The 70,354-nt window shown below is 53.8% G+C and overlaps 1 protein-coding gene and 2 long non-coding RNA genes across 4 annotated transcripts; 1 reads left to right on the plus strand and 2 right to left on the minus strand.

The window, feature by feature from the left end:
- Positions 1-8,912: 8,912 nt before the first annotated feature.
- LOC118625184 lies at positions 8,913-15,736 on the minus strand. The gene is made up of 3 exons (XR_004958643.1): positions 15,450-15,736; positions 14,338-14,507; positions 8,913-11,921 (listed from the first exon to the last, which is right to left on the minus strand). It is a non-coding gene; the product is annotated as an uncharacterized LOC118625184 (long non-coding RNA).
- Positions 12,121-56,559, plus strand: GYPC (glycophorin C (Gerbich blood group)). Its single transcript, XM_036253741.1, has 3 exons — positions 12,121-12,235; positions 52,228-52,278; positions 53,466-56,559. Exons 1-3 carry the CDS (start codon positions 12,199-12,201, stop codon positions 53,660-53,662), a joined length of 285 nt encoding a protein of 94 aa, XP_036109634.1. The 5' UTR covers positions 12,121-12,198; the 3' UTR covers positions 53,663-56,559.
- On the minus strand, positions 15,954-20,935 carry LOC118625183. Of its 2 annotated transcripts, none has more exons than XR_004958642.1 (3): positions 20,783-20,935; positions 19,632-19,805; positions 15,954-16,221 (listed from the first exon to the last, which is right to left on the minus strand). It is a non-coding gene; the product is annotated as an uncharacterized LOC118625183 (long non-coding RNA). The 2 variants fall into 2 exon arrangements; XR_004958641.1 differs by lacking the exon at positions 15,954-16,221 and adding an exon at positions 19,265-19,376.
- Positions 56,560-70,354: the final 13,795 nt, after the last annotated feature.

Below are 70,354 nucleotides of genomic sequence, written 5' to 3' on the forward strand. Positions count from 1 at the left end.
CCCGGGAGCACACTGTCCCCGTAGCACAGGGCTGGAGGCCAGGAGGCCACGCCGAAGCATGCAAACATTCCAAGGCTCTGTGGAGATGGGGCTGAGGTCATGTCCACTCACATTCCACTGGCCAAAACAAATCTCATGGCCAATCCCTGTCCACAGAGCAGGGCTGCTGGGGAAGGGAAGAATAAGTATTTGTTGGATGATAATACAAGTTATCACAGGGGATCATTCTGAGTTAATTCTTAGAAGTTAACCCCTGATAAGTAAAGATAATAAGAAAATGAGTCATCACTTACTGAGTACTTCCTATGTCCCAGCCATTACTATTTTTTTATTTCCACCACAAATCTGTCAGATTTGAGACTTGGTATGCCCACATTGCACACGATAAAGCAACAAAGCAAAGAGAAAATATCTGGCCCAGTGCCACCAGGTCCAGACCGAAGATGGAGTCAAGCAGTTCTAGCAGCTCATCTAACAGCCATGAGCACTTTCTAGTGTCTTAGGGTGCTCAGCCTCACAGGTCATCTTATCTGATTTATGTATTTATTTATGCCGATTAACAGCACAATGAAATACTCCTCACAGCAAACAGAGTAAGTAAATTTAAGACTCGAAAGTACCAAGTGTTTGGAAGGTGTGAAGTGTCAAGAACTCCACGCACCATGGTGGCCCCAGAAACTGGCACTCTGGGAGACAATCTGACCTCATCTAATAAAGCCGAATGCACGGCCTATTGTAACTCAGCAAGTCCACTCCTCCTGAGTAGTGTGTGATGTGCACAGATGTTGATGTCCATGTAGACATAAACATACAAACAATTAAAACAAAACTATCTCCACCTGAGAGGGCTGAAGAGGAAGCCAGGCTCTTGGAAGAGCAAGAACATGGAGGTAACATTTAACCAAAAGGTACAGAATATCGAGAAGTTTGCTGGTAGGACTGTGAGTTTCGGAACACCTGTGGAAGGTTTTGGAAAGTCGGGGGGGATGGGCGATAGGCTGACAGTGAGGACTCAGGAGTTGGGTGGGATGAAGGGCCTGGGAAACTTAAACTCCACGGTGGCTAAAGAGAAAGGAATGCACAGAGGTCGCTTCTGGAAGGTGCACGGTAGAAGGCAGGGTATCGTTTCTACTTAGAGCCTCAGCCAGAACTGCCGGGGGCGGGGGTGCTCGGGCCAGTCCCACTAGCAGATCACAGACACTGAGACTGCTCCCTTGACACACACCCCTCAAATCACACTGTGCGCAGAGCCGGGGCTGGGAGATGAGTCAGTTCTCTTTCCTTGGAACTGTCCATGTGTGCTTTTTTGAAAACAAATTCAGACAGAAATGAACTGCTACTAAATTTCATCTGCCTAAATTAAGCCCATTCCCTCAGCCAGCTGGGGTCTTCCTGATATTTTAGCTTTTGACTTGCTAACCATGTGCCCTGACTTCACCTGGTAAGGGCATCATCAGCAGAGCGTCCAGTTGGGTTCGGCCAAAGAAGGCCCAGCACAGGACAGGTGGACAGAGAAGTGGGGTAACCACTCCACGGCCCACCCTGCTGCCACCCTACCTCTGTGTCTCTGCAGGGCTGGGTTCCCCAAAGCCACAGCTGTCAGGGCACCCCCACACTGGGCCCTGCCCAGGCCTAGCTCTCATAACTTGTCCCTCCCTTGCCCTTGGAAACCTGAGCATGGTGGTGCTCATCCTAGGATGCCAGACCCAGCCCCTCTAACTCACTGCACAGTCACCCCTTTATTTTAATCCTTACCCAAGGATGAGAGAGAGAGAGAGAGAGAGAGAGAGAGAGAGAGAGAGAGAGAGACATCCATGAGATAGAGAAACATTGATTGGTTGTATCCCACATGGGCCCTGACCAGGGATCCAATTCGCAACTTAGGTATATGTCCTGACTAGGAACCAAACTTGTAACCTTTCTGTGCACAGGACGAGCTCAACCAACCAGAAAAGGCTGTTCATCCTTTTTCACTCCAGGGTCCTGACTAATCACCATTCGGCTCCATGCCTGTCTTCCTTCCCCTTTCTCCTGATGTTGGAGACTGTATCATTATACTTGGTTCTCCTCTCCGCTGATTGTCCTTGTAACTCCTAGCACGACCCTTAGACCCTTAGGGCAGACAACCTGGATGCCCTCTACATGCCAATGTCCTCTGTGTGAAGTGAGAATGCCCCTGTTCTTCCCCTCCCTCCATTTCTCCTCCCGCCCTTCCCCATTTGTCAGCCATGGACCTGAACTTGTAAAGTGTCAGTGTTATCCCACTATATGGGAGACCATAATTGCCAACAGTACATCAGATAAAGGGTTAATTTCCAAAATATATAGTGCACTCATACAACGCAACAAAAGGAAGTCTCCCAATAAAAAAAAATGGGCAGAAGACCTAAACAGACTCCTCTCCAGACAATACATACAAGAGACATATGAAAAAATGCTCATCAGAGAGATGCAAATCAAAACAACTATGAGGGCCCGGCCAGTGTGGCTCAGTGATTGAGCATCGACCCATGCACCAAGAGGTTGCCAGTTCGATTCCCGGTCAGGGCACATGCCCAGGTTGTAGGTCAAATCCCCAGTGGGGGGCATGCAAGAGGTGGCCAATCGATGTTCTCTTTCATCGATGTTTCTCTCTCTCTTTCCCTCTCCCTCTGTCTCTCTTGAAAATCAATAAAGAAAAAACAATTTTAATAAAATAAAAAATTTAAAAGAACTATAAGGTACCACCTCACACCTGCCAGAATGGCCACCATCAACAAATCATCAAACAACAAGTGCTGGCGAGGGTGTGGAGAAAAGGGGACTCTAGTGCACTGCTGGTGGGAATGCAGACTGGTGCAACCACTATGGAAAACATTATGGTGTTACCTCAAAAAAATTAAAAATTGAACTTCCATTTGACCCAGTGATCCCACTTCTAGGAATATACCCTAAGAAGCCTGAAACACCAATCAGAAAGAATATATGTACCCCTATGTTCATAACAGCACTATTTACAATTGCTAAGATCTGGAAACAGCCCAACTGTCCATCAGTAGATGAGTGGATAAAAAAGCTGTGATACATATATACAATGAAATACTATGCAGCTGTAAGAAAGAAAGATCTCTTATCCTTTGAGACGACATGGAGGGACCTGGAGAGTATTATGCTGAGCGAAGTAAGCCAGTCAGAGAAAGACAAATATCACGTGATCTCACTTATTTGTGGAATATAATGAACAAAATAAGCTGATGAACAAAATAGACCCAGAGACATAGAAAGGAGTATAGTTCAGACTGACAAACCTCAGAGGAGGAGGGCAGAGGAGAGGGATGAGATCAACCGAAACTTATATGCATGTAACCAACGGACATAGACAACAATGCTGGGCAGTGGGGAGCAGGATCAGGAGGAGGGTATCTGGGGGGGTGAGAATATCTGTAACAAAAATAAATAAAAATTGTAAAAAAAAAAACCCTGCAGCCTGTTCAGCGGTCCAGTTGTCGTTTGTTTTCTATAGGCTTATTCTGACCTGAATGCAGTTAACAATGGGTGTGTGGTCGCTGTGGAACTATTTCCTTGGCAGAACCCAGTGGTGTGGGAGGTTTGTTTCCTATCCTTGGGGTCTCCATTTCCCAAAGGAAAATGCCCCCGGCTTGTGGTGCAATGAATGATCTTTTCTTATATTTCATCCGTGGCCCCAAATCATGCTACATATGAGTTAGTTTCAAATTTGGACCATGACTTGCTTGTATAGCTTTTTGTTTGCTTTTCTGGGCTTTAAGTCAACACTTTTTTTTTCCTGTGGAGTAGCAATGTATGCATTCTCACCACATTTTCAAAAGTATGTAGTTGCTCAACTATTTTGTCTCCTGCGCTGTATTATCCTTCCTGAACTTCACCATCCACCACAACTAAAGGAAAGTCCTGGAACCTCCCTGCCCTGCCCTCCAGCCGCACCCACGTTCCTGGACCCTGGGCCTCCTCCGGCTAGGCATTCTGCCTTCTTCTGACAGATGTTATTCTTCAACAGCTTTCTTCATGCAAGCAGCAAACTTTTTTAGTCTTTACATATCCAAAAATACCTCATTCTGTTTTGGAAGACACTTGATCTTTTAGCCAGGTATAAGATTGAGGTTCCAATTCAGCGCCAGTCCCTGGACTTAGCACCGCTCCTGCCTCATAGCTATGAGTCGGTTCTGCTGCAGTTCGACCTGGTTCTTCTGTAGAAAGCACCCTGCCACCTTCCCCCCGCCCACCAGGCTCTGAAAGCCCTTGAAAATCTCTGCCTTATCATTGTTGTGAAATTACATACTATATAAAGATATTTTTTAAGTCAGCCCATTCAGCCCAGAGAACTTCCTCTTTTTTAGTTTCGACCTGTTTCCTTCTCCTTCTCCTCTTTTTCTTTTTCTTCTTCATAAAATGTACATGTCATGCTCTCCCTTCCCTTTTTTCTGTCCACTCTTTGAGAAATTCGTATTAGTTGGACCTTCTGTATCCGCCTTCATTTTTCCCTCTGGCTCCTAGTTTTGCTCTGAGTCTGGGAGAAATTCTCCAGCGTCAACGTCCAGCTGCTCGGCCCAGCCACTGTCCTGCTCAGGAATCCTTGTCTTTTTCGTAGCACACTGCACGCAAAAGCATTTGCTCTTCCCTCCGATCTCTGGGCATGCCAAAGCTCTGCCTGTTCCCTTGCTTCTTTTTTTTTTTTTTTTAAATATATTTCTTTATTGATTTTGTTTAAGTATTTCTATTAATTTATTTTTGTTACAGATGTTTCTCCTTTTCCCTTCCATTAACACCCTTCCTCCAATCCCCCCATCCCCGCCTCTTTCAAGTTCTCTTCTTAACGAATTCTGTTTCTTCTACTGAGGTGAGTGTGTCTTTTTTTCAACTTGGCCCTTCTGTGCTCTGGTTCTTATATGTGGCTAGGTTGTCAGGTGTAATTGTCTCTCCAGATTTGCTGGTTATTCTAACGGACTGTGACGGGTTTCCTCATCTGAATCCATCTCTTTCCGCCTTTCACCTGGGGGAACCTCTGGCTGAGTCCCGTTTCTGAGTTACATGGTATCTGCTTTAGGGTGAGTGGAAGAGAAAGGGGTGAGAGAATACTGGTGGGGTGCTAGCCACCCTTACAGGAAACGTGGGACGTCTTTGCTCTGTTCATCATGATCACTTTGTTCTCATTAAAGAAAGCCTGTTCTGACCTGGCTGGGAGCTGTACGCCCTGGGAATGCTGTCCATTTTCCTTACCTGAAGACTGCTTCCCCTCATCACAGAAGACGAACAACCTTGGAGTCCTGGAGGCAGTGCCCTGGAGAAGCCCACATTCCCCAGCTCCCCAGACTTCCCCACGCTGTGATCTGTGACTGTTTTACCCACCCTTACTCCCTTCGCCTACTCCCCACCATTGCACCCACAGACGTTCCCTTCGCCTACTCCCCACCACTTCACCCACAGACGTTCCCTTCGCCTACTCCCCACCACTTCACCCACATCGTTCCCTTCGCCTACTCCCCACCATTTCCCTCCGCCTACTCCCCATGCAACACCCAGTACAAGTGACTGGCTAGGAAAGGAGCACAGAGCAGATTGTCACAGGGTGGCCCGCTGCTCTCTCACACTGCCAGCAATATTGGAATACACGCTCATAGACGATTCAACCTTATCTCTGCTTGATTGGCTTAAGTAGTGACAGGCAGCCGGACCCATTTGTTGTCCGGTTTCAGAAGGAGGCTTCCTGGCAGTCAAATCCCAGAAAGAGGGGGTTTGACTGAATGAAGGTCCTTCCAGCACTAGAAGCCTTGGTTCTCTGACACAGTTTCCTAATTATCTTACAGACATCCACACACTTCTGTCCCTCAGGGCAGCGATGTGGCTAGCCTGACATTTGGTACCCAAAGGTGGGGAAGTGGGGAAGAGTTGTACCCACCCCAGATGCATCTTCAGGCAATCTCCTTATATTCATCCCCACCCCAGCCCCAGCACCCCACCTGCCATCTCTGAGCCAGGAGCCCTGTGGCTGTCAAGGGTGTAGTCTCTCCACCCTAACCCTGCCCCCTCCCTCCCACCTCCCCTCCCCAGACGCACTCCAAGGCTACCTGCAGCTTCCCCTGGGCTTCCTCTAGGCTGGAGCCTCCATCTCTCTATTTCTTCCCATCAACATGCTCGACACAGAACCAGCTTCCCAGAATTCTTGAAATATCACACATACTGAGCCTCTTTACTTTGTGAGCTTATTTCTTTTATTATTTGTCCCTTTCAGATACAACTGCAATGGCCTATTGAAAGGCAGAAAGCATTTCACCCATGCTAAGTCTATTGTCTGGAGCCGTACAGTTGGAGGAACTTCTGCGTGAGGAAACTGGATAACACACCCCTGTTCCTGTGGCTTTGGCATGACCATCCCCATCTGCAGGTGGGCATAGTTACATCTAGTTGTGATCACAGCACACTATGTCTGCGTGTATGTTTCACGTGATAGTTTTGCAGTTTTTCTACAGTGAAGCCTTTGGCTTCATCACCGTAGTGAATGAGTGAACCCCTGAGGGGGACCTGCACCAAGCCCTCAGAGCACATCGGATGGGCGGGTCATTAACCCCATTTTGCACATGAGAGTATTGAGGCGAAGGGACCAGTAGTGAGCCAGGAATGCGAAGTCCTGAAGGGCAACAGGACTGTGCATTCTTATCCCTGCTCTTTCTTTGCTCATGATGTTGTTCTGGGGCTTAAATGAGATTAAATATGTGAAGCTTACAGGACCAGCCTGGCAGATGTAATTACCATTCCAGTCCCTTCTTGGTCACAGTCCTGCAGACCCAGCTACCTCTGTCCTCCCAAACAGAGGACAAAAGCGCCAAGGAGGAAGCTGCCTCCTCCCCTTAGAGAACTCAGCTCAGTTGGTAGCAGCTGGAAATATGAACTTTAGTTCCATTTCCCACCAACGACTTATACCCACAGGGAAAGGGCTGTGATGCAAGCATGGCTGCCTGGACGTTAGAAATGCACTCTCTAGTTAAGGAAGGATTTCCATTTCTATGTTCTGATGGGAACACCGGACCGGGCTCAGCAACTCCCTGCCTCTTCTCCTGTGTCTCAGGGCCTCCGGCATGAAGACCCTCACCAAGAAGGGGCGCCGGCCCACCAGAGCCCCCAGGTCGCACAGGAGGGATGCCAAGGAGAAAACTGGCTGCCCTTCCCCACAGCAGAGCATTAGATTTGGACAAACCTGGTTCGAATTCTAGCTGTCACTGAGCAGGTGTGTGAACCTGAGCAGTTACTTTGCCTCTCTGTTCCTCAGTTTCCTTTTTATAAAATGAAGCAGGAAAAGGACAAACAAACAAACAAGCAGAACAAAGCACCATCTACCAGTAACGGAATGCCTGGACTTTGTAATAACCACTCAGGGGAGGGCCCAGCACAGCACAGCCCGGCCGTTAGGTGCTCAATAAATCATCACCATCGGTGTACTTCAGCACCTGCTGGGATGGCGGAAAAATCACACTTCTCTGAAGGTTGCCAAACCACTCGAGCTGACTAGTAGTAGGCTGTGTCCTATGTCCTGACTCATCTTCTCTGCTCAAGATTCAAGCCAACCCTACCCCTGACACTCTTCCTTCCTTCCTTCCTTCCTTCCTTCCTTCCTTCCTTCCTTCCTTCCTTCCTCTCTCCCTCCTACACTCCCTCCCTCCCTCCTTCCTTCCTTTTCTTCTTTTCTTTCTTTCTTTCCTTCCTTCCTTTCTTCCTTCTCTTTCCTATCTTTTTTCTTTCTTTCCTTCCCTTTTTCTTTTTTTCTTTCCTTCCCTTTTTCTTTCCTTCTTATTTCCAGTCTGAAGCTTGCTCACTCTTCTCATCTAGTCCATAACAGGTGGCGTTTAGAGCTGTCAACAGCACATGACATTTCCCCTGTGGGCACCTCAAAGTAGCCCAGCCCACCTGCTGGTGTTCTGCTGGGTTCCTATGCTGTTTTCTTTCCTGGGGGGATGGGTTGGCCAGGAAGCCTCTAGGAGCAGGCCATCCTGGATGCTTAAAGAGTTACCCCTGGATGATGTCACACTGTAAGTTAGGGCCCAGGCTGTAGCTCTGGCTCTAGAGGGCTCATCACCGGTGGGCATGCTCCTGTGCCCCTCAAGCTGAGAACTAGCCTTAGTGAAGTCTAGATGGAGGAGGGCCTGCAGTTCAGTCCTAGCAGAGGCAACCTGTCGGCTGCCTCTCAGCCTTCAGCCCTCCTCCCATACAGATTGTCCTCAGGGAGGTCTGTGTGCTGCTGGGAAAGGGGGAGGCCCCTGGTCCAGGCTGCAGAGCCTGAGCCCTGGACCTCCCCGCGCTTCCCTGGACACCCCCTTCCCCGGCTCCCTCTCTCCCACTCCTCATCGCACCCTCCTCCCTGGGCCTGTACAGCCTGTTGCTTCTCACCATTCCTCTTAAAATATGCATAGCCACAAATAGGTCTTCTTAAATCTCCTGATTTGCCAACAGATAAGTCAAACTATGTTTCTGTACGAATGCACAGGAACAGTAAAAGGCCCAAGGAAAATAGGTTTGTAATGCACATGAAAACGCAGTGTCGTTCTTTTGTGTATGAGGACTTCAGATAAATCAATAAGAAAAACATTAACCATCCCTCTGAATGAGGAAACAGCATGAAGAAAATATTCACCTAAAAGAACATGCAATTTATAAATAAGCATATGACAGTATAGTCAATCTTACTAGTAATCAAGAAAATGCAAACAAATAATTTCAAGTGTTTGTCATCTACATAATTATTTTGTTTTTGTTTTTTTAATCTAATGTGAGGCTCACATAAGAGGCTCTGATGTGAGCACTGGAACATCTCATGATTGATTGCTAAAAACATAAGTTCCTGCAGCCACAACCCATGAATGTATCCAAGTCTGAAACACACTCCTAACGTTTCACTCAGTAATTTCATTGTTGGAACACAAGCTAACAGAGAAATATGAAATGCACATATTTATGTTTGCAGTTATTTATGGGAATTAAATGGGACCACACAATTTAGCAAAGAAAAGAAAACAACTCAGTAATTAAAACAAATACAAGAGCTTGTATACTTTCCTGTGGGAAAATGGTTATGATATAATGTTCGGCAGCAAAATCTCAGCCCTCAAAATCACACATTCAGTAAATTCTCAGTAGTATAAAGCAAATGTCCAAAATACATAAAACAGCCTGAAATAAACATACCTTGATGTGCTCGAGATTGTGAGCAGCTTTTGCATGTTTTTTTTTGTTTTTTTGGTTTTTTTTGGGTCGTACGTGCCCCTAGCGGGAACAGAACCCAGGACTCTCTGGTCCTCAGATCGATGCTCGACCACTGAGCCAAAGTGGCCAGGGCTTGCGTGGCTTTTTTTTTTTCCTCCATTTTTTTTTTTTAACACAAAGAGCACCTATTACTTTGACGAAGGGCAAAAATTTTACAGAACCCAAGTAAAATGTGCCCACCTCAGCCTGTAAGAGCTCACAGCCAGAAGACAGAGCCCTCCCCAGAAGGGGGCAGCACTGAGTGTGTGAGTTTGGAGTAGAGAGAAGGCAGGCAGGGATCCTCTGCCTTGAGCAGCTCCTGCTCTATGGTGCTGGGAAGGAGAGAGTTCCCTCTGACTCCATCTCACTCTCCCGCCCCTTGGAGGGCTCAGCAGCTAACACCAGCAGTCCACGTGCCCCCTGAGCCCACCAAGGCTGAGTCTCAGTCCCAGCTGCACAGCCTGGGACAAGTTCTGTCACTGCTCCCACCTCGGTGTCCTCACCTTTCAACATGGGCCTTGACTCTGTCCTCTTTGATGGTATTTACGGGAATTCAATCAGATGAGAACTGTGGTATTGTTGCAAGATGTAGCTGAGTTCTTCCTACTCCATTAATAAATATCCAATGCAGAGACACATAGAACCTACTTTTTCATATACTTATTTTACCGTCTTAAAATAGCCCTCATTTCTGTAAAATTAGACTCTTCCATGGTTAAATCTTCTAAAATATATAAAATGTTTCCCTGCTAGTTAAACTACTCATTAAATGTTATTTACCTTCTTTTTCAGAATGGTATTTAGCTTCTTTTTAAAATGGCCTGAGGTCCTTACCATAAGCCAAGAGTGCCCCTGAGGGAGAAGGGGACTGCAGCTTAACTCCGGTGTGCTGGGTAAGACCCTGGATGACCCCATCAATTAACTATTGTCTATCTAACGCATTACTCACCACAGCCTAACTTTGCAGGGTGCTCTGATTTCATAGATGAGAAAATTGAGGCTCAGAGAAGTTAAGCAAAATGCTGAAGGCTACCCAGCAACAAGGCAGTGAAGAGCAAACCCAGACGGAGCCCCACAGCCTGGGCTCCTCCACGGCCCCGGTGCCATCACACCCCCAACTCAGCCGAGCCCAGATGCTTTGGTTGTGTAGTAAATGCTACTTTGCTCCTATATCTGACCTCTATCAGTTGTCAAGCTTTATACTTTGGTTGTTTAGTTAGTTAGTCAAGTTGGTTTTGGGGTTCCCCTCTCTAAGGAATTCTTGTTTTAATCTTGTGCTTTCAACCTGTCCGAGCCTGAGAAATTAAATAAGTAAATGTCTTGTGATTGTGTCTAAAGGCCAATGAGCTGTAAGTGAGCCTCTGAGTAGTCCTCCCATAGTGAGCTGTAACAACCTGGGGACGTACTCTTTGGTCACCTGGTGGGTCTTTGACTTTCTTCCAGCTCCCCAGCAGCATTTCTGATCATTGAAGTTGTTTAATTTATGGCCTCTGACCCAGGGAATACTGTTATCCAACCCAGACCGATATGCGTTACAAAACAAAATGTTAAACTATTCCAGTAATCATTGCTAGCTTCTTTAAATGGTGTTTCTACCCCACTGTAGTTTTAGAGACACTGCCTCTAACTCTGGAATGGAAGTGTTCTTGCCTCCACGTCAAAAATGAGGAAATCAGGACTCCTCCATTACAAACCAAATGTGTCTGCACCTGGCCAGACGCATTCTGCAAATAGCTCACCTGAAGTCACATGTGCGTGGCCAGCATGGGAGTTCCTACAGATTCATCAGCATGTGAGGTTCTTCAGTTAGAACTAAAGAGAATCATGAGCACTTCCTGCTGCCACACAGGCAGTCCTAACTGATGCTTGGAGTCGGTCCAGGACAGGAGGAGCTGGGCAGGCATCTGCACTGCACACCTCCAGGGGGCAGCCTCCTGCTGTGTTCGACATGGATGGACTCCACTGGCGTGCACCTGTGCTGACAGCTGGGGGTGCCCCAGGATGCTGAAGGGGAGGGGGGATTCCCAGCAGTGCATTGAGGACGGTTGTGAAACCGCAATGGGAATCTCCACAGGGAGGGATCAGACATCAGAAGTGAGAAGTGCAGGGTGTCCCTGCGGCTGATTTGATTCAAGGGTGACATGGTCTAAGCTCCTTCCTTTCTCTGGGGGGAGGAGAATATACCCCTACATCTAACACAACAATCTGTGTGGGGGATTTGGGTGACTCCATGTAACTAATAATCAGTGTGTCAGAATCCAGGTACAGTGTGTCTAAGTACAGCGAATTCTCCACAAACGTCCCCTCTGACTGGGAGCTCAGACAAAAGTGATCAAGTAAAGCACATGGCCTTGGTCCAGCAAGCCTCTTTCTGAGAACCCTTCCCAAAGTTGGCGGCGAACTGCGAAAGTGCTCCGGACAGGGGCCCAGACGCCCTGGGCTGTGAGAGGGCCCCCCACTGGAGTGGGGAGCAGCCGGCCCCAACTCCAACTCCGACGCTGGTTTGTCCCTACTTGGTTCTGTCCCAGCCCAGGCCGCAGCAGGCCGCCCTGTCGCATCTGGGAGCTTTCCGGTCCACAGGGGAATTCTCAGCCACAACCTCTGATCTGGCGGCTGCAGATGGACACAGGAACAGCCAGAAGAATGTGGTTCTTGAGCAGGAAAGTTGGAGCCTGAAGAGTTCAGAAGTGGGCGGGTGTGTGTTTAAAAAAAAAAAAAAAAAAAAAAAAAAAAAAAAAAGGGTGGAAACCCCACCAGCCAAGTCTGCAGAAAAAAATAAATGAAGTCTGCCTATCTGGGGCCGGAGCCCCTCCCCTCGGCCCGCGCAGAGGAGTGTGACCCAAGGGCTGCTTCCTCCGGCTGCGGAGGGTCAGGAGCAGGCCCTGCGACCCTCGCACCGCTCCGCCCGGCCCCTCCGCCCCTGCCTGCTCGCACCCGGCGCCATCCACGATGAGCGACCCCAACGCCACTTCACCCACCCACCACCGTGAGTACCCACCGCGAGAAGGGGTCTGCGGGGACCGGGACCAACTCCAGCCCCGGCCGGACAGGGGCGCAGGGGCCGAGCCGCGGCCAAGGACACGGGACTCCAGCCGTGCCCTGCCTCTGAGGACGAGGTGCCCGGCGGGTCCGGGCCGGAACACCAGCGCCGCCCCAAGGCTCGCGGCGCCCGGGTGGCACGGAGTCCCTGCCTGGCGCCCGAGGGACCCCGCGCCCCAACCCTGGAGCTACGCTCTGAGCTCCCTGACCCTTGCGCGCCGGCTCTGCGTCCTCCGCTCGACCGGGACGCCCGGGCAGTGTGGCCCCACCCTGGCTCGCCGGGTCCCCGTCTTGCGTCCGACCCTGGCGCGGGGACTGTGCGCCCTGGGCCTGGAGAGGCCTCCGCGCACCTCCGCCATCGCGTCTGCGGGCTTTCTTTGCGTGCTGGTCGGGAAGTATCTGGCAAGAACTTTCCCCTAAACGAATAAAGAAAGGGTCTACTAGGAGGAGAGGCGGAGCGTTCAGCAGCCCAGACAGAACGTCAGGAGCTGGTGCTAGGCCGCCCAGGCAGGGGGCAGGGGCACATGGAGAAACTCCAGGTCACCCCACCGTCCAGGTACTTGCTCTCAAGTCCTGTCTGGCTTGGAAAGGTTCCCCAGATGGTGAGGGGAGCGCTCGCTTCGACCATGACCGTTAGAGGTTTGTAATTTCTCAGGGCCTGTTTCTTTTCGAACCCGCACGTTTTGTTGCTGACAGGAAACTATACATCCTGCGATTCACTGGGAGGCTGTCCAGAAACAATTCTGGGCCCTCCCGCCCTCCTCTGGGCTTTGCAATAAAACACTAGAAGTTTATTTTGCCCCTCTTACTCCAACCCTGGCTAAGTCAATAGAAACTGGGAAAGAATAAACATTCTGAGTCTGTAATGTAATCATGTTAGGTAATTAATATGGTAATGATATGGGTATTGGTGACACTACTGGTTGTATGTCTTTAAAACTCAGGTGGTTGTGAAGCGAAGGGGCCAGCGGAGGGGGTGAGTGTGGCCCCCTGTGCACTTGGTGTGGCTCTGGGCATGAAGACGGAGTCAAAGTGAGGTCCTGGTTGCCTGAGATCATGTGTGCCACTTATTAGCCAAGGTCAGACCCGAGGCAAGCCACCTTCTTAGCCACAGTTTTATCACCTGCAAAATAGGAGTAGGAAATATTCCTCATTGGGTTGTGAGAGTTCAGGCTCAGCAGAGAGATTGTCACATACTAACTGTGGGATAAATGCCAGGCATCTTTGTTTGTTTTACGTGAGACTGTGGATCTGTTATCTCATGTGTGTTAGTGTGTTTAGTGTGTGTTTGAGTGTGTGTGAGTCAAGACACTACTGAGCTCATGGAGGGGAGGGGGTTGATGGGACAGAGCAATGGAATCACTGGGCTCGGGTGCGGAGGAAGCACAGCCCTGCAGACATCCCGTCTGGAGAGGCCAGGCTTGCCACCCAGAGCCTGGCTCCCAGCTCCTCCTCCAGCAGTTCCCTGGGATTCAGGTTTCAGACTTGGACCAATGACTGCAAACACCGCCCTTCTGAAACTGATGGGGATGCACCCCTACTTGCACACCATTCCAGGTTACCCTTAGGACTTGGTTTCTGGCAGGATCTCTGCTCTAGGAGAGCCATGGGGCCCTATTCTCCGGCAGGATGTCTCAGTTTACATCAGGATTCCTCAGAACAGGAGGCTCAAGTGGAGAGGACCCGCTGCTCCCTGCCCAGGCCAGGCTGCCCTACCCAGCTGGGCTCTCAGATTCAGAGGCCGGTTACTGCAAATGAGGCATGTGCAGAAACCCATTGCCCTTGCATGAAAGAGGTCAACCCTCAGGAAGGAGATGGCCAGGTCTGCAGCCTCGTGTCGAACTTGCTGCCGCTGACCGAGCGGAAGGGACTGCATCTGGTACCAGAGCAGTTCCCTTGCTCAGCCCCTCCACACATCGGAGGAGCAGGAGTCAGCTGGCATCTGCACAGTCAGCGTCTGGGCCTTCCCAAGGTGCCGTGTCTGGGCAGTTATTCCTGGGGCTCACAGCACACCCCCGGAAACAGAGGTGGGTGGGGTACGAGGCATACCGTGTTTGCAGTGGGAGCATATTCCGCAGTGAGTAGGAAGGGGCCGTCACCAGACCAGCTGGGGAAGGCAGCAAGTCAAATTCGTGCCTCTTTGGGTGTCAGATGCCCTTCTGAGGCCCCCACCGAAACCCCTAGAGGCTGAGCAAACACAGCAGGCCCACGAGCAAGAGCTGAAAACAAAAGCAAACAAATATATTTGAACAATGAAGGAAGATTAATAATAGGAAAGAAGACACTTTCGAGGGCAGTTACTTTACTGATTTATGAGAATCCTGTTAGGAGCATTGTATGTGTGTATATACAATTTCTTTATATTTTATGCAATGAAACTTTTTAAAAATTTTTTATCAAATTTTTTTAGAGAGAGAGGAAGGGAGAAAGAGGAGCATCAATGAGAGAACATCAATCAGCTGCCTCCTGCATGCCCCCCACTGGGGATTGAGCCCACAACCCCGGGCGTGAGCCCTGACTGGGAACTGAACCCAGACCTTAGTCCATGGGCCGATGCTCAACCACTGAGCCACACCAGCTGGGCTGAAATGAAACTTATTCTATGTATTCTACTTCATCTTGCTTTTTTTCTTTTTTTTTTTTTCTTTTTTTTTTTTTTATCCTCACCCGAGGACATTTTTCCATTTTTTGTACAGATAGAGTGGGAGGGAGAGAGAGAGAGAAACATCGACGTGAAAGGGACACATCGAGTGGCTGCCACCCACACGACCAACCAGGGCCGGGAACAAACTGCAACCGAAGTACATGCCCTTGGCAGGAACTGAACCTGGGTCTCTCTGGACCGCAGGCCGACGCTCTAACCGCTGAGCCAAACCGGCCAGGGCTTGCTTTTTTTCTTAAGAATATATGTTAAAGTTTATACCAATTCCTCCTCAAATGGGCATTTAGGTTGTATACAGTCTTCATTTGATTTTTCTCTAACAAGACCCAGTACTGCCATGACAGCCCTTATAAGTAAGATTTTATATTCATGTATTTGTATACTTTTAGGATGAATTCCTTCCAGAATTTAATTTCTGGCACAAAGAGTATGTACCTTTAAGATGTTAATAGATACTGAAAACTGCCCTCCAGAAGATCACATGATTACTAACCCTCACCTGCAGACAAGGACAGTGGCCACTTCCCAGCAGCCCGGGTCACAGGATGCTGCTTTCATCTTAACCAGCCTGATGAGTAAAACACGTTGTCACTTTTGAACGTACCTAATTACAAGCGAGGCCGGACAGTTTTTGTGCCTCCAGAAGCAGTGTATTTCTTTTTCGGGGAAAGTACCTCTTTAGGCCTTTGCCCATTTCCTGTGGGTTCCTGCCCGCGATGGGAAACACGCCCCAGAAGTTATGACGTGTCGTCTGTCACATGGCAAGCCAGAGGCAGAGCAGGGACCCGAGTCCCGCACATGCGATGGAGTCACCCTGGGTTCGAGCCCGCCTCCAGGGCTCTGGGGAGGACCACAGACCCTCAGAGCCTCAGAGCCTCAGTGCTCCCATCTGTACATGGGAGGAACAGCGACTTCACAGGAGTCACGTGACAGACAGACTAAAGCTTGGCACCCTGCCCGGAACAGTGGTCTCTGTGGCTGTTGTTAACCGACGTTACCCACACAAACCCAGGCTGCAGGTGCTGCTAATCTCTGTCTCCCTTGCAGACAGCTGCTGTTCTGTTGTTGATAATATAACAGCCACAACAGCAGCACCTATAGGCTGAGCCCTGTGGCGGGCCTTGCCGGGGCCACCCCGCAGCCTGGTCTCACAGGCATTTTCTTACCTGTTTGTCGAGGCTCAGGGGACCACCTATCTCCGGCTTCCCAAGTACTAAGGCCTCAGCCGGGCTGTGGACACTGCTGCAGACACTAGAGCTCCAGAGACCAACCTGAGGGGGGCGTTAGGGCGCATGTGGGTGCTGTCCCTGTCCCTGTGTACCAGGCGGGTGTTCTGCCACCCTCCCACCGTGGGGGGGGCTGTGCCTGGGTCATCACTGCTGTAGCTTTGCACCCAAAGCTACACTCGGGTGACGACGCATACAGCACAGACACTCGGAGCCCGCCAATAGCCCGTGGCGTTGAGCCAGTCCTGTGGTCCAATCTCGGCTCTCCACTGCCGGCCATCTCTCCCTTCTCTGTGGTCAGGCCTGGCCCACATCGGCCAGCTGCCCTCCACCCTGCCTTGCACAGCCAGCCCAGGCTGCCCCGAGAGCATCCTCTCAAGGCCCCTCCTCATGTCTGGACGGCCCTGCCTCACCAGCTTCAACCTCCCAACTGCCTGCTTCAACCCTCCCCCAGACCCTCTGGGTAACCCCCACCCCGCCCCCACACATGCAGTGTCTGCCTGGCTCACACCTGTGTGTCAGTTCCGGCCTAGGGGGTACATTCCCACCTCCTTGGGCCCTCCAGACACTAGAAAACTGCCCACCGTGGCTCTGGGGACACCTCTCAGCCCTGACAAATTCCTGGCTCTGCCCCTTCACGGAATCCTGACCTCCCAAGGGTCTCCATGACCCACCTCCCGCTGCGTGGGGACTGGCACAGACTGGCACTCAGGGAGTGACCTGGAAATGAATGGATGACTGCGGAGATTTCTAAAGGCCCATGCTCCCAAGCCTGTTTCCGCTCCAAATGCCAAAGCACCTTTCAGAAAGTGTCCACTCCATAGCTGCTAGTCCAGGACTTGGCATATTCATGGAGATAGTCAATAATAATTTGAAAAGCACAGACAGTCAAACCAAAACTGATTCTATGAACATGGCCAGTGGGCTCCAGCAGTCACCCCCTAGCTCTCCTGCCCCTCATTATTAAGTCTTATTTTATACTCTCCCTCCCTGCCCCTCCCTCCCTGCCCCTCCTCCCCCCTCCCTCCTTCCCTCCCTGCCCCTCCCTCCCTTCCCTCCCTCCCTCCCTGCCCCTCCCTGCCCCTCCTCTCCCTGCCCCTCCTCTCCCTTTCCTCCTTCCCTCCCTGCCCCTCCTCTCCCTGCCCCTCCTCTCCCTGCCCCTCCTCTCCCTTCCCTCCTTCCCTCCCTGCCCCTCCTCTCCCTGCCCCTCCTCTCCCTGCCCCTCCTCTCCCTTTCCTCCTTCCCTCCCTGCCCCTCCCTCCCTGCCCCTCCTCTCCCTTCCCTCCGTCCCTCCCTGCCTGCCCTCCCTGCCCCCCCTGCAGTCCAGGCCTCCCTCACCACCCCAGTCTTTGCTAGGGTTTCCTTGAGATCCTATGGAATCTGAACTTCTGAGGCAACGCTGGCCCCGGCCCTCAGTTGTACATTCTCATTTCTGCACGTTCTCCCAGAACAAATGCTAGTGTGCGGGCTTCGCCATGGCAGAGGCTGACAAGCCGGTTTCCTCCCTCGCCGGTGAGAGCCGGAGCCAGCACATGGGTCCATCACAGGTGGGAGGTTCGCAGGACCCCCACCTGACTCCCTCTGCCCCACGCTCGCAGCCACAGACAGTGGCGTTGTCAGCAGCGCAGGGACGCGCACTGGGCCTGGGAGGCGGGCCTGCCCTGCGGGCAGTGGCCGAGCAGAATCGATGTCCCTGTCTGGCTCTGCGGCCCTGCTCTTCCTCTGGCCAGACGTCGCCCCCACCTCTCATCAAGGACTCTAAGACTGACAAATGGCGGGAAGCTCAGTGTGGACAAGTCTGAGTATTAGACCTCCAGGGGGCCCAGACGGGAGGGCCAGGGCTCCACAATATTGTGAGAGTTACCTCCTGCAGCTCCCCCAGGTTCCCACAATACACATCAGAGAAAAACAGCCCCACCCCACCGCCTACCCCAGCTCCCAGCAGGAGGAGGGAAAGGAACCACTTGGAATTATGCCAGAGCAGCTGTTCATGTCAGCCTGCCCTCGGACTCAACCAGAGCCCAAGGGGCCTGGGAGGAGAGGGCACGCCAGCCCTCTCCCCATCTGTCCACAGGAGGGTCAGGCCGAGACGCACTGTGAGGCTCCCAGGCAGAGGACAGACCCGCCCCGCCTGCCCCGTGTTACCGCAGGCCCTTTGCCCGCGCATCACGCCTGGCTGGCAGAAGCTTTCGAGGCACAGCAAAGGCAAAAACACAACGAGAAGGGACAGAGCGAGCCTCCGAAGCCGACCTGATAGGGATGTTGGAATTACTGGGCGGACTTTAAAACAGCTCTGATGAGTCACTCTTTTGACACTTTGTTATATTTGCTCCTGTTTCTGCTTCTCTGGCCAACTCCTTCTATAAGTTAAAGCTACATGTCTTTTCTCTTACTGCCAAAAGATTGTGGCCCACATACTATGCGGGCTCAGTAGACATGCCCCTGGCCCCTTCCAGATCTCTGAAGGAAGCGGAACTTGTGAGGGGCAAGACCTAGGCGGGCTGCATGGTTATCTCACGGCACCTGTCACGCCCTGGTAGAGGCATTTTACCTCCCCTTCAGGTGGGGCCTCCTGATTGGCACATCACTTGCAGTGAGCGCAGCCAGGACCCCTGGCCCCCTTCTCCTGCGTGCAAACTCGGGTTTTTATGACGAGTTCGACTCTGCAACTGCCCGCTGGCCCTGGGCCCCAGCTCGGCCATTTTGCCCCTTGGACCCTGGAAAGGGGAAGGCTCCACTTGATTGACAGCTGTGGGTGTGTGCACTCTCGGAGCCTTGGAGGGAAGATACTGTGGCTGCCAGATCCGAACCAGAGAGGCATCCGTGCCGCCTCTTGTGTTGGGCCCCAGCCTGTCTTCTGCATCCACCAGGCAGCACTGTCTCGACGTGCGTGTCAAACCCCCTCTCCAGAACCTTACACTCAGCCTTGTGCCCATAGAGGCTTCAAGTTCAGGTTCCTCTTCTGTACTTTTCTGAGTCATTGAGTCCAACTACACTTTGACAAGGTGAGAACACCAGCTTTAGCGTTCAGGCATTTGGGTTTGAATGTGGACCACACTGACCTGCTTTGGCCTGGCCCCTTGGCATCTCCGTCCACTGTCCAGGACAGGGCTGACCCCACGAGCGTGCAAGCTGTGCCGTCAGCAAGGGCCTGTGCTCAGAGGGCCTGCGCTCTGGACTGAATGCTGTGCTGTTGCATCCTGAAACGTTTAAGTTTTGAGCAAGGGGCCCCACATTTTCATTGTGCACTGGGCCCCACGAATTCTGTAGCTAGTCTTCCTTGGGTAAACGGGGATAACAACCATCTCACCTCAGGGTTTGCTGTGAGCGCTGAATGCATCCTTGTGGATAGAGCCTGGTACAGGATGATCACTGCGACCCGCTGAGTCCTGAGAGTCCCCGCAGGAGTGTAGCTCCCTCCCTCTGCCCAGCGTTTCCTTGTCCCCAGGTCTTACCTTTGTAGCCCGTGTGTCACTGAGAAGAGTGCCCAAGGACAGGGTGATCATCTGCCCAGGTCCTGAGCCGGGCAAGGCCCCTGGCCCAGCAGGGAGCCACCCTGCACTAGCTCGGGAGGCTGCTCTCTCCTAGGCCATGACAGTGGCCTCCAGCACACCCGCTCCCTCGTGGTTCTGTCAAAGAATGGGCGCGATGTGAACACATGGGGCCCAGCAGCTCAGGGTCTTTACCTGATCCCAGGGGAGGGCCGGCCTTGCTCCCCCAGCCTCACCTCAACACCCGCCCTTAACGAAAGGGATCTCACTGTCTCGGGCTCCATGGGGAAGAGAAGACTAAAAACACTGAGTGAATGAATGTCAAGTTGCAACCAGTGTAGACAAGTCTGATGTACCCAGAGTGCTGTGTGCCCCGGGTTCACCAGCACCCCTTCCAGCCCAGGGTGAGACCCGCCACTCAGTGGCCTGCGGTGACCTCGAAGTCCCTTGGTTCAGCCACTGGCCTCTCCCTGCCCGTGGTCCTTGTGTGCCCGACCCTGTCCTGCCCACAGGCGGAGGCCCTCCCTCCCCTCCCTCTGGCCCTCACGCCCTCCACCCTTCGATGTCTTCTCCCAGCCATGCTTTTCTCCCTGGCGCTGCCCTTGCCGGGGGCGCAGCGGGACTCTCTCAGGGGCCCTGTAAAGGGGCCGCCCTCCTGGAAGGGTTTCTTCTCCGGCCCGCAGCCTGTCCCCGTGCCTGAGCTGCAGGGGGGGGCCCTGCTCGCAGCCTGTCCCCGTGCCTGAGCTGCAGGGGGGGGCCCTGCTCGCAGCCTGTCCCCGTGCCTGAGCTGCAGGGGGGGGCCCTGCTCGCAGCCTGTCCCCGTGCCTGAGCTGCAGGGGAGGGCCCTGCTCGCAGCCTGTCCCCGTGCCTGAGCTGCAGGGGGGGGCCCTGCTCGCAGCCTGTCCCCGTGCCTGAGCTGCAGGGGGGGGCCCTGCTCGCAGCCTGTCCCCGTGCCTGAGCTGCAGGGGGGGGCCCTGCTCGCAGCCTGTCCCCGTGCCTGAGCTGCAGGGGAGGGCCCTGCTCGCAGCCTGTCCCCGTGCCTGAGCTGCAGGGGGGGGCCCTGCTCACTGGGCTGGTGCCCGGGGCTGACTTGCCACCTGCATCGTCATCCTTACGTTCTCCTTTCAGTGCATCGATTTCAGTCATGGCTGAAGTCCATTTTTAGTTTTAATTTCACCATCTCTCTTTTTTTTCTCTTTTCTACAAATTCTGTAACGTAGCCTGACCCACTCTCCTCTTAGGGTGACTCAAAGCTTCATTTCCGAGAAGTTATCTCATGTCACCCTGAGCGGCCCCTCAGGAGGTATTTTATCTCCGTTTTGCACGTGATGACACAGGTGACGTGCCCTGTGAAGAGCCACCGACCCTGAGGCGGGCACGTGCCGCGGGTCCTCGGCAGGGCACGCCGGCCCCCGCTCTGTGCTCGGGCCCACCCTGTTTTTAGACACGCCCAGAAAGGAAAAAAATAAACTTTTAGAACTAAACATTGCATTTGTCTCTATACCAATGCCAGTATAAAAAACAATTTTTAATATTTTGGGGGAGAAGGGACCCAAGAGGGCAAAGCACCTAGGCTGATGACAGTCACACTGAGTCCCTGTCTGAGCCCAATCAAGGCCCAAGAGCTGGATGCCCGCTGGTCCCCAAACTGTCAGCCTCCCAGCCAAGTGCTCCCCGTACGGGTGCCCCGCTGCTCCGCAGGGCTGTCCGGCCTCGGACCCTCTCTCCTTCCTGCCAGCCCCGTTCAACCCCGCGGGACCCCGGGCTGTGCAGACTGATGGCGCTTGTTCCTTCTGCCCTAGAAAGAGCCCCAGCGTCCAAGGTAAATGCTTGAGGACACCCGGGGCTCGCTGTTTGCCCCTGCCCTGCCCCTGCCCCTGCCCCTGCCCCGCCCCTGCCCCGCTCCTGCCCCTGCCCCTCTCTGTTTCTCTCTCTCTCTCTGTCTCTAACTCTCTTACTGCCTTGGCTTTTTATGTTTAGAAAGTGGGCTGCTCGTCACTTGAAAGTTTAAAAATAGTTGTCTTCGCCCTGTTTCATTACCACAGAAGCAGTCACTGTTCCTTGTAGAATGACGCGTGCAGACCAAGGGGAGATGAAAGAAGACACTTCCCAGAGCAGGGTGACTCTCAGACACTCGAGGGGTCGCCAGGTGACAACCGGACGGCCCCTCCGAGGGCGATCAAGGCAGATGGAGGTGGAAGCTCAGTGTGGAGGCCCCAGGGAGGCGCCCAGAGCGCCCCTAGAGCCTGCTGGGCTGCACTGAGGGCCGTGGCCTGGGGTGCGGACGCAGTGGTGTGGATCTCGGCGCCACCGGGCAGGCTGGCCAATAGCACTTGGTGATTCTGAGCTACCCACACCCCGCGGGGTATGCATGGTACGTGGTGCAATACAGTGATACCTCGGTTCTCGAACGCCTCGGATTTCGACCAAATCGGTATTCGACCAGGAGATTCGAGAAACTTTTGTCTCGGAATCCGAACAAATATTTGGAACTCGAACTTCCGAGATGAGCCGAGTTGAGCCGAATGGCGTTCATTCGGCCCAGCGCGCCTTGCTTGCGTCGTCAGTGTGAGTGCAGAGAGAGTCACGCTTTGTGGAGAGAGTCACGCTTTACACTGAATTTAACCCTTAGACATACTGTACACTTTTATTTCTTGTTGAGACTTATGTTTTTCTACATATTATATACAAATTAGGCCAGTAAATAGGCATTTTCTGGGGCTTGGAACGAATTAATCCAGTTTCCATTATTTCCTATTGGGTTTCATTGCTTCGGTTCTCGAACAATTTGGTTCTCGACCGTCCTCCTGGAACGAATTATGTTCGAGAACCGAGGTATCACTGTATTATTAGTGCCAGTTTAGCAAAATGGAAACTGGTGTTACAGGCTGTTCCCCGGGGCCTCCCGGTGCATCGCTGGCACAGTCCAGCCTGCAGCCAGGTGTGTCCCTCCACTTCCAGGACACGCAGCCACCATGACGGAGGGGCTTGCCATGACCCAGGCCCCTTCTGCCCAGCCCCATGTAGCCCCGAGGTCACTTTCCTTGCCTCAGAGTGAAAAGCCTTTCTTTGTTCGCCCCACCCACCCACTTGTGCTGGCTCAGCCCTCTGCAGCGCCCACCTGTCCCCCCGCAGCTGCTGATGAGATGCCCAGAGGCACACTAGGGCCCTTGTGACAGGGCCGTCCTGCAGCTGTGCCAGCCCACACACAGGTCCCACTCTCCCCTGGGGAGCAGTGGGCAGCTGCCTCTCGGGGGCACCACTGGGGCACCAGGAGAGAAGAATGCCCCCACCAGTCCCGGAACGCCTCCCCATGGAGCACCCTGGCTGGAAGCTCTGACTTTGGTTGGAATCTCTCCAGCTGCGGGACCTTTGCTGCAGGGCCTGTTATTCTTGGCTGGGCACCTTCAAGTCTCTTTCCTTCCTCCACGCAAGACCTACTATCTCCTTCTTCGACAGGGAAGTAAAGTGATGTGCAGACAAGTTCCGTGACTTGTAAGCATTCACACAGCCAGGTGTAGGGACGCAGATCCCTGGAAACTGTTGGGGTGCACTGTTTGTGCCACAGAAACTCAATCATCAGGCTTTTAAGTGGGGGACAGGAAGCAGTGGAGTTGAGGATGCTGGGATTGCATGTCACCAAAGGGAAGAAACGGATGCTAACCCTACATTACCCTGTACCTCCCTGACCTCCCCCCCCACACACACACACATGCGTGCACACAAGCACTGACACACACATATGCACGCACATGCACACACACACACTTGTGATCACACACACACGTTCCTGACCACTTCTTTGCATGTTTCAGGGACAGGCTGGTGTCAGCCCCAGGTCCAAGGCAGAGAGGTGCTCTCTGAGGGGTCTGGTTTGGTCTGGACCAGGGCTTGCAGGGCCCATGGGTCCTCCTGACCCCCCAGGGCAATGAAACAACGGAGGCACTGCTGCCTACAGCATCGTTGGTCGTGGGCAGGCTTTTAAAACTTTCTCCTACACCATCGCTCTTCGGCGCCGTGCCCTCTCTTGACCTCGGTCTAGAATGTCTGCAGTGCGCCTGGCTATTGGCTCTGTGTTCTGCTTCTCAGCGCCCCTCTGTCTGATCTCCCCTGAGGTCGGGGACCCTTTTCACTGCACAAGACACACAGGTTTGCGGAATTCATGAGGTCGTTCGGTTGTTTCGGGTTGGGCTCCGCACTGCCTCCCCTTTGGAGCCTCCCCCAGGGGCGTGGCGAAGGCCGCAGTCTGTGGACAGGGCTGCCTCCGCCGGCAGGGTCTGCAGCAGTCGGGCTCCAGTAGTTAACTTCTGGGCCCCTTTCCAGCTCGGACCCCGCACACCCCTCTTTGCTTCCAGCCTTTCACAGGACCGGGCTCCTATTATAAGCCCCAAGTTTCCAGGGACCCTTGGGTAGCAGGTGACAGCCAGGAGCCTTCGGCTTTCTGTGCACTTCGGGCGCGTTCAGTGCAGAGGGCCTTATCCCGCAACCTGTCTGGTGCACTTCGAGTTTGGCCCGGTGAGCGCCTCCTGTGAGCAAGGGCTGCAGAGTAGACACGGGACAGACCTGGTCTGCAAAGGGTCTTCAGCCGCAAGGGGGTGGGGAGCAAAACCCAGAGCATCAGAGGCCAAAGTAGTCAAAACGCCATTCAGAGGCATTTGGTCCTGCAGGCCGGTGGCCACCCCTGGCTCAGATGCCGGTTACAGTGCTGGTCTCCTCTGGAACGAAGGTCAGGTGTTCCTGAACCTCCAAAAGGAGTGGCCTCCTCCTGGGGTCCCCACTCCACACAGAAATGGGGTCATAGGTGCAAATTCCCACTGCACTTATTTTCATCAGAAAAGGCATTTCTACAAAATAAATTCTTGGATAAAGTCTGAACATGTGCGAGATAAAACCCACGTGAGGAGGTTGTGCTGGAGCAAGAGGCCTGGGGACCAGCTCCGAGGCGCCTGCTGTGGTTCCCTCGAGCGTCATCTCTGGACTCGGAGGGCTTCATGGAGCCACGTTTCAAACTGCTGCGTGGCACCTTCTGGAATGGTTGCTGAGGCCTACCCTTTCTTTTGCTGCCCACGAGGTGCTCTGGGGCAGGGTCTCGGAGGGCCCTTCCACACAGGACATCTCCATCGCGTGAGGCCATCAGATGCTCTGGCTGGGGCGACCTGTGTGCCTGTGGCCAGACAGCAGGGTACACACAGCTGTCGACCACGTCACCAGCTAATGCCATGAGTACAGTTCTCATAGAATTTCGGGAACCCTCAGGCTCCCTAAAAACGTCTGAACAGTTGGTAAGGAAACTGGATGGCAAAGTTTATTATGGAACCATCTACCCACAAATGCTTCTGACCACCATATACGTGCCTGGTTCACCAACGTGCCCCTCCTGTCCTCTGTCCCAGGGGTGGAGGAGGAGACAGAGCGTCTAAGGTCCCTGTCCTCGAAGCATGGCTGGGCTCTGGGGCACCAAGGCACACACCATGGCAGGAACCAAATCACCCTAGTGCGAAGTTTCTTATGGAACAATTTCAGGTTTCGGATTGAAATACCTGTGTCTTATGGGTATTCACTGAAATACCAAAATAAATAGTCACATGTTCAAGGAACAACTTCAAGTGTGTAGCCCCCAGATGTAAATTGAGACCTAACGTTAGCTAGTAGTCAGTGGTGGTGAATGTCTCCTTGACCAGGTCGAGTTCTAGCTGGTTGAGCTAAGATTCCGCTGACGGTGCCGCCAGTGAGCCTTGCTATGCGGGGAAGGTCCTGGCTCGGGGGGACTTATGTAGAGACAAGTGGCAAGGACTTGAAAATAGGACACATGCACAGGTACCCGCTGTGGACAGGGATGGTCTGGCCTGTCATGTGTCCCAAGCAAATGGGAGCCAGTGGCCGTCGCTGGCGGACATCCTCCCTCCCGGTGAGGTGGGCCTGCTGGGTGAGGCAGGACTGTGATCTGAACCCAGGGGGTCCAACGCCTTGGCCGCCCCCCACACACCCCACCTTCCACATGGCAGGACATGGGGCGCTTCAAGGCGAGCCATTCTCTCCCACAGGAGGAGTGAGGGAAAAGTGGTTCAAATGGGCTTTTTAGCTGCATCCCTTGCACCAGGCTCTCGCAATCACCCCAGGCCACTTCCTGTTAAGAATTGTGGAGCTTCTGAAAGATCTTCTGGAACATGTTCTTCTAAAAAGTGAAATCATGTCTGTCACTCGCTGAGAAAACAAACAGAGCTGCAGAAAGCCCGGTGTCACTGAGGACCTCGCAGTCAGAGGCAGATGGAGCCGTGGTTTCCTTCCGCCCGCCCGGGGCCCTGTGAGGCTGGGTCCTGCCCAGGCCGCTGCTGGGCCCTTTCTTTCCTGAGCTCTGATGTCTGCCACCCAGCCCTTCCCCGACCTCCCCCCTCCGTTGCCAGGGTGTTCCGGCTGAGGTTGCGCTGCCCCGGGGCACAATTATCTGAGTTCCTGGCCATATCTTGCCCCCTCGGCCCTCGGCTGTGGGAACAGAGGCTTACTGTCCCCGGGTGAATGGCTGGCCTCTCACGGTGCTGCCTCCGGCCTCCTGTCCCCGAGGTTCCTTGAGCTCCCAGTGGGGCCCTCCCCCAGGAGATGTGAGCAGAGGGTGGCGGTCTCCTGGGCCTTCGTTTGTGATGTCTTTTCTGAGCCAACGACCTCCATCCGGACCTCTGGGCTGCTGCAAAATGCTGCCGGACCGCCTCCAGCCTCCCGGACCAAACCCCTGGAATAGCAGGCGGTGGCCACTTGCATAGCCATTTGTCCTATTCGGGGACTCAAAAGCCTGCAGCTCGAGGTTCCCTGGGCAATCCCCCTGTGACAGGGCTACAGCCATCAGGGCGGTCGACCGGAGAAGTCACCGGGACCAGGGCCATAGGCCTCACCTGCAGAAACGTCCCCAGAGGCGAGACTCCCCAGGCCACCTCGCAGCTACCGTGTAGACTGCACCACTAACCTGTGAGGGTGACCTGGCATGGTCACTTCACCCAGGCTGGCCTCCACAACCCTGGTGTCCTCACAGCCTCACGGAGGTTCAGGATGCAGTGACCCCCGGTGCTGCTGGACTCTGTAACCCACCGCAGGTGGGCATGGCCGTGGACAGGGCCCTGTGCTGTATGTCACGTGGTTGAGAGTGCAGGCTTCAGGCGTGAAGACCTGTCTGCAAGGTGCACATAAGCTTTGCAGTGGCCCGAGCTCCCGGCCCCTTAACTGAGAAGGTGGCGGTGAAGGCCCGACCTCACGGGATGAGCACTCAGCCAACGCTAGTCCGAGAGGGAAGGAGGGGAAGAGATACCCAGGGACACAGCCTTCAAGCAGGGCCTGCAACTGAGGCCCAGGGCCGAATCCAGCCTGCAACAGGCCTTTATAAATACGTTCGGGGGAACATGGCCACACCCGTGCATTTACGGTCTGGCTGCTTCCACGTGACAGTGGCAGAGTTGTCCCACAGAACACAGGTCCCACAAAGCCTAAACCGTCACCTGAGGCCCTTTGTCAAAACGTTTGCCAACAGGAGTGCCCTCATTGGTTTTGCTCAGCAGTTAGAGCGCCAGGCCGCGGACCAAAGAGGCGCAGGTTCAATTCCCGGGCAAGGACCCATACCTGGGTTGTGGGTTCCACCCCCAGCCCTGGTTGGGTTGTGCAGTAGGCAGCCAACCAGTGTGTTTCTCTCACACCAATGTTTCTTTCTCTCTGCCCTCCACTCTATGTAAAATCAATGGAAAAGTTTCCTCAGGTGAGGATTAACAAAAACACAAAACAAAACAAAGCAGCAGGAGAATCACTCATGGCTCCACTTCCAGCCCCGAGCCCACCTGGCCCCAGCGCACCTGCCTTCAGAGACGCCACAATTTCGTGCACGGACAAGACGCCATGGAGGCGCGGACAAGTAGCCAAGGTCAGGGGCCAGGCAGCAGCCAGTGAGGCCCACTCGGGCCCGGCCTGGCGGACCTGGGCACACACGAAGCCCTCTGATTCCTGTGACCTGATCTGACCAGACTGCCAAGGGAGGGGCCTTCCTGTCTTCTCTTGTTCTTGTTCTCTCATCACTCTTTCTATAACACCGGCACTTGGGGCCCCGCAGCTGACCAGCGGAAGTCCTCCCCAACTGGACAGGTGTGGGAGAAACATCCACTCTCAGGACAGGCTCTCCCGGCCCTGCAGCCGGAATGCCGGCCAGCTCAGCCAGGGCCAGCCAGGGGCACACCCCTCCACGGGCAGCGTCAGCCAGGTGCACTGCACCTGAGAGCCCTCTCCGCTCTCCTCGGGTTTGGAGATGGAGATTCAGGGGGAGAAGTGGATCTCAGTGTGACCATGGTGTCTCTGCATCTACGCCCCGTTCTTTGTCTCTGTCACCAGTACCAGCAGGCTTGTGGCCCAGGAATCACATTGCCAGCCCTGGGGATGTGATAGTGGACAAACCAGCAGCAATTCCAAAGGGAAGTTCACATTCTAGTGGGGATGGACAGATGGACACAAGATATGTGGGTAGAACGCTCAGTTGTCAGACGGTGCTAATCAAGAGAGGAAGGAGATAGAGAAGGTCAAGGGGTGAGGGGGGTATCATTTAAAGAGCATGGCCAGAGAAGTCTCCACTGGGGAAGGTGATGTTTTAGAAAAACCTAAAGGAAGCCAGGAAGCCAAACAGGAATATCTGAGAGAGGACAAAGGAGGCAGAGAGCATAGCAAGTGCAAAGGCCCTGAGGCACGAGCAGGCCTGGCCTGATAAGGAACAGCCAGAAAGCCAAAGGGGGAAGTGGAAACTAGGAGATGGTGGCAGACAGGTGAGATGGCAGAAGGATAATGGAATCGACCCCAGCACCTGATGGAGCGTCTGGAATTCCAGCATCCTCCTGAGTTGTGGGTCCTCCAGGCCCCTGCTCATGACCTCTAGAATGCTCATGACCCTGAGATAGGAGCCCTTCAGCATCTCAGCGAATTCTCTGGCAAGGGGCCCAGAGCAAGGCCCTGGGCTAGCATGCCTGTGGTGGGAGCTGAAAGGGAAGGAGGAGGTTGGTGGAGGACTCCGAGGAGAGCCTGAAATGCAGGGCTGGGGACAGGAAGGGCTTCAAGGGTTCAGTTTGTTCTCAGTGGTCCTGAAACATGCCTGAGTTGTGGGTATGGGTGCAGGCACACACTGCACGTGCGCGCACACACACACACACCTGCTTTCGGACCCTCTCTGACTTTGCTAGTTGTACCTTCTGGGCGAAGCCCTTCTGCACAGCTGTGCTGGGCTCTACAGGAGATGAGTGTGAGTGTGGGACCCCGGGCCCCCAAGACCTGCAGTTCACAGGACACTCAGGACTTTTGGGGAGCAGCCATGAATGTGACAGGACAAATGAGCGAGCCCCACAAGGGCTGGAGGAATGTGTGTTGGTCCTTCCCGTGCATCTGTGCCTGGGTAAGGTGGGGGTGCCAGACCCCGGGGTGCAGGGGCTGGCCAGCAGGAGTGACGAGAACCAGGAAAGGATGTGGACAAGGGTGGTCTTTGGCACTGTTCCTGGGGTACACCCGCCACCTGCCAGGGGAGGGCAGCCCACACCAGGCTTCCTGGCAGAGTGAAAGCCCAGCCTAGCAATAGGCGCCTCTTCCCAAAGTCAGGGGTGAAGAGGCTAGTTCCAGCCTCTCCAGCTCAGGTCAGAGCCCAGGACCCAGCACCTCCATCGCCCCCACACCCTCGCCAGGGGTACAGTGACAGGGCTCCCCGGAGTGTGTTGCATGAGCACTCAGGTTCATGAGACTGAGGGTGTTGGATGTTTTCACTGGCTTCACACTCGCTGCCATCTGCATAGTCTGATGAGAAGTCCGGGGAGGTCCAGCTAGGAGACCGAAGCCACTCAAACAGACACGTGCTCCCAATGTGACAGTCTCGGCGGTGCCGAGTGACTGGCCCTCACCTCCAGCCACCAGCCCCGCTGGACGTCTGGCCGCCTGGGCTGTGTCTGCCCTTGGAGTCTCGCACTCATTCACACCCTTATCTCCGGGTGCTCGCTGCTGCCTGGTCCGGGGTGGAGAGGGCACCAGCCTTCACGGAGCTCTCCGTGCCCTCATGCCGCACGGAGTCCCGGGTGTCTCTGGGGAAGCTGTGCTAACTGTCCCCAGGCCACTGCTCAGTGAGCCGCAGAATCCGCAATGCGATTCAGCCATTCGCTTCCACAGCCTCTGCGCCGGCGGGCTCCTGTCCAGGCGCCAGTCCTGCCGCCGACGCCGTGTGCTTCCTGTGCTACAGTGTCGAGAAGACACGGGGCTTCATGCTTAAGCACTGCTTGCTGCACATGCACACGCACACGCACACGCATGGAGGAGACCGAAGGCCAGCACCCTTAGAGAGCCAGCCTCTGATTTCAGCTCAGGTCTCTGTGACCTTCAGGCCCATGTGTGAGGTCCCCACTTGCTCCTAAGGGTCTCCAGGGGTGCCTAGTCCTGAGCCCCGTCTGAGACCTCAGGACTGAACCAAGGGCATAACGTTTCTTCCCAGGGCCTGCCTCCCGCCCCTTCGTCCAGCTGATGGACATGCCTCCCCACCCCCCGGCCTGCCTCTGATAAGGCTCTGGCAGTAGAGAAAGCGCAGCTGAGCCTCTTATCAGGCAGCTGCAGGGGACCTGGTGCACGGCTGGGCGGCCTGGTGCTGATAAACTGGTCCTGGCCCAGCCGCTCCCCAGCTGACTTCTCAGACCCGCCCCTGGAGCCCAGGCCTCGGAAGGAGGCAGTGAAACCCAGGGGCTGCCTTACTTTCCCAGCACCAAAGCAGGCTCCCGGTGGCCGTGGGCGAGGGCACCTATGGGGAGCAAAGGGGGACAAAGGTCTGGCAAGAAGGGTTGAGGGAGAAAGGGTCCCTAAACACAGCAGGGGAAGCTGTGCTTCCCAGTGTGCCAGGACCTCGCGCCCTGAGCCCGCTCAGCCTTCCTGAGGCCTGCACCGCATTTTATGGGCCGGACGCTGAGACCAGGAAATGGAAGGTGTTGTGTTCTGTGTGATGTGTGATCAGGTTTGAAGCCAGGTTTGCTGGCCCCTCAGCTGCCTTCCTCCCTCCTGGGCACTCTGATTGGAAGGAGAACGAAGAACTCGTCTCCCCACCCTCCACCCCAGACACCTCACGTACCCCATTTAAAGACAAATCCCACCTTCCAAAGTTAACTCCTTTTCCTTTAGTCTTGGGTCACTGGTAAACGTCCTGTCGTTAGGGTAGGACAGACTGGGTTAGAAGACTGTTTCTGAGCAAGTGACCAGGCCTCTCTGAGCTCAGTTGTCCAGTCTGTAAAGTGGGCTGGTCGTCCCTGCTCACAGAGCTGCTGTGCCCAGGAAACCACAGGACTCCTAGGTGGAGAGCACATCACCGCGGCTGGTCACCAGCCGACCCCATCCTGGGCGGCAGGGCCATGGACCCTGGGGGGCAGGTCTGGGTTTGCGTCCTGACTCTGTCCTCGGCAAGGGATGGTATCTCTGAGCCTGAATCTCATCTGTGCAAGTGGGGGTGGGAGTACTACCCACAGGCTTGCTGGGGATTTCTGCCAAGGAGAGGCACCAGACTTGTGACCGTCCCACCAGGCTGGTTTCGCTGAGAAGCAACATCAGTGTGATAAGACACAGGGGAAGTCCCAGCACAGGGCAGACCCATAAAACGCAGCCAGCAGGAGCCCAGCAACACCCTGGCTGCCCTGTGCCTGGGGTTTTACCCACATGGATGCACAAAGAGGCCAAGGGTCTCCACACAAGGCCAAGACAGCAACCTTCCCACAGGGCGAGTCAGGCAGGGCCACAGGCACCCTGGCCCAATGACTGGAGCCTTTCCAGGAAGGTGCTGCCACCCAGAGGTGACCCACAGGATGGGTGTAGGAGATGGAGCCCTGCCTTCAGAGGACCTGCTGGCGGGCCCAGGCCGCTCCTCAGAGCAGACCTTTCGGGAAAGGCCAGGGAGCAGCTCCTGACTAAACACCCTAAACAGCACCAGGCAGGTGGTCTGCCCTGAGGTGGAGACTGATCTCCAGGCCTGGGATTACAGCAGGGCCATCCTGAAATGTTGAGAAATGAGTCTCTCCCAGACAAATGCTGAAGCTAGAGAAAGGGGGGCTGAGGGGGCGGGCAGGAGGGCGAGCCAGGTGGCCGTCCAGGTGTGCTGGGGTCTGGGGAAGGTGTGAGTGGGGCTTCTCGGACCCCTTCCCTGGAATCAGTGAGAGCGTCACTGGTAGTCGTCAGAGTCGCAGGAGCGGTGTTTGCCCCAGACCGCAGCGTGGGCGGTGGTTTTCACTATGAGCACCTGGTGGGTGCTTGGGGCCTTTGGGCTGGCTATGGCTGCCGCCGTTACTAGTCTCTGGGTGACTCTGCTGCATTTCACTGGACTGCTGAGCGGAGCTTTCACTCAGTAAGCTTTTGATGACCACCTGCTATGTGCCGGCCACACTTCAAAATGCTGGACACCGGGAGAAAGATGCCACCAACTTTCCTGCAATGACAGGAGTCATTCTGACATGTTTGATGAGTCTGTCTGCAGTGTCCGGAGGTCACTCCTCCTGGGAGGTCAGAACAGACCTCCCCCGGGGGTGGAGCTGGACCAGTGCGTTGGTTAGACAGCCACCAGACAGGCCAGGAATGGGCACTCATCAGAGGGGACAGCATGAGCCGGAACCGGGGATGTGAGACAGAATCGGAGTCCTGTTACCTCCACGGGCTCCTGTGGGCCAGGTGGGATGGGAACACGTGAGGTGACAATGTAGGATTCCGTCTGTGACTGTGGCTTTAGCCCGAGACTGGAGACCCTAGTGCTGTCCTCTGGGTGTGTCCCTGCTGGGAAACTCTCAGTCTATCGGGTGAGTTGACAGAAGAACTGACCAGTCTATGGCATGTAATTTTTAGGATGTACTTACACTAAAAAAAAAAAATTGTTGTTTATCTGAAATTCAAATATAGCCGGTTTCCTGCGTTTTATCTGGCAGCACTGGGCAGATGGGACCTGGGCATGGGTGTTCTTAAAAGGGTCCCTGTGATTCAAATGTATAGCCAGAGCTGAGAGCCACAAGCAAGAGGCTCCTGCTGCCACGAGCCAGCCCACCTACAGGCCCAGGCCAGGTCCCCATCTGCGTAGATGGCGCCTCGCTGGCCTGAACAGGCTTCCGGGGAGCTCCCGAGATTCCCTTGCACGCATCCTTCCCACCCATCACACCAAGGCTTCCCACAGTGGTTGAAAACCTATTTTGCATACATTTGAAAATCTGAAACATATCTTAATCTTTAAATAATTTGAAAAGTACTTTAAATGTTGTAATTGTGGAAGTGATTTAATCATTGAATATATTTAAACATAAAATAATAAATCATTATTCATAACTTTTCTATCACTCCTATCACACGGATGTATCCTTCATCAGCTTGTAATTACACTCTTGCCAGAACCTCAAATTCTCTAACCCTCAACACTCCCAGCCTTATTGGATGTGCCTGGAGCCCTGACCTCACACCACACCTCCCTCTCCATGTCCACTACTCTCAGTTCTGTTGGTCTCTCATTCTTGCTAGCTCCCAAGTGCTTTTCTAAACTTGGAAGAGAGAAGCCCTTCCTTCTCTTCAACCCTAAACTACTTCAGAATTTCTAGAGAACCTTTTTTCCTGTGATCTCTGACCTGCTCATTGCCCATAGGAGAAGACCCAGCTTCCCTAACCTGGTCTTTAAGACTTTTCACTGCCCATTATTCACCAAGCAGATAAATAATAAAGTTTATTAATGATCTTGAATGTAGTAGTGATGGTAGAAGAAGTAATAAGATAAGGAAAAGGAAGAAAGGAAAATAAATGCAGGATATGTGCTGGATTTAGTCATTCATTTTTTTTTTTTTCCCTTTCAATGAAAACTGACTTTTATATTTCCCAAAACACAATTTAAAATAGTTATTTGAAAGATGTAAAATAAAAAGAAAACCTGCATTTGTTTTAATATAAAATCATCCATACTAAAAATTAATAAGATTATTTGGCATCTTTTAGACCACCTGGCTTATTTGGGAGTCCTTAATCCTAGCCACTCAAAGGGACCCAACCATACAGCTGGGGAATGTCTTTTTTGATTGCTCTGTTTTCACTCTGTTCCTTGGTTTGGTTAAGAAATTAGCATGCCAGTCTGACAGAACAGAAAACTGTGTTTGTCCTTACCCTTTTCCCCTAAGATTATGAATTAGGTTTCAGACCTGCTTTTGAAGTGCTGAGATCACTGATGAGGAGGCCGGGCAAAACGTCCTGTTTGCATGGACTGCCCTGAAGCCGGAGTGCCGCTCACCATTCCTGCTGGTCACCAAACACGAACCAGCTGTCGAACTTCAGCCAGCCACCTACACAATGCTGAAGTGAAACAAGTCCAAGTTTGGTGGCTTTCTTTAATTAGTCTCAGGGCACTTATCACTTTCTGTGAAAGAAATATTTAATTTAGATGACAGTTGATTTGTATCATGGGATTTCAACTGACGGAAGAAAGAATTATGTATGTGTTCCTGGCTTCTTTGCTTTTGAAATATTAATGTGGGGGAAGCACTCATCACCAGACCTGAACTGCGGGGCTGGGAGATAAGCAGCGGTGTGCCTGAGTGATGGACTGGGACATGTTACAGAGAGTCTCCCCTGGCCAGGAAAACAGGGAAGGGTGGGGTCAGGGATGGCAGACAGCAGCCCTGAAGAGAAATGGCTTTTCCTCTCCAAACACAAAGGCAGAGGGACTTGAACAGGAGCCGGCACCTTCCTGCCTTCCTGGCTCTGTTGTCTGATGAAAAATGAGGCGATCCCTGATTTCCTGATGCTCCTTCCAGTCCTGACACCCGGAGAACAAAGGAGGCTGACAGCACAGAGGAAAGAGCTCAGGAAGCCCAACTGTCCCCGGGAACAAACAAGCACTCCCTGCTTCTCAGGTCCCAGGGACCGGCCACTGCACCTCCCACCAGAGACCGGAATCCAGGGGGTGGTGGTGGTGGTGTGTGCGTGTGTATGTGTGTGGTGTGTGGTGGTGGTGTGTGTGTCATCTGTGTGTGTGGTGCATGGTGGTGGTGATGTGTGTGTGTGTGGTGCATGGTGGTGGTGGGTGTGTGTGTGGTGTGTGGTGGTGTGTGTGTGTCGTCTGTGTGGTGCATGGTGGTGGTGGTGTGTGTGTGTGTGATGCGTGGTGGTGGTGGTGGTGTGTGTGTCATCTGTGTGTGTGGTGTGTGGTGGTGGTGGTGGTAGTGTGTGTGTGGTGCATGGTGGTGGTGATGGTGGTGTGTGTGTGGTGGTGGTGGTGGTAGTGTGTGTGTGGTGCATGGTGGTGGTGATGGTGGTGTGTGTGTGGTGCATGGTAGTAGTGGTGGTATGTGTGTGTTGTCTGTGTGTATGGTGCATGGTGGTGTGTGTGTGGTGTGTGGTGGTGTGTGTGTCGTCTGTGTGTGGTGCATGGTGGTGGTGTGTGTGTGCGGTGTGTGGTGGTGTGTGTGTGTCGTCTGTGTGTGTGGTGTGTGGTGGTGTGTGTGTCGTCTGTGTGTGGTGCATGGTGGTGGTGTGTGTGTGCGGTGTGTGGTGGTGTGTCTGTGTCGTCTGTGTGTGTGGTGGTGGGTGGGTGTCGTCTGTGTGTATGGTGCATGGTGGTGCTGGTGGTGTGTGTGTGTGTGTGATGCATGGTGGTGGTGGTGGTGTGTGTGTGTGTGTGTGTGTGTATCCTCAGATAAGTGAGGGTACACGTGTTCATGTGTTGGGTGCTGCCTCCTGGGAGCCATGCCGGTGCACCCTTCTCTTAGGTGAGAGAGCACTGGCAGCTGGCACCAGGGAGCCCGGGCTCACACTGTACCTCTCTGGTGACACAAGTGAGGCTTCCCAAGCCGCAGGGCAGATGCTCCTGGAAGCACTTCAAGATGATCTCTGTAATGAGCAGTTTGTGATCTGATCTTCTTGTCACCCCCGCCCCACAGTACACTCCTAATATTTAAATCAAGGTGCCCCCTCTCTTTGCTCACACCCTTTTCTGTTTTTTTTGGTTTTGTTTTTGTTTTCTGTGGTACGTGCCCCTAGCAGGAACCGAACCCGGGACTCTCTGGTCCACAGGCCGACGCTCAACTGCTGAGCCAAACTGGCCAAGGCACTCACACCCTTTTCAAACAGGATTCAAGCAGAAAACACAAATCACAGTAGTGCCTCACAATGTCACGAATCGCATACAAACTCCTCCTTCTCTGTCTGGATGCACCCTCTCCTGCGACCCTCACAGACGCCCTGGGAGCTGGTTTTTCTCTGGCTCCCATGTACGAATACACTCAGCACCCAGGGCAAGAGACCCGGCATCCCAGCTGGGGCCCTCCCTGTCTGCCTGTTCCTGTGGCTCTCCTCCCTGCCAGGGTCCTTCGCTGCGTCTTTACCTTTCCGGTCCTACACTGGAGGTCCTGCTGTCCCTGGGTCACCCTGGCCTCCCCTTCGCACGCCTTGTGGGCTCGCGCTCCTGTCTGAATGCAAGCACTCGGTGCCTTCCTCCAGCCGGCCGACCGGGCTCTGAACGGCAGCGCCAGTCCCCCACCTCCGCCGCCCTCACCTCACGCTGGCTTTCCCAGCAGGACCGGGCTCTGCAGACCCTGCCTGTCAAACTCGGTGAAGGAAGGAGAAAAGCCTTTTCTGCCTCCTGGTTGCCAACTGATGAGCCTTCTGGAAACGCAGTACCAAAGCATGGCTAACTAAATCATCATTATTTACACGTGCAGCCTGATCGAGGACATTCAGTCATGTAATTAGGTACCTAATGGTGCTGAAAATGCAATTATATGATTGTTTAAGTGAATTAACTCCTCCAGAGACATGGTGAGGATCAGCACATGTGGTCCTGCTGGAGAGCAGGGGCCGAAGAAATGTCAGGGTGACCCTGGCTACACAGAGGTCGAGTACTGGATTCATATGTGTGAGCACGCATGCACACTCACACTGCACAGCCATGTATGCATGCACACACATACCCACACATGCACACACACGCAACACACACAATGTCAGCCTTACCCCTGTGTCGTCAGGACTAAAAGACCTGCTGCGTCCAGAGACTGACTCCGTGAGGGCCTCAGATCCCCGGGAGCTCAGCGTACTCCTAAGGAGTGACTTTAACGGGTGACTTGAAAAGCCTTGGGGAGGTTATTTAACTTGTGAGATGCAAGTGTCTAGAAAAAAAATAATGACAAAAGAGTTCGTTGGGACACGTCAGAGGATTTTTATTCTACATCAGGAATTCATTCACCTGGCATTGTGTCGGATATTGAGGTATAAAATTCCGTCCTTGTCCTCTAGGAGCTCAAAAACTAGTGTGCAAAGCATTTTAATGGTGCTTTGAACAAGCGTTCAGCAAACTGTAGCCTGTGGACTCAATCTAGCCTGCAGCCGGTTTGGGCACAGTCAACGCGCTAAGAATGGTTTTACATTTTAAAGGGTTGTAAAAAACAAACAAACAGTCAAACAAGGAAGAATACGAAGCAGAGACCATATGTGGCCTGTAAAGCCTAAAATATTTGTGGAAATGCTTGCTGGTCCTGAAGGAATATGGGGAGGATGTCTGTGCAAGTCAGGGAAGGCTTCTCGAGGAGGCGGCTGACCTGGAGCTGGCAGAGGCCCAGAGTCTCTGGCTTCCAGCCCCGCAGAGGACAGACAAGGACAAAGACTATGCCTTAAATAAGAGCTATGAGAGTCCTGAGGTCTGGGACTTGAACCGCCCTCTGGCCCGACGTAGCTGGCCTGCCCCAAAACCCCGAGGCAGTGGGAAGGGACAGATCAGTGTGTCAGGCCCCTGGTGGCCTTGATGCCTTGAATTGCAGGTGGTCAGCTCTGCGGACTGAGTGGTGCGGGAGAGAAGCGCACACAGGCCACGCAAACAGCTCCCCAGGCCTCTGTCGCACGGACTCCAGGACCCCTGGATGCCCAAGCCTTCCAGTCACTCCCGTGCCCAGGCCACCCCCAATAGCTCAGCTCATCGCAAGCTGACCCAGTCTCTGGGCTCTCTAAAAGCGAGCCTATTGGGACCACAGATCACGTCACCAGACCCCTGACCTCAGCCTCTGTGATCATCCTTTACCCTCTGCCGCGGTGGAAGCCTGCTCCCCGAGGACACTGCTGCCCTGTCTGGTGCTGGCCGTTCCTCTCCCACACTCTGGCACCACTGGGCGCAGAACAGAGACAGTGGCCACTTCCAAGACACTGCTACTTCTTCCTCCTAAAAGCGGCTTCCTTCCCAAAGCGCACGTTGTGGGTGTCTCTCTCCCAAATATTCCTCCGTCACCGCCCTGAGCTGTCAACATAACAGGGGACTTAGCTCAGTTCCTGAGCTCCTCTGAGAAAGTAAGCTCTCGTTCCCGCTCTCTTTGTAGTCATCATCCAAGGATATGTTTCTACTGATTTTTAGAGAAGGGAGAAGCAGAGAGAGAACTGTCGATGTGAGAGAGAAACATTGACCGGTTGCCTCCCGTACGCACCCAGACCAGGGTTCGAATCTCTAACCTAGGCATGTGCCCTGACTGGGAATCGAACCTGCGACCTTTCAGTGTACAGGGCAACACTCCAGCCAGCTGAGCCACACCGACCAGGGTCCCCTTCTCTTCTCTTAACGTCTTCACAGCATTTGTCACCACCTGGCCTTCCATCACGGGTCTCCCTCCTCTATAGATGGAAGCCCCTATGTAGTTATTGTGATATTACTGACTGCATTCCCATGTTGTAGTTTACACCCTCGGGAATTGAAAGAAGTCAATTAGAAATGGAAGCCCATGACGGCAGGGCCTTGCACTGTCCACCGCCAGGTCCCTCGGCTCTGAAACAGGGACCACAGTAGGCCCCCAGTGAACTTTTGTTGAATGGATGATTCTAGAATGAGTTTGGGAATCAGACAGACTGATCCCACCCATAACCACTGAGTGACCTCAGGCAAGTTACCCAACCTAGCTGGGCCTCAGCTTCCTCAACTATAACTAAAAGGTATTACAACATCGACCTCAACGATTCTTCTGAGACATTGGAACAATACATGTAACTATAAAGTGAGCCCCCAAAAAGTGGGCCTGCACCAGGGAGGACGGAGTCCAGTGGGAAGGAGAGCTCCAGGCAACATGGGCCACTGGGGCAGTGGAGGCTGGAGAGCGGCCCAGGCCTCAGGGTATTATGTGTGGACCGCAAACAAAGGCCTGACCCAGGGGCTGGAGGTCCTGCTTTTAGGGTAGTCTGGGGCAGGTGACATTCTCTCCGGATAAGCTGCAGAGGCAGCCAGATGTCCAGGGTCGCCCTCAGGGAGAAGCATAGTAACTGACCTCTGTTCTATCCTAGGCTGGAGAGAGTGGGTTTGACTCTACGCTCCTCCCACCGACCTGAACTTAGTACTGGGGAGCCCCCCACCAGCCCATCTCCGGGCAGAGTAGGCTTTCTGGGCCCCCACAGCTCACCCAGAGGCACAGCTGCTCCTTACAGAGGAGTCTTGTCCACTGTGCCCACACGTGACCTGTGCGGGACACAACAGTCAGCCTGAGGAGCTGACGGTCCCACCAAGAGTGCCCGGCTGCGCCGGGAGAGGCACCTGCCTCAGTCCAGGCGGCATTGCCAAGGCTGCAGGACAGGAAGCCCATGTGTGTGTTCATGATGGATGTGTGTGTGTGCGTGTGTGTGTGTGTGTCTTCATGATGGATGGATGTGTGTGCATGTGTGTGTGTGCATGATGGATGAGTGTGCGTGTGTGTGTCTTCATGATGAATGGATGTGTGTGTGTGCGTGATGAATGTGTGTGTGTTCAAGATGTGTGTGCGTGTGCGTGCATGATAGATGTGTGTGCATGTGTGTGTGCATGATAGATATGTGTGCATGTGTGTGTGTGTCTTCATGATGGATGGATGTGTGTGCGTGTGTGTGTGCATGATGGATGTGTGTGCGTGTGTGTGACTTCATGATGGATGGATGTGTGTGCATGTGTGTGTCTGCATGATGGATGAGTGTGTGCGCATGTGTGTGTCTGCATGATGGATGGATGTGTGTGTGTGAACAGTGAACAAGAAGGGATGAATGAGTCTTGATGTAGAAAGTCCGTGAAAGACTCAAAGCTGAGGAAAATGAGCAGTAAGTCCCCTCACATTTAAAACAGACACAAGACCCGTCTGGAATGGAGTCCTCACTGGCCCCGAGCGTGGTCACCCACAAGTTGTCCTGGAGCAGGGCGCCCCTGAGGGCAGTGGTGGGAGATGGTCCTGCATTGTCCCTGCCTCTCCAATTGGCTCTGGGCCTCTCTCCACCTCACATCAAGTGAGAAGGCCCCACAGAGCCCCCAGAACACGCAGGGCTGCCCGAGGAGCTTGGATACCCACACGGTGGGCACGCGTTCCTGCCCCCACAGGGAGCGCTGCACAGGAACTCCTGGAGAAGTGTCGCAGGTCCTCAGGCCCACACCCAGGGACTGGTCAGGGCAGCAGCTCTGTACCCTAAACAGTCCCCGTCACACAGGCCCAGAGTCCCAGAGGGGCCAGCATGAACCATCTTCGGATCACTCCCTCGCAGAGCCCAGTCCAGGCTGGGCAGGAGGCCAGTGAGGGGTCAGGAGCTCGAGGACACCTGGGTCAGGGATGGGCAGGGCGGCATTCCATCGCTGCGCCCTCAGAAAGAGCCTGCACTCCAAGGCCGTTCCCACCGAGATGAAACACCCTTGTCACCAGTTACGTAGAAAAACGCTTCCCTGTGTGCTGGCATCCCCTTCCTGCTGCAGCTCAGGAGGGGCCTGAGCTCAGAGCTGGCGAGGAAGGCAGAGAGGCGAGCTAGCCGGGCCCCTTTCTCCCTGGACAGGCTGGGCAGGCAGGTGTTTTGTTCTTTAGTTTTGTTTCATTGTGGTAAGGACACTACTGTGAGATGCACCCTCTTCACAGTTCAGTGTGCAGTCCACTCTGTCTGACTGTGGGCACAGTGCTGTGTAGCGACCCCGAGACGTGTTCATCCTGCTTCACCAAACCCTCTGCCTCCATTAGCAGCTCCCCTTCCCCACTCCCGGCTCCTGCAGCCCTGCGGCCCGCTCTTCGGTTCCATGGATTTGCCCGCTGGAGGTTTTCATCTGAGTGGAACCTGCGGCATCTCTCTGACTGGTGGTCTCACTTAGGAGTTACAGAACAGGTTGAGACCAAAGCTTTTGATTCGACTGGACTTTTCTCTTTCTGGACAGGACTGGAGAGTGACCAAGCATCCGCCACATGTTCCCTGCCAAGGACAGACACACAGCACGTGTCTCCAGGGAGGAGAGAAGCGGTGTGCCCCTCGCGAGGCCTCTTCCTCGTCCTGAGCTCCATCCCTTCCCACAGAGCCCCCTCTCTGCTCCTGTTCATCTCGGCACCTCCCCTCTGCAGGCGTGACTAGGAGACCAGGATGGAAATGAACTGTAGACGAAAAGTTGCTTTGCATATTCATACCCTTAACTTGGTAGGGGATGTGCAAAATTAACTCACAGTGCCTTGCTGTCGTTCATTTCTGTCTTATTTTCCCCAAAACAATGTGAAAAGTAGGGAGGAGCCCCAGGCCAATGCACGGAGTGCTGCTGGTAGACAGATAATGTAACTACGGGGCCAGATGGAGGGCGGGGCCCGGGGGCATGGAGCCATCCTGCGTGGTTGGAAAGAGGTACAGTGGGGGCTGGTTTGATAACTCCAGGGGCGCCGTGGACACGGTGCAGGGCTGTGGTCAGGAGGCTGTGCAGCAATGGAAGAACCAGGCAAGGGCCAGGGTGAGCGTTCACACGCCGTCCACCCTAAAGCTGCTGTGATCCCAGCCGCCGGGAAGCACATGCTCACTACAGTACTATCCGTAGATGGGTCCCCTCCAACCCTTCTCCCCCAGACACTGAAAGAGATATTCTGTGAGCTTGAGGGGCAAACCCAACTATGCTGAGGTTACACGGCTGGCTTTCAGGGAGTATGAGGCCTTTCCAGCCGACCTCCGACACCCCCTCAGCTGAGTGCACCACTCTGCAAGGCAAACCCAGAGACCGTCCAGGAGGCCAATCCAACCGCTTCTTTATGAATGTGGAGATAGACGCAGACTCCAAAAGCGTAGAGCAAATCACTGACGTGAGGATGGAACTTTTCTCTACATTGCAAGGTTCCTCTGGCTGTTCTAAGAATTAAATCTACATGAGACCAATTAACAAAATAAAATAACCACATTTACTTACATACGTACATATGGGAACCCCACATACATGCAGGGTTCAGAGGCAGTAAGGGGAAGTGAGGTGGATATAAGTCAGTCCAAGCTGAGGATGAGGTCAGGCACCTTTGGACTTCAGAGAGGAGGAAGTCATTGCGATTATTTAGCTGAGGTTCAGTCATGACCAGTTTGCCCTGCCCTGTAGCAGGTGAAAAAATGTTATCTCCGATCATCTCTTGTTATGGGCAAGGCCCCTGATTTAAATTCTTTTAGGTGGTTAAGGAGGACAAAAGTTTCTCTTGAGCCAGCAAGGTCTGGATTGCCTTTGGCTCAATAATAATCTTCATATCAAGAAGGCACATCTTGGCCTCAGCCCATTTGTCTCAGCGGTCAGAGTGACAGCCTACTGACCAGAGAGTCAAGGGCTTGATTGCCGGTCAGGGCACATACCTGGATGCAGGTTTAATCCCCGGGTTGTGTGGGAGCAACCAGTTGCTGTGTCTCTCTCACATCGATGCTTCTCTCTCTCCCCCTTCCACCCTTCCTCCCACTCTATCTAAGAAACAATGGAACAATACCCTTGAGTGAGGATTTTTTTTTTAAAAAAAGGCACATTTTGGAGTAACTCATTCTGAACCCCTTCATCGATGTAGATGAAGAGACTGAACCCCTTCATGGATGTAGATGAAGAGATGGTCACAGGGGTAAAGAAAAATGAAGAGATGGAAGAGATGGAGAAACAGGACCGAAAAGAGAAAACTGAGTCTGTTTCCATTATAAGGTTCTTTCCCCTGAATGAAATCAGGACATGGAGGCCTCCCTCGGAGAACTCTGCAGGAGGACTCCACCGGTCCAGGAAGTGAAGGGCTCTACAGTGTCTGTAGGAAGACACTCAAACCCGGGGAACCTTGGGAAGCCAACTGAGCAGGAGGCCAGCACGACCTCACGGAGCTGCAGAGAAGCCAGTCTGTGACCAGCTGCCCTGTGGTTCCCAGTGTGCACCTTGGACCCGGCCCCAGAGAGGTCAGAGCCTTCCTTGTGTCTCCGCCTGCAGAAGTGAGCTTCTCGGTGAGCAGCACCGGAGTCGGACTCCAGCCCCACCTCCTCCACGGCACCACGGAGAGGCAGGAGAGCAGCTCCGCCCACGAGGGCACCCGCGCCCCACTGTGCCTTGGTTGGAAATGAAATGCCTACTCGAAGCATCTCTGTACCAGGCCAGGCAAAGGGTGAGGGAACGCAAGACTCAGGTCATTTAAAGTCCAACTGCCCGGTGAGGCCCAGCACGGCTCGGAAGAGCTAGACATGGGGGCTGGTATGCGGAGGGTCACAGACAGCAGGGCACGGGGTTGGGCAGACATGTTGGTGGAGGGGGACCTGCGTGGACTTCTGGCCCCAGGTCAGTTCTGAAGACCCCACTCCTTGTCCTTAAAAGTGACACATGTTCATTGTAGATGGTTTGGAAAGTGCGTAAAACTGTACCTTAGAAGAAAACAGTGCCACTGTAAGCCCCTCCACCATCTAAAAGCTACCACCTCAACATCCTAAATGTTTTCCTTTCAGTTCTTTTTCTAAGGCTTTTAAACGTGATTAATATAATTTCTATTTACGGGGCCCTGTTTCTTTCCCTTAAATGAAACTCCCTGCTGGCGCCGACTCCGCACATCGCTGCAGCGGCTGCGAGTCTGTCGCACGGGCGTCTCAGGATTTACGGGACCAGTTTCCCATCATGGAACCTTCAGAATCTTCTCTTCCTTAATGTCCTACTTTTAGCCATATTGCAGTATATTCCCTGAGCATGAATTTCTCTTTCCATTTCAGATTACTGCATTAGGATCCATTACTAGAAATAGAGCTTTTGATTCTCAGGGTGACACTTGCCGAACAGTGTCCAGGAGCATTAAAGGCACCGACCTTGGAGCACCCGCTTTGACCGAGGCCCTGTCAGCACTGTCAGCGGTGATAACGAGCAATATCCCAACAGCCTCCCTGTGTGGGCACTCACTGGGTGCTCGGGCACACTCACCAGGGGCCCACCCGGCAGTCATGCTCCAGAGCTGAGAGGCCGTGGCCCCCAGGACACTCCGGGGTGTGCAGCGCGGTCACTGCCACGCACTCCTCTGGCACACTCCACCCCTGGCCGCTGACAATGCACACAGGCACAGGCACGCCCGCAGGCACCAGCCCTGAGCCTGGCAGGTGGGGCTTCTCGTGTGTCCTCACTGTCCCCACATCGACATGGAGCTGGGCTGGGAACAGGTGTGTCCAGGACCGTCATGGCTCTAGCCCTCTGAGGGAGCTCGGAGCTGGGAACCAAGCAGGCACTGAGTGGGGATCACAGCCCCAGTCTTGGATCCTTAAAACATCTCCAAGCGTCTATTTCCTTTGCCATCTGGTGCCCCAGAACCTTCCTTGGCAGAAGCACCTTCTGGCTGCTCCATCAGCACCCAGGACACGTCAGTCAATCGTCAGGCTTGTCCTTCCTCCACGGTCCCCCTGGAATCACTCAGCACACGTGGTCACCGGACCACCTCGGAACCCATTCCAGATTTCCAAAGGGCCAGGCTGAGGAGACCGTCTTACCCACCTTTCAGGGCAGGGACCCAAACCCACGTCCTCCTGCCCAGTGCTGTTTGGGCCCATGGAAGGAGACTGAGTTTGATAAAGCAGAGCAGAAACTTTATTCTTAGATCAAGGAAGGAAGAAGGGTGAGCTCATGCTCCCATGGCAGCTTCTGCCCCACTGGGAGGAGCCTTCTGCATGCATGGTCTGTGGCGTGGAGACAATTACATTCCTTTAGGCACGATAGTCATCCTGCACTCTGCCCTTCCCGTCATGGTCCTCTTCGCGCACGATGTCCCATTGCCATCTCCGTCTTTGCACTCAGCACCTTGATCCTTGCCCTCGGTACGTTGGTCTCTGCAGTGGGGAGTCCTTTTTAGTTCCTATAAGCAAGCATAGCTCGTGACATAGTTTAGGTATTGGAAACATTAGGGTCTTTTAATCCTCACCTGAGGATATGTTTTCTTATTGCTTTTTAGAGAGAAGAAAGGAGAGATAGAGAGAGAAACATCGATGTGAGGGAGAAACATCAATCATTTGCCTCCCACACAAACCACAACCAGGGTTCAAACCTGCAGCCTTTTGGTGCATGGGAGGACACTCCAGTCATCTGAGCCCCCGGCCAGAGCAGAATGTGAGGGTTTCACAGCTGACAGCACAGGGACACTGCAGTCCTCGTCAGTCACTGGTCAGAGGGTGTGTGCACCTATGGGACCCCCGCCCAGCTCTTCCTGGGGCAAGGTGGGGGTCAGCAGAGGTGACAGATGCTCGGTTCACTGCGCCAGCTCTCCACCGGCACCGGCTGGCTGCTGCAGACAGGATCTGAGCTCACGGTGTGGCAAGGGCCGCTGTGACCGTCACTTCTTAGTGGTCCTCCTGAGGGTACCAGGCCCCCAGTTCTTGCAAAGGGTATTGGTAACAGCAGTTGAACCAAGGGGTTCCGGCAACAGCGACATCACCTGGGAATGTGTCAGGAATGCACATTCCCAGGCCCACCCAGACCTGCAGTCCAGAATCTGACAGTGGGGGTCTGGTCCAGTGACCTGCAGGGTGACATATCCCAGACCCTTCTGATGCACACTCAGGTTCGAGAACAGCGCCTTGGCTGTCAGCCCCAGGAACTGGGGTTCTGTCTATTTGCTCCTGAGGAAAGGGAGGCTCCGGAGTCAAGGGAACTTGCTGGGGAATTCCCCTGACACCGCAGGTGTGGTCCACCCATGATGGGGAAGGAGGGCACAGTGCCCTCGAGGGGACTGACCGACTCCTCTGGGTATTTCATTCCTTGGTCCTTAGGGCCTTGCATTTCGTGCTCAGTGTTCATCTGCTCCGTCCTTCTCCACAACTCGGCACATCACTACAAATGCCCCCAGGGCCCCACTGCTTTATACTCTGGTCCGAGAAGGGAGACACCGCTTCCTTTCCTTTTACGTAGACCTGTGGCTCAGCCGAGGCAGTCAGCCATTGTGCTTAAATACGACTCTGTTAAAAAAATGCTTAGTACAAAAGCAGGGGGATACGGGTGCAGAGAGCCTATAACCAGACACGCTGAGTCTTGAGTCATGAGTCCTCACCCTCCTTTCCTGCTCCCCTCACCCCCCAGAACAAATGCCTGGATGTGCACCCCTCCGAGCAAGGTCCCCGGGCACCCAGGGAAGAGGCTCCCTCCCCGGCACCGCCGGCAGTCTCTCCTCCAGTCTGTCTTGCTCGCTGAGTTTCTGCCGTGCGAGGCCGGAGCGCTCTCTTCTCCAGAGCAGAGAGGCCTGTTCCTGGCCACCTGGGCTCGCAGGCTCTGCGTCTGATGTGGTGGGTGTGTGTGCCCGCAAGGCTTCGGCGCCCCCAGGCACGGGTCCCTGTTTCATGCAGCAGCTGCAGGCACAGAGCAGTGGGAAGGCAGGAGCATGGCTGGGAGGACAGCGTGCCGGGATCATTGCACAGGGTGCAGAGCCGCGGGTCATGGGGCCATGCTAGGGGGTGCAGACAGGTCAAGCTCCCCAGCGTACAGCCAGCGCTGCCTGGAGCCCAGTTCCTGGCAGAAGTTGACCAGGCATATGGCAGTCAGGCCCAGCAGGCCTGCTGACCACGCCACCGTGGACTTCCCCCCACGCCCTTCTCTGGACACGTGCCTGGTTCTCCTGTTGGCATTGCTGACGCAGCTCTCAGCAGGCCAGCTGGGGACCTCCCCTTTCTGAACTTACCCACAGACACATTCGTCTCTGTCCACTACTCGGTCAGCTCCTTGAAGGCAGGCCCTCGCCTCGCCCGGGGGCACGGGTGGAAAGAGAAAGGCCAGAGGACACATGTTGGAGGGAAGGACAGGTAAACACAGCCACGAGCTTCCTCGTGCCGTAGGACCTGGGCGTCCTGGGGCTGAGTCTGATGGCTGAGTCCTCCTACAACACCAGGTACAACTGCGTTGCTCGTTTTGACACCAGATCACACAGAGTGTTGGCAGTTTAACGTTCACGTAAACGTGTTGTGTCTCTTCAACCAAGTGATAAGCTCCCTGAGGACAGACCCATTCCTCTGCCTGTCCCAGCGCCGGGGGCTGGGCAGTGTCCACGGCTCAGCCAGCTCCGGCGGCTGGCAAACGAGGTGGCTGGTGGGTAATCACATGTGTTCATTTCTTCGGGAAATATCCTGAGACCAGTTCTCTCCCAGTGGGCTTGAATGCTACATCTTTCCAGGCCATGATAACAACAAATCATGAAAGAAAAGAAAATGTATTTGACCTTTTTTCTACCCAAAAGAAAAGCCAGTTAATAAACTTCAAATGTCAAGTGACTTCTGCGTGGCTTTCGTAAGGACGTTGAGGTCGGAATCTGGAGCAGGAAGGAAAACACCACTGAGAGCCGAGGAGGACTTTCCACGACCTCCCCCGAGTCCTGCTCCGCCCGAACCACACCAGACGCCACGGAGGCCTCGCCGCTGCAGAGTGGCCTGGCTGGCCAGCCCCGTGGCTGCCGCACAGCCGTCACGGACACTGCGGCAGGCGGGACTCCCAGGGTTCCATGACGAGCCTGTGTTTCCTTCATGATTTTAAGGCTAAACCCTTCTTCTTCCCAGAACACAGACCTCCTGGTCTGCAGCCGTCCTCAGCCTCAGCTCACAGCAGCTCCCTGTCCCGAGGCCTTCGCCCTGTGGCCATGGCAAACAGGATGTGGGCATTTCTCCCCACCTGGGCAGAGGACAGCTGAAGAGGCGTGGGGGGGACAAAGAACTTCCCAGCACAGCTTCATCTGAGAAAGGATCCGCGTGCCTCCCGGGGCCAGGGCCTGACCGCCGCTTTCTGTCAGCATCTGAGAAATGCCAACCTCCTCCCCCAGGACCCAGCTGCTGCTCGAGTCCTGCATCCTGCCAGCTGCACCCAGGCCACCAGCTGGAGCAGAGAGTCGCCTACATGGAGGGCAGCACCCGGGCGCCCTGACGCCTCCCAGGAACCGCTTGCCTTTGACCAGAGGACAGGCGGCCGGTGCCCTGTGGCCCTGGAGTGCCGGCGGGGGCTGGACTGCAGCCAGACTGCAGCGGGCACAGGCCAAGCTGCTCCCAGCCTGCGGGCGGCGGGCGCTGCTGTGCAGGGAGCCCCAGGCGGAAACACAGGCTCTGCCCTCTTTTCGCTGTGAGATTTCAGCAAGTTACTTGAACTCCTTGGGCATGCATTTTATTATGTGTGACTTAAAGAAATGACAACTCTTCCCTTTGCTGGCTTGATGTAGGATTCAGTGAGGGAGCTTAAGTGGCAGCCTTGCCCAGGGCTTGCACCCAGTAAATGCACAGGGAGCCAACAGAGTGCTCCTCGCCTCCTCCGCCTCCAGGACAGGAACATCGCTTCCTGTTCAGGGGGGCTCTTCCCACGCCGGGAATTTCCGCAGGCCTGCCTCCCACAGTTCCTGCCACTTGTGGCCGGTGTGAGTGTAGGAGCGGAGGTCCCCTTTCCTTCCCTCTCAGCACCCTCCAGCCAGCTCTCCGGGAGCATCTGTTGTCCCCGCACCTGGCCATGTGGCCCTGGCCCTGGCCTTGTGGCCAGGCCTGCAGCTGGGCGTCCACCTCAGGGGTTCAGGAGCCCAGAGTTGCGGCACCAGCCAGCCACGGGCTGCCATCACCCACAGCCGCTTTCCTCTGCTCTGTCCCCCGCTGCGGCTCGCGGCCTGGTCCCTCAGCTCAGCTTTCCTTGAACTGTCGCGACGTGTCAGCGAGATAACCAGAGACGCACGGCCGCATTGGAAGGAGCACTTTATTCACTGGCGGGCTACGGGGGACAGTCTCCCCATATTGCAGCCCCGAGCTTCCTTTGTTCTTTGCTTATACAGGCACAAACTACAGAAAAAACTACATTCAAAAACCTACATTCTTCTTGGCGCCGCTTAGTTGGTGCCGGGGCTGATGCAGACTGCTCCAGGCAGGGGGAACCTGTTGCAGGGGTCAGGGCCATCGTTAATCTCTCTCTTTTTGTGGTCCCTCCAAGTTCCCCAAGGCATCATTCACCCCTTATCTTTATGGTTCCTCTGCGTGTCAGTCCCAGGGTTTTTAGAAAACTGCTCGGGTGTTTACGTGCAGGAATAACTGATCAGAATGGAGTTTAATTTTTAAAATAGCCCAAATCAGAACAAAATGCTGTCGGACTAAGGGTTTTGCTTATTCTCTCCCATAGTGCTAATGTCTCCTACGTGATGGTGAGTGTGACCCCGGGAAGCACCCCTTGCGTTGTGTGCACAGTAAAACCAAAGCTCTTCCTAGCAGTGCCCCAACTCTGCGTGGAGGGCTCCTGAGTCCTCTCCCTCCCTGCGCTCTCTCCCTCTCTCTCTCTCTCTCTCTCTCTCTCTCTCTGGTGATGACCCACAAGCGGGCTGAGACTTACTGTTTGTCAGACACTGCCCTCACTAAAACTCACAGACAGTAGTCGCACCTCCAAGGTCAAAGACTCGCTGTCCATTTCTTGGGACCTACCCTGGTTTCTGCAGCAATGTGGAGACACAGAGACACCAGGCACCCAGGTGTTGTCTCACCATCTGCCAGGACAGTGCTGGGAACCTATGGAAATCCTCTGCATGGACTCCCAGCACCTGTGAATTGGTCACTTGGATGACCAGCTTTGAATGACATCAATCAGGAGTATTAATAAGAATCGGAATCAAAGGTGTGGCTAACAACTGAGTAAACACCTATTCTGAGCTCTGTACCATGTAGTTATTATTGTCTACATTTTATATAAAATATGCATCACTTCTCACTCCTACCACAAGCTGGGCATGTGTGCAAGGTGTGCAAGGTGTGTAAGGCAGTCAACAGCAAACGTGCTGACAGCACCGCGGTTAAACTGGGGAAGCCAGGATTTGAACCAGAGCTGTCACCAGGGTTACATGGTGCGATCTGATGCTCCAGTCTTCAGAAAGGACTAGACTTTCAAATAACAGTCACAGCTATCATTCGGTGTCAGGCACACATCGCAATGCTGGGCCTGCAGCCATGAGGAGTGGTTCGGGGGCCGATGGAGCACCCCTCTACTGGGAGCGTCCCAGTCTCGAGGAGAGCGAGGGCAGAGAAATATAGGGCACTGTGGTCTCTACAAAAGATCAAGTTGAGGCCTCTCGTGCCTGTCTAATCTCGGGGCTGGGTGGTGTCTCATTCTGATCTCAGACCCCCACATGGACATAAATTATACCCTGCTACACTGTAAGTGCACCATATGACTGTCCATCGGACCCCCACCTGATTTCTGAGCTCAGTGCCATTCTGATCCCAACACACACGTAACTTTCTCCCCAGCAGGGGGTGGATTTTCCTTCTAGGCTTATAAGGGGTGTAGGCAATGAGGGTGCTGTCCCTACCATCTCCAGACGCAAGAGATCCAAACCCAGACTCTGGAGCCTCAGTGTCCCAGACAGTGAACAACATCTGGGGAGAAAACTGAGAACCAGGGGAAGGTGAGCACTGTTGTGGGTGCTGAATGTTTATACATACTCGTCTGTCGGCCAACTCCTAGTCATCCTCCACGGGCCAGTCCTGGAAAACCTTCTCTTACAGCAGCACTTCTCAACCCTGTGAGTCTCAACCCCGAAGGCCTGTCACCACAGATGGCTGGCTCATCCCCAGCATTTCTGACAGTGTAGGTCTGGGGTGGAGCCCCCAAATTTGCTTTTCTAACAGGTTCCCAAGAAATGCTGTTGTTCCAGGGACCATACTTTCCTGCCAAACTACCGAATGGCTGTCTCATACCATCCCCACCTTCCCAGACGGGCTCCCTCCTCTGTGCCAGTGTGATCTGGGCGGCAGTTCCGGTCCTCCTGAAGGGTCACTGCTCCGGAGTCAGGAGTACTGTGGAGCCGGCGCGAGTTCAGCTCTGCCCCGCTGCAGGGTCTGGGCAGGGAGAGCAGCTTCCCTGCCCACCAGGCCCTTGGTGGACATGACCTCTAGGGACCCCAAGTTGGGAGGCAGCCCAGGTCCCACCAGCCCCCGCCTGGCCGGCCTGCTGCAGCGCTTCTGCTGCTCCAGTACATCACTTTGGGTACCTGGTCCCTAAACACAAGCCAAGAAATGCACCCCAAGTGATCCAAGCCAAATGCCTTGGGTGCTTACCCAGCTCACCCAGGCTCACACTGACAAACCTTCAGTAAAACGCATCCAGAAAAAATAAAGAGAGAAAGGACCCAAGTAAACAAAATAAGAAATGAAAGAGGAGACGTGACAGCTGACCTCACAGAAGTGCAACGTTTTATAAGAAAATACTACAAACAAGCATATGCCAAGAATTGGGACAACTTGAAAACAAGGGATACATTTCTAGAATATACAAGCTTCCAAGACTGAACCGGGAAGAAACAGAAAATCCGAACAGTCCCATAAGTACTAATGAAGTTGAATCAGTAATCAAAGAGCCCTCCGCAAACACATGACCCCGTTGCACTATAATTAACGTGGAAATGACTACTGTGAAGTGGCCTTCTCTGTTTCGATGTATGTCGTTGGTGTAATGGGAACACGGGATTTCCATGCTCACGCTGACACCCGTGCTCTGACAAACCCTTCCTCTCCCTCGTCGCCCGGAAGGTGGAGACCCTCTGCAGCAGACCCAGGTAGCGTGCAGGTCCCTGCTCCCCTGGGGGTCCCAGCCACAGCCAGACCCGAGCTGCAGAGGATCTGTAATGTGGAGAGTGCTGCAGGGGGCCCCCCCACTGGGGAGTGGGTGTGCAGGGCTGTAGAGGCATCTGGGAGGAACCTCCAGGTGGGAGCCACGGGCTTCCAGAGATAACAGGGAGTGCAACCCCAGGTGAGAGCCCAGCCCACTGGACGAACAGTGTGACCATGGGCAGGGCGCTTCCTGAGCATGTGTCCTACCTGTGAAATGGGCTGATAACCCCATACTAATGTGCATTGTGTGACTGCTGCAAAGACCACATGATATAACAGATGGCAACTGACGTGACACCTGGCACAGGCGGGCCGCCCACGTGCGCAGACACACCGCCGATGCTCTGGTGTCACCACTGTCCTGAGAAACGCTGAGATGGTGCTGGCACTACCCGCACCAGCGGGCTCACCTTCATGCCACCACCGGTGTCCGCTGAGCATCTGCCGGTGCGCACCAGGGTCAGGGACACCGCGGGTAGCCCGTCCCCCCTCGCAGCCCCCCGAGATGCCCTCGCTGGCCCCTCGACGGTTCTCACTGTGCTCTCCAGCACCGTCAGCAGCCACGCGGACGGGTCTGTGCACCTTGGCCAGAGGCCTGTTGTGCAACATGATGTCTCCTGTCCACTCTGGGCCATTCACACAGCGGCTCCCACGTGGCAGGGGGTGCAGGCTGGGCTGAGATGCTGCCACTGTGGGGGAACTTGCTCTCTCAACTAAGGCTCCTCTGTTCTGTTCACAGAGCCCGGCCCCAGCATGGCCTGGACGACAGAGGACATTGCCGTCATTGCAGGTGAGCTGGCCTGGGCCCTTCAAGCAGTGCGGCGGGTCAGAGGCAACGCTCGGAGAACTCACCTGAGGACTCAGCCAGGGGCGCCATGACTTCCCTCTCTCAAGGATGTTTTGAATGTGGTCTGGGGAGGCTGGCCCTGTAAGAAAACGTCCAACACAGTGTCCCGGTGGGTGTGGGGAGACAGGAGCTGTGCCAGGGGCACCACCTCAGGGTGCTCAGGCTGAGGAGTCACAGAGATGGAGGCTGGAGACAGAGCCGCTCCAGTCGGGGTGGGGGTGCCGATGGACCAGGGCTCCCTGAACTCTTCTCTGTGTCCTCATATCACCCACTCCCAGTCCTGGCTCCACACCCCATCCCTCCATCCTAAAGTGAGGTGGCCCTGCTCTAGCCTTGCGTCAAACCCTGCGCTGGCCCCACTGGTCACGGTGGGGACCCCAAACTGTGCTTCAGGAGAGGCTAGTTTGGGAGGTGTCGCCTGCTGTTTCTTCTGAGAATCGTGCATCTCCCCAGCTCACTCAGGGCACAGGGACTTGACAGTCAGATATAAGTAAGTAGAAGCCGGCCCTCGGGCTGCCGCTCAGTTCTGGGTAAGCCGACGTCCTCCAGCCCGTTGGACCCCGAACCCTTCTCCTTACACAGTGTGATTAACATCCTGCACAGAAGTGCTGTCCTGAAGGCAGCAAGTTTAGGAAGTTGTTCCTCAAAGGTGGGACCTGGGAACAATTCGCACCTCCTGTCTTCCCTAGTGTCTCCCACAGCCCACAACCAAACGTGTCACCCTGGTCTTTCCCCCTGAACGGAGTGCATTGGGCAGTCAGCTCCGCCCAGGTTCCCAGCACCTTGAAAAGCCATGCCCCAAGGGAACCCTGGTTCCAAACGGAAAGCTCTGCGTCCCTGGAACCCCTCAGGTGTAGGCAACCCCACGGAGTTGCATTATTCACATTGCAAATCGTGCACTCAGGTCTGTCTGTCCTGATGCTCTGGGGTCGGGACTGGAACAGTGTTCCAGCCTGTGTCTGCACCGTGCTGAGAGGGGTCGGGGCAGGGAGGAGGGGACAAGGGAGAGGAGGGGTAACTGCACTGGGCAGGGGAGAGTGGCAGGAAGGAGCCAGCCTCCGTCCAGCCACCCCGTGTGCCCTGACCTGCTGCTCCGGTTTCAGGCCGCGCTGTGCTTTCTGCCCCTGCAGGCGTGATCGCCGCCGTAGCCTTCTTCCTGGTCGGCCTCCTGCTCGTCATGCTCTACTACATGTACCGGCACAAGGGCACCTACCACACCCACGAGGACAAGGGCACGGAGTTTGCTGAGAGCGCAGACGTGGCCCTGCAGGGTGACCCGTCCCTGCAGGATGCTGGCGACAGCAGCAGAAAGGAGTACTTTATCTGAGGGCCTCCCCTCCCCCGTGCCTCCTCCTGCTCCTGACTCCACTCCGCCCCTGCACTCACCTGGCCCAAGACATGCAGGCGGCCCGGGAACACCGTGCTGGGCCAGGAGCTGGGAGGAAAGGAGGAGGAATCCAGTCAGGAGCCTCTCCCAGGGACACCGCGAGCACCCGGGGGCCAGCCTTTGCTCTGCCCGGGGAAGAGGCCGCGTCTCCCTGGGCCCTGGGCAGTGCAGGTTGTCACCGGTGTGGTGTGCAAGCCCTCGCTGGGTGTGAGTAGGGTGGGTGGGGCTGGGGCTGAGTCAGCACTGGCGAGACGGGGCATCCAATGTCCTTGACATCTGGGGAGCAGCAAGTAACCGAGCCAGACCTGCCTCTGTCTTCCACTGACCCAGCTCTAAGGGATTGGAAATAAATTTGAAACAAAACTGAGCACTCAGAGTCAAGTGGCCTTAGCCTGATTGCCTGGGGAAGAGTGAGCGCCACCCAGCACTGGCTTTCCACGGGTGCCACAGTGCGTCTCGGTAGAGCCTGCAGGCGTGCCTGGGGCTGGACGTCCACTCCGGCTCCATTACAGGCCCCGCACAGACCCACGCGGGGCTCCCGGGCCGCCGAGGATTCTCTTCCCCACACAGGCACCACGAACCAATGTAAGGGCGGACGGTCCCTCTAGGAGTAGGCTGTCCCAGCCACCACGGCCCTGGCTGCAGCACTGATTCTGTAGAAAACATGGACCTGTTGAACAATATGCGTGAACTCCGTCCTCCCCATTTAACAGTGGCTGGGGCGCAGGTCCACTGGGTTTGGGCCCTGGCTCCCCTTTCCTGGTCCTGGAACTTGGTCCGCTTGCTTGGCCTCTCTGGCCTCAACGTTGTCAACCCTGGAGAGGACATCCCTCCACGGCACCGGCTCAGGGTCGAACGCAGGACACGCAGGCGGGCTCTCAGGGCCGGCCCGGCGGACACGTGGCACCGGGCTACGTTGCGCAGTTAACAGAAGAGCCCGGTTGCACCACTGCTAAATGCTTTCTGAGTGGTAATCATCCTTTGACATGAGCAGCAGGAAATAAAGGAGAACTGCCCGGCCTTCCTCTTTCATAAGCATCCCTCTAAGATCCCCAGCAGCTCAGCCATCACCCAGAACCCAGCATTAAAGACGCCCCCCCACCCGCTACCAGGAACCCCTGGAGCTCAGGTTTGCCAAGGCTGCACCACCTACCACTGGGAGTCGGCAGAAAGGGCCCCAGATGATGAGACCAAACTGCGTCGCGAACGGCCACCACCGAAGGAGCTGGAAGTCCTAGGGCTGTCGTGGGGGAGAAACCGAGAGAAGAAAGGAGCATGGGCAAAAGGCGAGGCCGTTCCCTGGGTGACCCGAGCTTTCTGGCCCCCCGCCATCTCATCTGGAAAAGGAAGGGCTTGGCGGCATCTCTACGTCCCAGACTGCTCAGTGGAACACCGCGGGGCAGCGTGGTGATCAGCAGCCGAACGCAAAGGCTGCCTGGGCGGATGGGTTTGGGTGATGACTATTAAGCCGTGAAGGCTTCCCAGCATGCCTGCGTCCCGGTGCGTGCCGGCACCGAGGTGTAAGGGGTAGGGAAACGAATGCAGCCTCCCCAGTGGATGTGGCCAGAGACCCCATTTCTTCCCAGAAGACCCACTACAGATGTGTGCACCAAGAGGTCCTCAGAACATGTCTGGGAAACACTAAACGACTTCCAACGCCCTTTCCTGTTGTGACATCACTTTAGGATTTGAAGACCATGTGGGCCTATGGCCTCGTCTTCAAGGACTGTAAGCAGAGATCACCGTCTAGACACGCTTTGCTCTACACAAGGCTCCGGGGAGAGAGGACGAGCAGAGCCCTGGGCTGCTGCCCGTGGGGAAGAGGAACGCTGGTCACTCTTCCCTCCCTCCTCCTGCAGGTCCCCCAGCCCTGTGTACTGACTGCTGTCTGAGGACTGGCCCCTTGGAGGCAGGACCTTTGTCCCCTCCCTTCACGTGTCCTGGTCCTCACCCTGCCTACCCATCGTCCTAGAAAACTCTCTGGCAGAACAGCCAGCTCCCAGCCCGCGGGGTCTCCAGGCCAGTGTGGCCGATGCAGTGTGACCTGGAAGCTGCCGGGTTGGACTGTCCAAGAGACCAGTCCAGATACCGCCCAGGAGGCAGCTGGCACTGGCTGACTGCAGAGAGGCCAGCAGTAGAGCAACCTAGTAAGACAATGTGCACATCCACACACACGCACACACGCGCACACAGGGGCATGCCATGCACACCAGTGTGCTAATGACCGGTGCCCCTCCCCTTAGGTCAGGAAGCACACTTTCCTCACCTCGGAAATCTCCCCCAGGGCCCTGCCAAGGAGTGGAGACAGCCCTCACCGTGGGGCAGGCCCCTTACCCAGCTTCCTCTCCTCTCCTCTGGTCTTCACGTGGCCCCGCCCGTCCTGCCTGCTGGGAAAGGACCTCATCCTCCCCAGAAGACGGGGCAGCAGGTCGGCTCCAAGCCGATTGTCAGGAATATCAGAGAACGTTTTCTTCAGTGGAAGGAACTGCTGAGGAGTGTATCCTGTTTATGTTCCTTTGGAGGAGACACTGCTCAGTTGTTTTCCAGTTTTTGCCTGAGCTTTTTCATCATCGTAGCAACGGGGATGATGTAGGTGCCAGTGGGGCTGTAACCGGCCCCCTGCCACAGACAGGACTACCTGCAGCACTTGGGAGTGCCCACCAGAGACGGGTGGATAAAAGAAGGGCGGTACACGTATGCAGCATTACTCAGCCACACAAAAAATGTGAAATCTCGCGATTTGGGACAGCATGAATGCACCTAGAGGGTATTATGCTACGTGAAATAAGTCAGACAGAGAAAGACAAACCACATATGATTGTACTTATATGTGGAATCCAAAGAACAAAATAAATAAACAAAATTGAGGCAGACTCATAGATACAGAGCTCGGACTGATGGTTGCCAGAGGGGAGGGGGATTGGGGAACTGGGTGAAAAAGTTGAAGGGATTAAGAAACACGAATAGGTAGTTTCAAAACAGTCGGGGGGATGTAGGACACAGCATAGGAAATATACTCAATAATATTGTAACAGCTAACTATGCATGGTGCCAGGTGGGGACTGGAACGATGGGGGGATCACTTTGTAAAGTATATGATTATCTAACCACTATGCTGTACACCCGAAACTAATACAGAATAAGATTGAATGTAAACTATAACGAAATAAAATTTTTAAAAGACTCTACCATGAGCAATAACAACAGCACTCGCGAAGCCCTGGTTTGCGGTCCAGACCGCGCTGGCTGTGTTTAGAAAGCCGGTGGCGAAGGCGGACTTAATGGCTCCACCTTTAGCAGGTACATAAGCTCCAAAGACCAGAAATGGAAATGATGACCTAGCTTGTACAGCACTTCAATTAAGTGCCAAATAAAGTGTGCCTCTCAAAAAAAGAACTAGAGACACTTTTGTGTTTGCTATGTAACATGTCCCCATATTCTTGAAAGAGAATGACTCTGGAATCACACAGAGTTGAATAAAAACCTCCCCTCTGGCACTAATTAGCTCTGTGACCTACGAAGAGTTACTTAACTTCTCTCCTTCAGTTTGAATCAACAACATGAAGATAAAATATTTTACTTTTAGGCTGCTTTGAATATAAAATTCTCGAAGGATAGGAGCTGGTCAGGAACTGTAACAAGCCAGCCTGCGGCCCTCCCGTGGATGGACAGAGGCACGGACTCCTTGCTCAGAGCTGGGAGCTCTGCCACTCACAGCACAGTGGGGCCGTCAGCCTCTGCACATCCCATCCGGTGCCCTTGTCCCCAGGTCCCGAGGGCAACAGAGAGGGTCTCGGGTGGGTGCTCACATCCAGAAGGGGGTCCTGAGCTAGGAGAACCAGAGTCTCCTTTGATAGGGGTAAGGTGCCTGCCCTCTGTTCTGCAGGAACAAACTGTCTGCATCTCCCAGGGCCCCTCACAGAGCAAACATCCTAGAAAAGATTGTCCAGGACAGGGAGCAGCCTCACGCACAGGATGTAAGAGATGGGGAGACCCCCCGGAATTACCGCCCAAGTAGGAAGGCTCTGCCTAACGCAGTGCCTGGTAGTGAGTGCTGACTACACACCTGCTGAGAAAGTGTGCAGACATGAAACCCTAGCCATGTGCTGACCACCGGGCTCAGAGCCCTGGAAGGTATCCCGCCTCTCACCAGGGAAAGGGTTAGTAATATTCTAACAAGTAACGGTAAAAGCTAGCAAAAGGCAGAAACTATGAAAAACAGGTTGCTTGCATGACCTTTGCTCAGCCTTCTGTTGAGTGAAGATTATCAGGTTGTCCGCAAGACAATGAATCACCCAGCAGATGCCGGATGAGATACCAGACCAGTCCAACTGCAAAGTGGACAATGGGCCGGGCAGAGTATGTCAGCAAGAACTGCTGAAAGCTAGAAGTAGAGTATACAACCTACACCCCAACTGTTACTCGAGGCTGACCCCTTTCGGCTCAGCCCACCTGCACCCGGGCGCATGCTATAAAATCGTTTTGCTCTACATCGGCCTTGCGCTGTGGATGTGATCTCCCGCCAGCTCAGACCTTTTACTTGGTGCCGAAACCCAGGAGGTCTGTGAGGATCCCACATAGTGGGCAACCACAGGCCCCGAAGTCCTCCGGGCCTCCTTTTGGACAAGGGATTGATTACATCCTCAGCCGGATACTGGACCTCTAACCTTTCCTGCCGATCAAGCATCACCACCGGACACTAATTCGCTGGTGAGTGTTTTTGCCTACAGGTCTGATTCTCCGGGCTGTCCTGTTATCTCCCCCCCAGGACATGAGAGCCAGGTCTCTCAGGCACATCTGTGTGATCATCCCCCTCGAAATCCAGCGCTGGTCGGGACACACTCCTCGGGAACCAGGTTTCCTCAGCTCACCGTATGTCCAGGGACACCTGATATAGGTGAGTTGCCTGTCTCTACTCTGGGGAGAAGGGGGGACACTTTCTTCCACTAGTGTATCCGTCAGACCGCTAGGCCACGACATCTCACACCACAACATGGGAAACGCTCAACTGTCCGTATCTCGTGCAACACCCCTAGGATGTCTCCTAAAAATCTGCAGACCCCACGGCTCACTCAGAACTTACATCCCAAGTGACTCCATTTTTACTGAAACCCTGCGTGGCCTCAGTACAAATTAGACAGTGGGTCACAATAGCCTGAGAACAGTACTTTCTACATTCTCACCGACCTAGACAATTTCTGTCAAAGGCAAGGAAAATGGTCTGAGGCTCCTTACATCCAGGCCCTTTGCACTCAGATCACACCCTTCTTTACGCGATTCTTGCTCTCCCTCCCAAATCTTCCTGCTCCACTCTCTTCTCCCAAACCTCCCTCTAAAGAGGGTGAACTAATTTCTCCTGTTTTCTCCTTTGACCCTGCCGTTCTCGCTCCACCACCTCCTCCCTCCGCCCCTCCGCAGGGCCTCCTCCTCCAGCCCCTCTGCGGGCCCCCACCCACCCTGAACCTGCTGCTCCAGACCCGACTCCTCTCCCGCTGCAAAGGACCCCCGCACACAGGCGATTCGGAACCGTCTCTGCTCCCTATCCGTCCCCGACCTCAGCCCCCATTTTAGATGCCCCCTGAGGGAAGCAGGAGGAGCTGAAGGGATTGTCAGAGTTCATGTCCCCTTCTCTCTCTCAGATTTGTCCCAAATAAATAGAAGATTAGGATCCTTTACTGAGGATTCCACCAATTATACTCAGGAATTCGAGTCCCTTACCCTGTCCTACGATCTAGCATGGAATGTTCATGTTATTTTCTCTTCCATTAATCCAGAAGATACAGATCGAGTCTGGGTTACTCAGGGCCATGCTGATAATCTGAGGCGACAGGCCCCCACTTAGACGGTAGGATCCGAAGCAGTCCCTAGCCAGGACCCAGGTGGCACTATCAGGATGATGGGGCGGGTGGAAAGCCAGGACCACATGATAATACGTCTCACTGAGGGACTTTAAAAAGCCTCACACAAGGCCGTTAGCTATGAAAAACTGTCTGAAATAATCCAGGAAAGGAATGAAAACCCTGCGACCTTCCTGTCCCCCTTACACAGGCCATGAGGAGATGCACTAACTTAGATCCCACCAGCCCAGAAGTACTGTCATTTTAAACCTGAGATTTATCTCTCAGTCAGCCCCAGACATTAGGAGAAAGTTACCAAGAACTGGAAGATGGCCCTCAAACCCCTCAATGGGAACTTCTAAATCTAGCCTTTAAGGTTTTTCGTAATCACGATGAAGAGGCTAAACAGCAAATAGCAGAATTCCAGATGCCTGCCTCTGCCATCAGAGCCCCACTGTTCGAAGGGTCAGCAAACCCCCTTCCGGGGACAGAGAAAGGGCCCCACCAGAATCAGCAGAGCGGACGCCCAGGTTCCTACTTTAAGTGCAATCAGACTGGCCATTGGGCAGGACAACGCCCCAACCCCCGACTACCGCCTAAGCCATGTCCTCCATGTGGAGGGCCCACTGGAAGTCGGACTGCGGACAGACTGCGCAGAGTCGGTCCTCACCCCTTCCTCGGGCTGGCAGGACGGGCAATCCAGGCCTGGATCTGATTGGCCTGGCGGCTGAAGACTGAAGGTGCCCAGGAACGGACACTCGACCGTCATCTCGAACTCTGAACCTCAGGTAACTCTGATGGTAGCAGGTAGGCCAATTTCATTGTTAATCAATACCAGGGCAACCGACTCTGCCCTTCCCGAGTTCAGGGGACCTCTTCAGTGCTCTGGGGTTTCAGTTGTGGGAACTGATGGCCAAATATCACAGCCCAGGGCAACCAGACACTCACTGGTTCTCCAGGCCCTTACATCCTCCTCCACTCTGTTTTAGTGTGACCAGCCTGCCCCCTCCCTTGTTAGGGCGGGACACTCCATCTAAACTCCATGCTACTCTAACCTGTACTCCTACCCTCCCCCCAACCCCTCTCTTTCTTTACTTTGCCTCCTTCAAGGATCGGCCTCCTCTCCTAACATAACCCCCCTGCCATTACCTCCAGAGCTAGTTAACCCCATAGTGTGGGACACACCCCTCCCTTCTGTAGCTAAGCGCCATACGCCAATCAAAGTATCTCTCAAAGATCCCTCCAGAAGCCCAAAAAGGACTGAAACCTGTCTTAACTTGACTCCTAAAGAAAGATTTATGCCACCTTACCCATTCTTCCTATAATGCTCCCATTTCACCTGTACGCAAGCCCGATGGATCTTAGCGCCTAGTGCAGGACCTCGCATCAGAGATCAGGCCGTTACACCCAGTTACTCCTAGCCCATACACCCTTCTCTCCCCAGTCCCGGCTAACACACAGTTCTTTGTGGTCCTAGACCTTAAAGATGCCTTTTTCTCTATTCCCTTACATCCAGACTCCCAAAACCTTTTTGCTTTCACCTGGACTGACCCGGACACCGGACAGTCCCAACAGCTAACCTGGACTGTTCTCCCTCAAGGATTTCGGGACAGCCCCCACCTCTTTGGGTGGGCCATAGCCAGTGACGTGCGGCACTTAGACATGAAGGGGTCCACTCCTCTTCAGTGTGCAGATGACCTCCTCCTTCGTAGTCCCACCAGAGAGGATTCTGAAAATCATACCGCCTGTTTATTGAATTTCCTTGCAGAAAAAGGGTACCGGGTTTCCCCTAAAAAAAGCTCAACTTACAACTCCTCAAGTAACCTACTTAGGGCTCGCTCTTGCTCCCCACCTCAGAGGGACCCCTGCAGGCCAAATCTCCCTCGTCTCTGGAACCCCAGTCCAGAGACTAAGCAAGACCATCTTTCATTTTCAGGCCCAGCAGGTTACGTCAGCCTGTGGGTTCCTAATTTCACACTTGTAGCTAAACCTCTCCATCAGGCCGCCAAAGGGGGTCTTGATGAATCTTAAATCCTGTCCCTCCCATTAAGGCTCCTTTTCAGAAATAGCAGCAAGCCCTTACCAGGCTTCTGCCCTCACTCTGCCAGACTTAACAAGTCATTTATCTTATACACCCTCATCAAGCCCTGAGCCCAGAGCCATCACAGGGCAAAAAGGGAAGTCAGACTCCTCATAGCAGAAGTCATAGCTGCAATGAGCACTGGTGGCCTCGTGGGAGGAATTGCTTATAATTCCATAACAGCAAAAAACATAGCCACCACCATGGAAAATATAGGTAGAGATACAGGTGAAAATTCTAAACTTCTTTCAAAATCCCTCGACTCTCTTGCCTGCATGGTGATAGATAACCACATTGCACTAGACTATTACTGGTCAGAGAAGGAGGTGTATGCATGATAGCAAATATATCTTGTGGCTTCTAAGTTAACTCAACCGGCCGGTTGAGGATAGGACACAATGGATTCTAGATAATGCCCAGTGGCTAAAAGAACCCAGTCAGGATCCCCTAGCCCAATCTATCTGGACAAGTATAGAAGCAGCCTTGCCTACACTAACCTGGCTACTCCCCTTCACAGGGCCCCTAGTATGAGCCTTCTTATCATTGCTTTTCAGACTCTGCCTCTTGAGCCTGATTACTAGGTTTGGACAAAATCGACTACAAATTTTAGTTATCCAGACAGTTGCACAATTTGTCCTACACAGGTAAAAGGACCCTCTCACCCCATTCCCCAAGAAGTTATCTAACCAATTCTTTTTAGGAGTCCATGACAACCCCACACCTGCATGAAGCAGACAAAAAGAAACTTCACCCCTTTCTCTTGTTATCATCATTATAAGATGGGAATGAAAGGGTTAGTAATGTTTTAAAGGGTAAAGGTAAAAGCTTACAAAAGGCAGAAACTGTGAAAAATGCATTGCTTGCATGATCTTTGCTCAATCTTCTGTTGAGTGAGGATCATCAGATTATCCACAAGACAATGGATCACCCAGCAGAAGCAGGATGTGATACCAGACCAGTCCACCTGCAAAGTAGACAATGGGCCAGGCAGAGTTTGTCAGCAGGAACTGCCAGAAGCCAGAAGTAGAGAATATAACCTGCAACCCAACTGTTATTCAAGGTTGACCCCTTTTGGGGCTCAGCCCGCCTACACCCAGGTGCATGCAATAAAATCGTTTTGCTCTACATTGGCCTTGCGCTGTGGATGTGACCTCCCTCCAGCTCAGATCTCTTACCCAGCAAATTAAAAATCGTTTTCTGCTTCTTGAGGCACTTAGGGGAGTTTAAAGGAGAAAATTTTCCTATCCTTTTATTAGTGCATGAAGTTTGACTATTTTTATTGGTTTGCGATCATAGGAACAATAGAAGTACACCCTGTGGCAATTCTAAATTTATGGGTGAGGTCCTCAATCCAGAGCCCTGGCAATGAGCTTGGACAGTGTTTGCCAGCCTCTCTCTCTCTCTCTCCCTCTCTCTCTCTCTCTCTCTTTATTACTCAGCTGAAGATATATTTTCATTGATTTTAGAGGAAGAGGAAGGGAGAGAAAGAGAGAAACATCGATTGGTTGCCTCCCGCATTAGCACCTACCGGGGATCCAACCTGGAATTTGGGTATCTACTCTGACCAGGAATCAAACCTGAGACCCCTCAGTGCACAGGACAATGCTCCAACTGAGCCACACTGGCCAGGGCTGCCAACCTCTATTTCTGAGGCCATCATCTTGTGATAAGAGGTCTCTGCTATCAGATTTCCAAGGGTGCTTAAGATAGGCAGACCTCACAGACTTCAATGTCTAACCAAATGCTTTGGCCACTTTTTACTTTTCAAACAGGAGAAATAATTATTCTTATTCTCTCCACGTGAAAATGTACCTTGAGATCTTCTCCTGTGAAACCTCAGAAAACCATGGCTGATCCCTCTCATCTAAAAGCCATAGCCTGGCGATCCTGGCCCTGGCCCTAGCCCTGGCCCTGGCCCTGGCGATCCTGGCCCTGGCCCTGGAGCAGAACGAGGCCTTCCCCAAGCCTCCTCATGCAGATGGAATCAGAACGTTCTCACTGCTGTGCACCTGGATCCATGTGCACACAGACCCCAGAGAAGGGTCCTGGGGCTGAGGGACATTCCTCCACTCAGGATGTCATTTTGCCCTTCCAAATGGGTCTGGGATTCCAATATGACAGATCTAGGGCTCACCATTAGCTGTTTACAGGGCATGTGCTTTCCTCTGTCATGGCTGGGCCCTCCACAACCAAAGCATGTGCTTAGGCAGGTAACACGAGTGGGGGGGGGGGTGCTATCCAGCTGATAATAAAGATGTTTGCTTTTCTATTTAACCTTGAGTCTTCTGTGTATCGCACCCTTGGCTAGAACCAGAAGAGTAAGTGGGAAGAACAAAACCACACCTCATCTTCCAACAAGGGATCTTCTCTCTAGCAAGAGAATCCTTACCTGAGTCAATTAGAATATCCTCTCTCTCTCTCTCTCTCTCTCTCTCTCTCTCTCTCTCTCACACACACACACACACACACACACATTCAACAAGGAGTTTCAATTGTTTATATCAGCTTCCGGTTCCCTTTCCCCAAAGAACCTGTTTGCTTTCATTTTGCTCTGGGTAGTGGTGACCTCTTGAGCCTCTGCTTCTTAGCTCACCATCCCATCACAAATCGAGGAGCATCCTTAGGCTTTGCCTGTGCCCTTGCTCCAAGTACAGCCCTAAGGATGAGTCGATTTGTTCAAGGGCACTTGCCCCCCACAGGCTCTGTGCTGCGCAGCCAGCCCCTCTGTCTGCATGAGGATGGGGTTCCCCAGGGCTGTGGAATTTCAAACCTTAGAAGATTTTTTGTGAGTTTATTTGAACCAGAACGTTTACCATTGCCAAAAAGGGAAACCTCAATGAATGGAGAAAATGCTCCAGAGGAGGGCAGTTTGGCACCTGATTTTATACATTACACTAAAAGACAACGGGTTACATGAAATCCACTGGTGACAGATTAGGGAGGCAGAAGAAAGCAAAGTGGGGGGACCTCTGGGATTGGATACAAAGTAAAATGATAGACATGCTTCATGTACATAGGTGGGTACAGGATAGTTAACGTCAACGATTAACATGATAATAATAACAATGAGGGGATTTGTGGTCTCTGCCCTGGGTTGGTTGTGCCCAGAGGGGTCTGGACAAAGGGAAGTTACCCTGACATCCCAAAAGTATGTTATCACAGGTGCAAAAACACAATAGGCTCAATTAAGGTGAAAGTTGACTTTTGTCAGGGAAGATACCGGCCTAAGACATGACTACCCACCATAAACTGCTTTTAGTTTAAAAGTTTTTCATTTCAGACCATCCTTTGTGGTTCCTTTAGGTCTCTGAGTTTGCAAGGCTGCCACAAAGGCCTTCCCTGAGCTTGTCAGGTTAGCACTTGGCCCCTTTTCGTCCACACTCTCTAAACCAAGGCTCCACTCTTCCAGGCCGTTGGCCCCATCCACCAGCTCAAACAGGAAGAACGTTTTAAATCCCCAGTGGTCAAAGCATCACTTTCTGGTTGTAATCTGAAACAAAAATCTCTCTATGCTAAAAGGTCTGAGCCGGCAGGAGATCACATCCACATTTCAAGGCCAATGGAGAGCAAAATGGCTTTATTGCATGTGCCTGGGTGCAGGTGGGCTGAGCCGAAAAGGGTTCAGCCTCAAATTAGGGTCGAGGTGTCAGTTATATACCCTACTTTTAGCTTCCGGCAGTTCCTGCTGATGTACTTTATCTGGCCCATTGTCCACGTTGCAGTAGGACTGGTCTGGTATCTCATCCACATCTGCTGAGTTATCCATTGCCTTGCAGACAATCCAGATAAACCTTAGCCAGACTCAACAGAAGGCTGAGCCAAGGTCATGCAAGCAACACAATGTCCACAGTTTCTGCCTTCTGCAAACTTTTACCGTTACTCTTTAACACATTACTGACCCTTTCACATGCTTCCTTCTGGTCACCAGCAGACATCTCCAGTGCAGCAGGGAATCAATTACCCTCAAATTATTTCAAACTTAAAATATATCACCCTGCACTAGAACCTCCTTAGCCTGCTGGGATGAACACATTCCTATCTACAGCCTTTGTTCCTCCTCTGGTGGAAATGCACAGAGAGGTCCTCTTTCCATACATCAGAAAGGTAAGGACTGAAAACGTAAGTAGGTTGCCCAACATCAGTGTCTCCATCTTAAAATGGTAATAATGGCTCCGCCCTGAGGGGGTTAATCACAGGCAGTGGCTCCCATGGTGGCCAACAGGCACTGAGAGCTGGGACCCGTCACTGCCATTGCTGGTGTGGTGGCCTCACCGCCGAGGGGAGGACAGGCAGAGGCAGAGTCCCTGCCTGGGAACTGCTTCCTCGGGGCCACAGTGACGTCCACGCTCCACCAGTGGTTCCCCACGCGGGGTTCCTGCCCCCAGGAGTGTTTACAACTGTGGGGTGCTTGGGGGTCATTGATAGGATGGGGGGGCCCTTCTGCAACACGTGGGCAGGTCCCATCACACTGGGCATTCGTGTAGGTGACACATCTGTTTTCAGTTGACCTTGATGTCATTTTACATGTGGACACAAAGTACATTTACCCAGTTTCATAGCATTGAACAGAAAGAAAACCATTTTTTTTTTATCCTCACCCAAGGACATTTTTGCATTTATCTTCAGAGCAGGAGGGAGAGAGAGAAACATCAGTGTGAAAGAGACACATTGACTGGTTGCCACCCACACAACCCCAACTGGGGCCAGGGACAAACTGCAACTGAGGTACATGCCCTTAGAGGGAACCAAACCCAGGACTCTGGTCCGTGGGCCAATGCTTTAACCGCTGAGCCAAACTGGCCAGGACCAGAAAGAAAACCATTTAATGAAATGATTGTCTCCTCTCTCTTCGTCTACGTTCATTCATTTCAAGTAAGTGCAGACACCTGGTAACTTCATTACATTTTCTGATAGATGAGGCCTGACATTTACATATCCTAATAGAGAGCATTTTATTATAGCTTGTTTCTCCTTTATTCCTCCTTTTTACTACAGTGGCTATGGTCAGGGCTCTACTGACTTTTTTTTTTTTTTTTTTTTGCTCAGGTAGAGTGGGAGGGAGAGAGAGGAACAGAGAGAGAGAGAGAAACTTCGATGTGAAAGGAACACATCGAGTGGCTGCCACCCACACGACCGACTAGGGCCGGGGACAAACTGCAACCAAGGTACGCGCCCTTAGCGGGAACCGAACCCGGGTCTCTCAGGACCGCAGGTCGACGCTCTAACCACTGAGCCAAACCGGCCAGGGCTCTACTGACTTTTTACAAAGCCGTGTGCACAGGTGAGTCATTCTGCCTCTGAATTTCACTTAGGTCCAGTGGAGGGAGTGTGACAAAGCATTTCCTGCGAAGGGGACTTGGGGTGGCCAGTGCTGAGGGGCGCTGCTCTGTGCTCATTGCTCAGTCCACCTGCGTGTTCCGCTCTGGAAGAAAGACCCTGAACAAAGAAAGGGTGGACTACCTTGTGATGGGAGATGGTCTGCTGGCTGCGGTGCGACCGAGACAGGCTCGAAACATCGAGTGGGTTTAGAACAGCGGGTCTGCCCATCCCTGGGGTCTTCGCACCGGTACTGATGTGACCACATTTCTGTCAGCCAGATGTCAAGGGTGTCAGGTCTCCAGTGACAGGGAGACAGTTTAGCAAGAGTTTTGGTTTCTCGTCGTGGCTGCAAATCCAACCATCTTCAGAATAGGTCAACTATTATTTTATTCTTACAAGGAAACAAGAACAGCATCCATTTAACGTGGCCGGCACGGCAGTTGTCTCAATAAGGACAGTTCTTCCCTCGTGGCCATATAGTTGATGCTCACGAAGGAGCAAACCGACGCGTGGCCAAGCACATTAAAGAACACGTGGCCATACACACATGGAAGACACCAGGGCAAGAGTGAGAGCTCGCGTGGGTCCATCAGCAAACACCGTTCCCAGGGGGGCCAAAGCCACTTAAGTGGGGTGTGTCTGGAGCACCTGCCTGGCCCCTGGCCCCTGGGCCTGAGCCCAGCCCCTCCCCTGTAACTTCCTCTCCAATGCTGAAGAGTTGTTTCCCGGGGAGGAGGCAACCAGGTGAAGAGGGTTCCCATGCCAGGACCCTCTGCCATCACTGGCTGCTTCAAGCCAACCCCGGTGCACCACAGAAGCCTTACCGTCAGCAGGGGCAGGCTCGCCCTTCCTCTCTCGAATCCCCTCTCCCGGGCCCCATTGCTCAAGGATTTGCCAGTTAGTTGTGCAGCAGGTGTGTGTCGGGTACCTATGCTTTGGCGGTGGTGAGCGAAGCATGCTCGGTGCCTGATTCCATGGACCTCCTCACAAGCTGAGAGAGCAAGCAGACGGGGGGGGGGGGGGGGGCGGTGATCATATAAACACTGTGTAATTAAAACAGGACATGATTATTATTAATGACAGAATAGCGTTGGGGGGTTCACCGCAGAAAGAGGTGCCTGAGGTAAGCACTGAAGTTTGGATAGGCATTAACTGAGAGAGATGGAAGGGGAGCAGGCGGTGGACAGTCTCTAGAGGGAGGACCAGCAGGTGCAAAGTCCCTGTGGTGAGGCAGCTCCAGAACCAGCCCCACAGGCCAGCGTGGAAGAATAAGGACCCTGGCAGGAGGTGCAAGGTGAGTGAGAGCAAGGGGGGAGGCCACAGGAGCCTTGCAGTCAGGGCTGGAGACTCTAAGAATGACAAAAGTCCATGCAGAGAAGCTGTGCAGGGGAAGGCAGAGGGGACATGAACACTTTCCCATTTAGGGGCGATCACACCTGCTGCAGACTGGAGAAGGCTAAAGAAAGAAAGTTCCAAGCAGATAACTGGGAGATTAGTCATAACGACAGGGGCTAATACTCCACTTCGAGCAGGTGAATTTGGAGATGAAAAGGAATAGAGAGACCAAGAGATATTTAGGAGAAAAACCAGCAGGACTTGCAGTCTGATGAGCGAATTCTCACGACATTAGAAAGGACTAGCATGCTACCTCTCCAGCCATAGGCTTCTGAAGTCAAACCCCTGTTGATGCTGTTCCTCACGAATCCCTCACACCTGACCAGCCAGCCGCCGGGCAGGTAATCCTGGCGAGGGGAGGCGGGCTCTGCCGTGGAACGTGCTAAATGTGGGAAACTCTTTCTCCATCGCTGCTAGCTGAACCCTCTGCCCACCTCTGGGGCCTTCTGCTGGGCTCAGATGTGGAGGATAATGGTGTGTACCCTTCTCCCCACCCACTCCCACCTCCCAAGCCCAGGAGGTCTAGATGTGGAAATGTTGCCGATGGAAGTGGGGTCCTTGTGGTGTCACAAGGGAAGGTTCCAGGAGACTCACGAGGGAGGAGGAGGTCTCGTCACAAGATTTATTTGTGGCATGGGATGCAACTCAAAGGAGTCCCCTGGGTTCCCAGTGCCCCGTCCCCACCGCCCGCCCTGGGAAAGCCCAATCTTGTCTTCATCAGACCCAGACACGGGGCCAGGGGCCAGGGGCCAGATACTTGTGCTGTTGGTTGAGTCCATATCCCTGCCGCACCTGGCTGGCTTAGCCTTCTCCAGGCCAGTGAGTGCTGTGCTCGCGGAGTCTGCCCTGGGCCCCAGGGGCTGCTCGGCCACCTGCTGCTGGGAGAGAATGCACACACCAGTGAGCAGGGAGAGCTCATGACGCCAGCAAGAGAGAGAAGGGAACTTGTTAAGTCGATTATATTATCTGGGGCTTTTCAAAACAACCAATCAGCTTCAGCTTTCATGAGGTTCTGATGGATCCACCCACTAACGAATCTTTTTGCTAGGTCTTTGGGGTTGTGTCTCTTATCCAATCCAATCCCTTTTTCCAGGCTAGACTGACAGGCCTCTGGGTGAGCACATGGCCCCTGCTGCACATGTGCTCACCTCCCCCTTGATTGTTCTCCCCCTTCCGCGGGGATCTGGGAACCACCAGGGGTTCCCTGGGGAGTGTGTGAAGCTGCGACTTCCTGGCGAAGCCTGCAGGCTTCTGCCCCCTAGTTTACAAAGTTTAATGTGTGATTCCTTTTGTTCCCCTCTTTATTAAGTAACTGGCTAACTACCTACACCAACAGAAAGCAGAGCCTGCGATCCCCTCGCTAAGGGATGGCCGTGGGGCGTGGGCAGAACACTGACCACGTGTGAGGCGGGAGCAGCCGCTCCTGGGAGAGGACGGAGTTGATGTAATCAAGGGCTTGGTTAGATTCTCAAGGAGCCTAAATGTTGGCCATGCTCCCGAACATTGATCCCCTGGCTTGATTGCTGGACCCCGAGTGTCAATCACCCTCACCCTCATTTTGAAGAAATATCTCCAAAGTCTTCAAGTAAGTGGGCAATTTTCCCACCTGTTGGGAACACTCCTCCGTGGCCCTGCCCAGCCTGAGACAGCTGTCAGGAGCAGGGACACGGGAGGTGCCGGGAAGGCAGGCCAGCCCGGGGGCGAGCCAGCAGCACCGCCACCCTGGTCCCCGGGTGGGCAAGCGTCTCACATTGCCCTGTCCCCAAAGATGGTCGAGCAAGGTGAGCCCACAGGGAAGTAGCATCCCTGCTCCTAGGCCAAACTGAAAGCAGTGAGGAGCACCAGAGCTTGGCCACCCCAAAATATGCGTTGTGGGATTTGATGTTAAGCTGGTTATTAAGAGACAAAAGGCTCAGAAAGAATCTTTGACACACACACACACCCCACCCTGTACCTGCCTGAAGGGATCCAGATAGAAAAACCTTCTGAAAGGAAGGGGGC

This window comes from Molossus molossus, unplaced genomic scaffold (assembly GCF_014108415.1).
Source record: "Molossus molossus isolate mMolMol1 unplaced genomic scaffold, mMolMol1.p scaffold_m16_p_11, whole genome shotgun sequence".
NCBI classification, from domain to species: Eukaryota; Metazoa; Chordata; class Mammalia; order Chiroptera; family Molossidae; genus Molossus; species Molossus molossus.

Excerpts from the sequence above, each read along its gene's own strand:
- GYPC (XM_036253741.1), top strand. The coding sequence starts at position 12,199 with ATGAGCGACCCCAACGCCACTTCACCCACCCACCACC. Across the intron at positions 12,236-52,227 it reads CACTTCACCCACCCACCACC|AGCCCGGCCCCAGCATGGCC; the intron begins GTGAGTACCCAC and ends TTCTGTTCACAG. Across the intron at positions 52,279-53,465 it reads GGACATTGCCGTCATTGCAG|GCGTGATCGCCGCCGTAGCC; the intron begins GTGAGCTGGCCT and ends CTGCCCCTGCAG.